The 60,948-nt window shown below is 59.0% G+C and overlaps 2 protein-coding genes across 2 annotated transcripts in view; one reads left to right on the top strand and one right to left on the bottom strand.

The window, feature by feature from the left end:
* Positions 1–10,625, top strand: part of LOC133761205 (PRAME family member 12-like) — a 13,018-nt gene extending 2,393 nt beyond the window's left edge. Inside the window, exons 3-5 of the mRNA XM_062193858.1 lie at positions 1–197; positions 5,919–6,158; positions 10,525–10,625. The exon at positions 1–197 is cut by the window's left edge and continues 318 nt beyond it. Coding sequence (XP_062049842.1) covers positions 1–197; positions 5,919–6,158; positions 10,525–10,625 — 538 coding nt within the window. The remainder of the gene's footprint in view (positions 198–5,918; positions 6,159–10,524) is intronic.
* Positions 10,626–31,324: 20,699 nt separating this feature from the next.
* LRRC38 (leucine rich repeat containing 38) lies at positions 31,325–58,663 on the bottom strand. Its single transcript, XM_062193095.1, has 2 exons — positions 58,006–58,663; positions 31,325–31,619 (listed from the first exon to the last, which is right to left on the bottom strand). Exons 1-2 carry the CDS (start codon positions 58,661–58,663, stop codon positions 31,366–31,368), a joined length of 912 nt encoding a protein of 303 aa, XP_062049079.1. The 3' UTR covers positions 31,325–31,365.
* Between the last annotated feature and the right edge of the window lie 2,285 nt (positions 58,664–60,948).

Below are 60,948 nucleotides of genomic sequence, written 5' to 3' on the forward strand. Positions count from 1 at the left end.
GGGGCTGATGCGGCACACCGGCAACCTGAGCAATCTGAGGCAGGAGCATTACCCCGCTCCCCTGGAGAGCTATAACGCCCAGGGGACGGTTCAGCGGGCAAGGTTTATCCAGCTTTGCCAGGATCTGCTGGGGATCCTGAGAGAAATTCGGGAGCCACAGGGGGTCGTGTTCAGGACCCTCCTCCCCTGCCGGAACTGTAACAAATGTATATTGTACGGCCTGGATACACCCCACCAATGCCAATGCCCTGTGCCTGCCTAATTGGAGACATAAATTAAAAGCTTCAGGGCACTTGCAAGTGGAAACTTCCCTAAAGGGAGCACACTCCAGGTTCAGTGTGAGAGAGGAAAGGGCCGGGCACGAAGCAGGAGGTCCAGCAGCCTGGGGGGTGGGCGGCAGCTGTGTGGACTCGGGACTGCAAGGGGCCATTCGGGCGTGGGTGTCCGGACTGACACTTCTGGAGCGGGGCTCAGGCTGCCGGACACGGGCGTTGGCTGTGCCTGGGCAGTCCTCAGGGAAGCCAGAGAGCGATCATCTGACCAGAGCTGTGGTCAGATGTTTGGTTTTTGTTTTTTTTGTTTTTTTAGTCTTTCAATGTAAAGTAGGTTAACTTTGTTTTCTGTTTGGTTCTCAAAATTACGTTTTTCCTTAATGTCAAATAATAAACAAAAAAGCAAACCTGAATGTGTCATGTCTGGTAACCTCCAGGATTCATTGGCCTGGATTTCCTGATGAAACCCCCTCACAGAAAGCAGGGAGCTGAGGGTGGCTGTGAGCTTTGGCCCTGGAAGTCTGGCATCCAATCGCAACGATGCCATTTCTGTCCCTCCAGGCGTCTGTCACCTGCTCCCGTGGTGGCTTCTCAGGGTTAATGCCCAGGAGCAGGAGGGCTTGTATGGAGGATGTTCAAGCTCTGGGGGACCATAGGTTTCTCCAAGGGAACCAGGGCAAATGCAAGGTTTGTAGGGACAAAAGGAGACATGAAGGAAGTGGGTGTGGCCTCCATGTTTGTGATGCCACATTTGTAGGGGGGAGGATTTCCAACTTTTGATGGGTCACCTGTTTCCAATAGATGGGCAAATAGTTCTCTCCTGAGCTAAAAGAGTGAAGAAAAAGATTGGGATACAGGTATCCATTACAGGCTGGGGTCAGGCCGAAACCAGAAAGCAGGAACAGTATCTGGGTATCTGAGTCTCCCATATGGGTGCAGGGGCCCAATTTGGGATGCCAGCATTGCAGGCGGTGGCTTAACCCTCTGTGCAAACATGAGCCCCCAAATAGCTTTTTTTATCTATTTGAAAGGCAGAACTTACTGTTGACTCTGGCTTCTGGGAGGGAGCTGGGGACCCAAAGTGGGGGTCAGTGCTGCCTGTCCTGCGTTCCTCCAGGGCACGGGGGGGCTGCGACACAGCAGGTGAAGCCACTGCTTGGGACGCCAGCATCCATGTCCCGGCTGCTCTACTTCCGATCCAGCTTCCTGCGAATGCACCTGGGAGGTAGCAGGTGGTGGCTCAAGTAACTGGGCTCCTGCCACCCACGTGGGAGACCCAGGACTCAGTCCAGGGACCCAGCCGCTTGGGCTGTCATTCGCTGCTTCCCAGGTTTGCATTAGCAGGAATCCGGGCGAAGAGCCGAGCGAGCGGGAAGTTGGACTGAAGCGCTCCACTGCATGAATGCATGATGCTCTCTGCATCTCGGGGATCAGCTTAACCGCTGCGCCAAGCGCCCGCCCCACTTGGCTTTCTTTGTGATTCTGGAATTGGGCAACATTTGCTTAAGCAGAGCAAGAGTTCTGATGAGCTGAGCAGAGATTGGTTTTACAAAAAAGCAGAGATGGACCGGTGCTGTGGTATAGCGGGCAAAGCTGCCGCCTGCAGTGCCGTCATCCCTTATGGGTACCAGTTTGAGTCCCAGCTACCTCACTCCTGAACTAGCTCTCTGTTATGGCCTGGGAAAGCATAGAAGAGGGCCCAAGTGCTTGGACCCCTGCACCTGCATGGGAGACCCAGAAGAAGCTCCTGGCTCCTGGCTTCGGATCAGCTCAGCTCCAGCCATTGTGGCCATCTGGGGAGTGAACCAGTGGATGGAAGACCTCTCTCTGGCCCTTCCACTCTCTGTAACTCTGCCTTTCAAATAAAATAAATCTTAAAAAAAAAATAAAAGAAAGAAAGCAGAAACAAAGAATGGGAGTGGACGCATCATTGCCAAGTCTTTCTTTGTAAGGCGGGACCAGGGAGATAGAAATTCTTTGATTGGTTACTCCTTGTAAGGATTAGAGAATGTCAGGATTAAGACCAGGAATAAACTGGTCTGGCTTGCGCTGTTATCTCTCATCTTGGAAGGTCAGACAGCAACTTACTTTCTGTTTTGAGATTTTTAGCCTGAGTGACTTTGCCTGGATTTTGGGTGTGGTCTCTTGGGGCCACTCACAAAACACTGGTCTGAAAAAGCAGCAGCCTACACGTTCTAGAAGCTCAGATGATCCTCTCACGGGCTGTGGGGAGTAGCTGGGTTGACATGTGCCTGGGCAGCAGCCTGCCATGGAAGAGCCCTGACCCTGAAGCACGCCGTCACCCGGTGGCAGCCGCCGTGACGTCGGGGACATGTGACGTCAGCCACGCTAGTCTCTCTTCAGCATCACCCTCCAGCCTCAGGGGCTTTCTGGCTGTCAAAGCTGCTCTCCAGCCCCGCCTCGGGTCACAGCCCCTGAGCTGATCCCGTCTGCAGCCCCTGCTCCCTGGGGTGGGGGTGGGGGGAGGGGTGGCATCAGCGGCCCCCTGTCCCTCCCTTGCCTGGAGGCCGGGGTTGGGAGTCTCTGTTATCTCCTTTGCACTCTCTCCCCTTTTGCTTTCTAAACCTTGTCCAGATAAAGGCAATGCTCCACGCCCACCACCCAGAAAACCCACACAGATTTCACCTGTCCTGGGCCATCCACAGGGGTCCCGCGGAAGATCCCAACCCCAGCTTCCCCGCCTCCACCCTGGGCGATTTCCTCCAGACAAGGCGCAACCTGAGCCTGGCAGATCCATCACACCCTCGGGGGAGCCCCTATACCTCCCTGAGTGGGGCCGCCACCTGCGTGTCCCTCTCATGTCCTGGAAGAAGAGGGACCGGGTGCGAATCGCAAACTCATGCAGGCACCCGAGGGTTAACGCACTTAGAGATTATTTCCTTGGACACCGAACAGATGCCCTACCCAGGAGAGCAGCAACCTGGGATGGCTGGTGTGTCACAAAGGGGCTCAGCGGGGTGTGCTTCGGGGGCCACCCACACCCACAGCAGGGTAGCGGGCAATGTGTTGTCCCCGATGAAGTCACCTGCTGGTTCACTCCCCAGATGGCCGCAACAGCAGGAACCAGGTTAGGCTGAAGCCAGGGCCTGGTGTCTCACACGGGTGGCAGAGGCCCCAGCACCTGGGCCGTCCTCTGCTGCTTCCTAGGTGCTTAGCAGGGAGCTGGCTCAGAGGCAGGGCAGCCGCGCCCAAGGCAGCGCTCCGATACGAGATGCTGGCATTGCAAATGGAGGCTCAGCCCGCGGTGCCACAACACCAGCTCTGGCAAGATGGTTTTTCCAGTGTGGTTCACCTCTTCCATTTCTCCTGCAACCTGGGTCCTCCCGCAAGAGTGCAGGTGATGCTGGCTGGGTGCCGGCAGAGCTGGACTCACTGGGGAGCCCAAGCCACTTCAGAGGCCTCCTCTGCCCACCCAGAGCTGTGCCCAGACACGGGAAGCATCCGAAGCTCCCCATGGTGGGGGGTGGGGGGGGCTGGTGGGGGGTGAGGGGGCTGGTGGGGGGGCTGGTGGTGAGGGTGGTGGTGGGGGTGGTGGGACAAGATCAGCCTGCCAGGCTTCAGGGGGGCAATGGCCCCAACATTGAACTCCCATTGGAGTGGGGGTTTGTCATGGTTCTTTGTCTTTAACACAGGTCACCCCATTCTGGATGACCCCTAAACAGTGTGTTTGCAACTTGGTTCACAGGATAAACTCTTGTACCCACTGCTGTATCTCATCCATAGTGGGTACTATCACTGTGTCATTATTATTATTATTTTTTGACAGGCAGAGTGGACAGTGAGAGAGAAAGACAGAGAGAAAGGTCTTCCTTCCGTTGGTTCACCCCCCAATGGCCGCTGCAGCGGGCGCGCTGCAGCCGGCGCACTGCACTGATCCGAAGCCAGGAGCCAGGTGTTTCTCCTGGTCTCCCATGAGGGTGCAGGGCCCAAGCACTTGGGCCATCCTCCACTGCACTCCCAGGCCACAGCAGAGAGCTGGACAGAAAGAGGAGCAACCAGGACAGAAGCCGGCGCCCCAACTGGGACTAGAACCCGGGGTGCTGGCACTGCAGGCAGAGGATTAGCCAAGCGAGCCGTGGCACCAGCCAGAACATTCAATTTGCATAAAAGGTAGGAGAAGGGTAGGGCATTCTGGCAGTTACAAAAACTGTGGTTTGGGGTAGAAGCCGCCATTCTCATTTTAATGGTTATAAGAATGGCTGATTCTGTATTTCTCCAGAGACGCCCATGTTTGGGATAGACCACAAAGTCTTCTAAGCAAGTTTCCAGTATTCCGTTGGGTAGGAGGTTCTGGCACATGCTAAGAAGTCGATCAATTTGGGCCCACATTATGGCGCAGAAGGTTAAGCTGTCTGTGACGCAGGCACTCCACACCCGGGGGCTGGTGCAGGTTCCAGGGGCTTCTCTTCCAACCCAGATCCTTGCTAATGCACCTGGGAAAGCAGTGGATGGTGGTCCAGGTATTTGGGCCCCTTCCAGCCATGTGGGAGACCCGGATGGACTTCCAGGTTCCTGGCTTCAGCCTGGCCCAATCCCTGGCTGTTGTGGCCATTTGAGGAGTGAACCAGCAGATGGAAGATCTCTCTCTCCCCTCTGTCTCTCCCCCTCTCTCTGTCACTCTGCTTTTCAAATAAATACATGATTTTTTTACAAAACAGAAAAAGTCAATTTTGCTCCTCCCTGTCTATTTCACCCAGGGCCGCTGTGTAGTAATCCCATTGGCCATTTTTTAAAAAAGATTTATTTAGTTAGTTAGTTAGTTGAAAGGCAGAGTTACAGAGAGGCAGAGAGAGAGAGAGAGAGAGAGAGAGAGAGAAAGAAAGCGGTCTTCTATCTGCTGGTTCACTCCCCAAATGGCCGCAATGGCCAGAGTTGAGCTGTTTGGAAGCCGGGAGCCAGGAGCTTCTTCCGGTTCTCCCATGTGGGTGCAGGGGTCCAAGCACTTGGGTCATCTTCTGCTGCTTTCCCCAGGCTCATTAGCAGGGAGCCGGATCAGAAGTGGAGCAGCCGGGACTCTAACCAGCACCCATATGGGATGCCGGCACTGCAGGCAGTGGCTTTACCCACTATGTGATAGTGCCAGCCCCCATTTGGCCATTTTAAATCTATTGCAGCCCCTGGCTGGCGCCGTGGCTCACTAGGCTAATCCTCCACCTGCAGCGCCAGCACTCTGGGTTCTAGTCCCAGTCGGTTCTATCCCAGTTGCTCCTCTTCCAGGCCAGCTCTCTGCTGTGGCCCGGGAGGGCAGTGGAGGATGGCCCAAGTGCTTGGGCCCTGCATCCCATGGGAGACCAGGAGGAAGCACCTGGCTCCTGGCTTCGGATCGGTGCAGCGCGTTGGCCGTAGCGGCCATTTGGGGGTGGGGGGTGTGTGTGAACCAACAGAAGGAAGACCTTTCTCTCTGTCTCTCTCTCTCACTGTCCACTCTGCCTGTCAAAAATTAAAAAAAAAAAAAATCTTGCAGCCCCGCCCCTTCATGATCTTAGTACTCCTCAGTCTACCGGCTGTGAGGCTCGAGCCTTGCGACCACCTCAGTCCCTCTGTCTGTCCCCATCCTGGGGAAGTCCAGTGTCCAGGGCCCTGGCCTTTTCCTGGGAAACGCTGACCCTGCTTCCTCCGTCCCAGGGGACCCCCGGCTGCAGCCCCGCAGGCAGCTCAGCCTCGCTCCCGCCCTCCGCCCTCCGTGTCTCTCCCTGCTGCTTCTCACCTTCGCGGCCCTGGCTGCGAGCTGGGGACAAGTCGTCCCGGGACTCTGCCTAACGTCGCGCTTCCCCTCCTCTGGAGCTCTGGAGCATCTGCCCAGGGAAAGTCACCGTCAGCAGCCCGAGGGGCTCAGGAACCGGCCCCGGGGTACCAACAAGCCTGGTAGGTTCTTTCTAGAAATTCTTCCGTTTCCAATTAAGGTCAGAGATGGGGACTGCAGATTTGCCTTCGAACATGACTAGGGTCCACCAGGTGGCGCTGGAGAGCCTCCCGCCCGGCTTGATCTATAACCAGGCTGTGCTCATCGCAACCAGTGGAGGGGAGATGGGCTGAAAACAGAGAAGCCAAGGGGTCCTCCTCTGGGCCAGGAGGGGGGTTCCTGTCAATCAAATCAGAGGCTGAAAGTGGGCAGTGCAGCCAGAGAAAGCCAGCCTGCCGGCCGCGCGCACCTGAGCCTTCTTGCTCCGGAGGTGGCCCCTGTACCAAACCGAGTGCCCTGTAGGTCCTCTATGGGGAGATCAGACCCGGCTCTGACTCCCCAGGGTCCTGTGCGATGTGGGCGCAGTGTTTCTCCCCGCTGGGGGAGGATTTGGCTCAGATGCGAACCAGGGGCAACCGGCAGAACTGTAAGTGCTGTTATTGATGGCTGGCGACGGGGGACCAGGCGGGGGTGCTGGAGTGGAGCCACTGGCGTAGATGGTTCAAGGATGGTGGCAGGGGCTGGCCGTATGCTGCTACGGGCTAGGCCACCGCTTCTGATGCCAGCCTCCCAGGTCAGAGCATGGGTTCGAGTCCCGGCTGCTCTTCTTCCCATCCAGCTCCCTGCTAAGGTGCCTGGGAAAGCATCAGAAGGTGGCCAGAGTACTTGGGTCCCTGCCACCCATGTGGGAGACCCAGACAGGGCTCCTGGCTTCCCCTGGCCCAGCCGTGGCTGTTGTGGCCATTTGGGGAGTGAACCAGCAGATGGACGATCTCTCTCTCCCTCCCTCTCTGTCACTCTGCCTTTCAAATAGATAAAAAGAAATCTTTTAAGAAAGTGGCTGGTGGCAGACTTGGTGCCTAAAGCCCCATCGCCCTCCCGCGCCCTGCAGTCCCCTCCTTGGTAACCGGCTTTCCCTGCTCCCTCCTCTGATCTGTGCACGCGGGGGCGGTGCCCCTTCTCTATTCGTCATCACCCTGGTGACAGAGCACGGACGCCTGGACCTGGGGAGCCCCACCAGCAGAGCACGGATGCAGGACGTGTGGGCCACCTATGGGCCGTGTTCTCCGGTTCTCAGCCGCAGCGAGGCCGGGCTGTGCCGCAGGGTGTTACTGCTTCGCTTGCCTTTGGGTGGTGGTCTTGTCGCTGTCGTCACTCCATTTACCACCCCCCCCCCCCACCGCTTTACACTTGGGAAAGCAAATGGAAGAGAAAGAAGGAAGTTTCTGGACTACAGATGACCACACACAAGGCAAAAGTAGGCTTTAGTTCCAACTAAAATGGAAGCAAGCATGAACGAACCTGCACACAGTGCGGGTGACGGTCCTGCAAACCGTGCCCCACTCCCAGCGGGGGTCCCTCACCACGCGGGGCACAGCGCCCCCCCCATCTGGGGGCACAATGAGGCCACTCACCCCACTCGGGGGGGGGTCACATGACCGGCACATGCTTGCATTTCAGAGTTAGAGGGGAAGAAGAAGAGAGGTCTTCCACCTGCTGGTTCACACCCCAAATGCCCCCCCAATGGCTGGGGCTGGGCCAGGCTGAGGTCAGGAGCCCAGAACTTCATCGTGGGTGCAGGGGCCCAGGCACCTGGGCCATCTTCCACTGCTTTCCCAGGTGCATTACCAGGGAGCTGGATCGGAAGTGGAGCTGCTGGGACTTGAACCAGTGCCATATGGGATGCTGGCTTGGCAGGCGGCAGCTTTAGCCTCTGTGCCACAGTGCCAGCCTGTAGTTTCCTCCTTCAACAAAACACAGGGCCTGGTTGCTCCGAGCCCGTTGGGGGATGCACTTCTGGGGGCTCCGTAGGGACCGGGCATGCAGCAGGAACTCAGGAACTGTGTCTTCTCTTTTCCATTTATCAGGAAGCCCACACTCCTTAGGCCTTCAGCCTTCCACTCTGTCCCCACTCACAGGAAGGGGGGCAGGACCAGAGCGCACCACGGGGCTCAGCTTCTGCAGGGTGGCGACTGCCATTCAACCAGGATCCGGCCCAGCCCCTGCCCCTGCAGCCAGCAGAGGGGCCGTGGGAAGTGCCAATGAGCAGGAAACAGCCCCGGTGCAGCACTCTGGCGCCATCTGCCGATCAGAGTGGGCAGTGCAGCCAACATTGCACACCCCACTGGAGTGCTGTGGCTCCTGGTTCAAGTCCCGGCTGCTCCACCTCCAGTCCAACTCCTTGCTAATGTGTCTGGGAAAGCAGCAGAGGATGGCCCAAGTTCTTGGGCCCCTGTATCCGTGTGGGAGACCCGGAAGAAGGTCCTAGATCTTGGCTTCAGCCTGGCCCAGCTCCGGCTGTTGTGGCCATCTGGGGAGTGAACCAGCAAATGGAAGACCTCTCTGTCTCTCTCTGTCTCTCTCTCTCTCCCTCCCTCCCTCTGCCTCACTGGAACTCTGCCTTTCAAATAAATAAATCCTTTTAAAAAAACACTACGTCTGCCATCAGTGGCCTGGGTTCCACCCCGGGCTCCGAGTCCTGCTACCACAGGCCCTGGGAGGCAGCGGGGGTGGCTCTCAAGCTGTTGGCTCCTGCCACCCACGTGGGAGACCTGGATGGAGTTCCCAGCTTCTGGCTTCAGCCTGGCCCTGCCCTGTCTGGGGTCTGCATTTGCAGAGTGAACCAGAGAGGATGGGAGATCTTTCCTTCTCCGTCAGTCTGGCTGTCTGTCTCCGTCAATAGGTGGGTATTCCTCCCGCGTCCCCAGCATCGCCGGGCGGTGCGAGGGCTCCCGGGCGAGGACTGTTCTGTGAACTCGGCCCCTGGCCTGGGCCGGCGCCAGCTTCCTCTTTGACATGAAGTCTGTTAGAGGAGAGGCGCGCCCTACTTTGCTAAGGTTCCAGCCAAGGGCTCAGCCTCCTTGGAAATTCCAGTCCTTTGTTCCTCCCTGCAGGCGGGGGTGAAGGCAGCTACTCCGCGGACTTTAATGAGCGGCTCCTGCCTGCTGTGTTTTTCCAAAACTTTTCCGACCTCTGAAGACCCCTGATTTCTCAGCAAAAAGAAACAACATCAGCAAAAAAAAGGACTTTTAAAAAATGTACTACTTTTTCTCCTTTGTCTTTTCCTGAGGCAAGGGAGACATGAATTGTGTTTTGATCAGAAGTTCTCTCTCTCTCTCTCTCTCTCTTTTTTTTTTTTTTTGGAGAGACAGAGACAGAGACAGACAGCTTCCATCTGCCACTGGCTCACTCCCTAAATGTCCACAACAGCCAGGGCTGGGCTGGGCGGAAGCCAGGAGCCAGGAACACAACCCAGATCTCTCCTGTGGGCGGCAGGGACCCTGTCCAATGGGTCGTCACTGCTTCTCCCTGGGTCTGTATTAGCAGGACGCTGGACTCAGGGGGCCAGAGCTGGGTGCTGAACCCAGGCGCTCTGATACGGGGCAGCATCCTCACTGCCTCCTAACCAGAGGACCGGACACCTGCCCCTTTGCTTAGCATGGAGACAGCCTACTCGCGTACTCACTTTGACCTTTTTTTTGCAACTATTCAGGGAGAAGGCACAAACCAAGGCTATTGAGAGAGGCAAAGGAAGAGAAGGGGTCTTGAGCCTTTACCTGCCAGGTTTGTGCCGGGAAATAAAAAGGAATGCAAAGCCATTTCCAAGGTCAGAGAGAAAGACAGCTGAGAGTCGTAGACTCTTCAGGATTTTAGCCAAGTGCTCTCTCTATAACCTGGTTATTATTATTTTTTAAACTTCCTTTGGCTTAACTCAGATCTGACTGCAGGTCCGGTTGTGCTTCGCGGCCGGGCACGCAGCCCGTGGGATGCATGCACTGGAGAAACCTCAGGACAGACTTGTTCATGGTGTTGGGCTTAGTGTCTTGCAGGAGCTCCAAGTTGATTTTCCGTGTTGTTATTTACCGGGTCTGTCTCGGAGAGGGTCTGGTCAGCGCGGCTGGGCTCCTTTTGTTTTCTTTCCCACTGCACTCGGCCGGACACGGACTTGGCCAAGCTCTTTGAGTTTCTCAGAAATTCTTTTCCCCACCGGTGGCTGCTCGTTCTGAATAAAGATGCGTGCAGGCCCTTGGAGCGGCTGCCTGGGAGCTGCCTGGGAGGAGTGCTGGAGGGAGATAAATCAAAGAGCTGTCACCTCGCACGGCAGGACACTGAAGGCTTCGGACACCACAGAGAAGCCTCTCTCCCCTGGGGCTGGAGTGAGAGCTGCCCGGGGGTGGGGGGTGGGGGGCTGCAATGGCCGCCTTGGTCCCGCTGGAGCGGGCGGGGCGGCGGGGGAGAAGATGGGCAGGGGCCTCTCCTCTCTGCAATGCTGTCCTGTGCCCACCCCCTGGTCCCTGATTTCTCTGTTGGCTCCTTCTCCTCTTCCAGGTCTCAGCGTCAGTGACACCTCCTCCAAGCAGCTCTCCCTGACCACCTCCCCTGTTCCCATCTTCCACTCTGCTGGTTTCCTCCACGGGACCCACGCATGACTGTTTGCCACGATGCACACTCTTGTTTCTTCTAGACGGCCAGCTCCAGAGGGCAAGACTCTCCCTGCTTAGTCACCCATGCGGACTCCATGGGGAACCCAGGTCTAGCCCGTGCCTGGTACACAGGGGTGATGTTGTTAACCTGGGTGGTGGTACCAGACCCTTCCCCGGGCCCCTGCTTGCATCTTCAGAACCAAGTGAAAAGGAAACGCAGCGGTCAGGCAACAGTAGACCCCCAGCAGCCTTATTATACCAAGACCAGAACAGGGGGCTGCGGCTCAGTGCATTCTAAGCCCCTCCCCAGTGGGACTTACCCACCCTGGCTGGGCCACGGGCTGGAGGATGACCAGGGGGAGGTGATGGGGGGGGGGGGGAGAAAAGAGGAGAAAGTGTGGACTGGGGGCAGGGGATCCGTTGTCTTCGGGGACACCCGGGCAGTGGGGAGCAGGTAAGCTCCGTCCTCCTTGGGGCCATCTCCTGCTGACCCTGGCCAGTGGCCGCACACCAGGCTCACTGGTTTCCAATGCAGCAAATCTTTGCAAATCTCCCTGTCACAGCACCCAGGGCTCAAGGAGAGGGATAGGACCTCAGCAGGGCAGCTGCAGTGACTTCCAAAGAGAAAGAGCAGAGGTGTGGGGGGGGTGGAGCAGGCGGAGCTGCGAGGGGAGGAGGGGAGGTTCCAGAGGTTCCAGTGTCTTCTCCAGGGTCCCCGTGCATGCAGGAGCTGCTCCCAGGCAGTCCTGCAACAACCCCGTGATGTGGTGCTCGACTCCCCCGGGTACAGTGGAGGAACTGAGGCCAAGGTCACTGGGCGAGGCAGTGGGAGAGCCCGGCCTTGCAGGGGGCTGCTGACCTCAGGCGGGGACACGGGGCCAACCTGCTGGGCCACATCATTCATTCATTCACTCATTCCCCCACATTGCACTGGATGGATGTGGGTGATCCTGCCCCTGGCTGGGAGACTGCCTGCCCTGCCCACGCAGGAGGTCACGAGGGCGTGGCACACCATGCCGCCTGAGAAAGACCCTGGTTGAGGACTCAGCGCACTGAGACCCCACGTGACCTGAGTGCCGGCAGGCGGCAGGGGCCCCAGGCACATTTCCCCCACCCCCACTTCCTGTTGAGGGGCCTCGTGATTGTCAGCTAGGCAAACAGCTCCCAGGAGTGGCCCAGACCCATAAGGACCACCTGGAAGGCTCCGTGGGCTATGTGACTTTCAAGCTGATTGGAGAAGCATGACGGCACCAATATCGGCTTTATCCTATAGAATTGGCAGTGCCCTGAACTAGCTGTGCCCTGAACTAGCAGTGCCCTGAACTAGCTGTGCCCTGAACTAGCTACGCCCTCTGCCTGCCCTTTAGAAGCTTGTGCCTGGTTGATAATAAACGGATGTGGGCCGGCGCCGTGGCTCAACAGGCTACCTGCGGCGCCAGCACACCGGGTTCTAGTCCCGGTTGGGGCGCCGGATTCTATCCCGGTTGCCCCTCTTCCAGGCCAGCTCTCTGCTGTGGCCCGGGAGTGCAGTGGAGGATGGCCCAAGTGCTTGGGCCCTGCACCCGCATGGGAGACCAGGAGAAGCACCTGGCTCCTGCCTTTGGATCAACACAGTGCGCTGGCCGCGGCGGCCATTGGAGGGTGAACCAATGGCAAAGGAAGACCTTTCTCTCTGTCTCTCTCTCTCACTGTCCACTCTGCCTGTCAAAAATTAAAAAAAGAAAAAAGAAAATAAATGGACGTGTTCACCAAAACTTGTCTCGGATGCTTCTTGTTGAAGAACGCATTGCTCCACCATCCCCGCAGTGCGGGCCTCACAGGACGAGCCCACAGCTGGAGGCAGTTCCACCTGTCTCATTTTCTGTCCCTACGGGCCCAGGGGCCACACTCCGGGAGCACGAGGTGCCCTCCCAGGGGGTCCCCAGGGCTGGGAAATGAGCACTGGGGGATCCATGTTAGGGCACCCCCACTTCCATCCAGCAAGCGCAGCTCAGCAAGGGCCACCCAGAGGCGCAGAGCCAAGCACCGTGGGGGCTTCAGAACCTCCCTCCCTCCCTCTCTCATTCACTCACTCATTCATTCATTCATTCATCCTGCATTTGCCCAGCACAAGCCACAAGCACAGACCCTGTCCCTGCACTCCCAGAGGAGGTGGGAGGCAGCAGAAGACAAGGCATTGGCCCCTTGCAGGAAGGAGCTCTGGAGAGAAGGCAGAGGCCATGGAGGCCGGGTGGGTGTGGCCAGGGAGGGCCTGGGCACATAGGTGCAGGCAGACAGAAGTGCAACACTTGGGCCGGTGCCTTGGCTCAACAGGCTAATCCTCCACCTAGCGGTGCTGGCACACCGGGTTCTAGTCCCTGTTGGGGCGCCGGATTCTATCCCGGTTGCCCCTCTTCCAGGCCAGCTCTCTGCTATGGCCCGGGAGTGCAGTGGAGGATGGCCCAAGTCCTTGGGCCCTGCACCTGCATGGGAGACCAGGAGAAGCACCTGGCTCCTGGCTTCAGATCAGCGAGATGCGCCAGCCGCGGCGGCCATTGGAGGGTGAACCAACGGCAAAGGAAGACCTTTCTCTCTGTCTCTCTCTCTCTCTCACTGTCCACTCTGCCTGTCAAAAAAAAAAAAAAAAAAAAAAAAAAGAAGAAGTGCAACACTTGGGGCAGGAAGGGACGTGGTGGGGAGTGTAGCCGGGGGGCGGTGGGGCCTGGCAGCCCCAGTGAGGGTTGTTTCTGAGCTGGAGGTGTCCCAGGCCAAAGCCAAAGGGTGGGGTTGCTGCGGTCCAATGGTACCAGTGTGACGAGAGCCTGAGAGCTCTGGTTGCCGGTGCCTGTGGGAGGCCCAGAGCTGCTGTGGGCTTGGTGATCGTGATGGGTGCGGGGCAGAGATGCACCTTGGGTCAGGTGGGGGCCGTTGTTGTGCACGCCTTGCTGGAGTCAGAGCTCTGGCAGCTCCGGGCGTCCAGGGATGTGGCCTGGGCCTCCCTGCGAGGGCCAGGGGCTCCTGGGTTGCAGCGGCTCCTCGGTGCTCTTGACCTCCTCCTCCCTTCCTCCACAGAGAGGCCTCTCAGCCACCAGGGCCTCTCTCCCTCCATGGAACATGCTGGTCTTGGGGAGCTGATATATATATTGGACAGGCAGAGTAGACAGAGAGAGACAGAGAAAGGTCTTCCTTTTTGCCGTTGGTTCACCCTCCAATGGCCGCTGCGGCTGGCGCACCACGCTGATCTGAAGCCAGGAGCCAGGTGCTTCTCCTGGTCTCCCATGCGGGTGCAGGGCCCAAGCACTTGGGCCATCCTCCACTGCACTCCCAGGCCACAGCAGAGAGCTGGACTGGAAGAGGGGCAACCAGGGCAGAATCCAGTGTCCCGACCGGGACTAGAACCCAGTGTGCCGGCGCCGCTAGGTGGAGGATTAGCCTAGAGAGCCACGGCGCCGGCCAAGGGAGCTGATTTTTTTAATGATTTATTTATTTATTTGAAATGCAGAGTTAGAGAGGGAGAGACAGAGAGATCTTCCATCCACTAGTTCATTCCCTAGATGGCCACAACAGCCAGAGCTGGGGTGGTCTCTGGTCGAAGGCCAGGAGCCAGGAGCTTCCTCCAGGTCTCCCACGTGGGTGCAGGAGCCCAAGCACTTGGGTCACCATCTTCTGTGGCTTTCCCAGGCCATCAGCAAGGAGTTGGATCAGACGTGGAGCAGCTGGGACTCAAACTAGTGCCCCTACGGGATGCCAGCATCCCAGACGACAGCTTTCCCTGCCATGCCACAGCGCCGGCTCCGTGGGAGTTGATCTTCTATGTGGTGCTGGCGCTGAAGGGGCAGCAGGCCCAGCAGCACGTCCCCACATTCTGTTCCTCGGAGCTGTCCCAGGCTGCCCCCCCCACACACGTGCACGTGCGCGCGCGCAGACACACACACACACACACACCACTACATGCGGTGAGGCAGGTGGGAGAGGTCACGGCCAGCCCTCGGGGATCTCCCACCTGCCCTGGAACGTGAAGACCATAGAAGCCACAAGTCCGAGTCCCTCTTAGGGGCAACTCAGGAGGACAGCAGGGTGGACACAGAGGAAGGAGCTGGAGCCACAGACGCCCGGGCATCTGTGGGAGAGAATGCTTCACAAAGTAACACTTGTACCGAGGGCGCAGCTGATCCCACATTTGGTTGCACAGGCTGCGCACTGCACAATCTGGAGCAATGTGCCCTATGGGGGAACATTCAGAGGGGGCAGCATTTAAGGTGTAGGCTGTTGACAGGAGGAAGAGGCCGGTGCTGGCATTCCAGGAGGAAGGAAAAGTGCAAGGGGCTAGAGTGGGGGTGGGGGCGCTTTGGGGGGGCTGCTCAGTTTGGCAGGAGTAGTGGCAGGAAGGGCAGTACCATGGGGTCAGGCCCACAAAGGCCTTGAATGCCAGGCTCAGCCCGCTCTTTGTTGTCTGGGGTGAGTGGACGGCCGGGCTGCTCTGTTTGGGTATGGCCGGTAGACCACAGCCAGAAGTCTGGTTTTGTATCTGAAACAGCCAACCCCACAGAAGCAGGCAGAGGACTGGGTCAGGGGTGCCGGCCGGCAGCGGGTGGTTCAGCCACGCCAGCCCTGTCGGTTCCGGAGCTCTGCCATGCAGCCCGTAGCTCGCAGCAGGGTACCGCTAAGAGGGCGGGTCTTAGGCTCATGTGCAAACCTCACACGTGAAAATGACGCTGATAAGGGAGTGGGAGGGAACCTGGGGGGTGACAGGTGTGTCTGTGGCCCTGGTGAGCGTGGCCCAGGTACGTGGTTCATTGCCTTCTAACTCTGCAACTCTGCCTTTTAAAAAGTTTTTTAAAAGACACTGCAGGCAGAAGCTTTACCCGCTACGCCACACTGCTGGCCCCTTAAATAATTTTTTTTTTTTTAAATCTTGAAAAAAACAACAAGAGAGAAATCCCCATGGAGATGGGGCTGGGCTCACACTGGGGACGCACATCACTGAGCCCCTTGCAACCCTGGGATTCCTTGAGAGCGATGGCCTCAGATGCCCGCCAGGGTGACACACAAAGGTAGCAGTGACAACTACCTGGTGGGTCTCACTCAGCGCAGGTGCTCTGCACACAATTTCAAACCTCCGGCCAGACAGGTCCTACTGTCCCCGTTTTTCCTTGGAGAACACTGGTGTGCTTGTGGGGAGCTGGGGGCTGTCAGGTATAGCCAACCAGCAGCTGTGTCCTCCCCGGGACACCCTGCTGTGTCCCCCACCAGCACCCGGAGCTGTCTGAAGCCGGAAATGCAGGACTGGATGGGCAGGAAGACTTAGAGGGGGTTGTGAAAACATGGATGACCTTTTCCTTGGTAGTTTTTCTTTTTGAAGGCAGGCAGAGTTTTTCATAACACGCATCTCTAGTGAGCTTTGACACAAGTTTTCTGCAGGGAATGGCTCCAGGGCCCCGTGCAGAGACAAAGCTCCCGGCGTGCAATGGTGTACCGCAGGTGTTGGCGTAGAAGCTACACACACCCTCCTGCATACTTTATGTGTAAGGCTGTTTTTAAAGATTTATTTTATGTATTTGAAAGACAGAGTAGCAAAGGGAGGGAGAGAGAGAGAGAGAGAGAGAGAGAGAGAGAGAGAGAGAAGTCTTCCATCCACTGGTTCACTCCCCAAGCCAGAGCTGGACCAGGCTGAAGCCAGGAGCCAAGAGCTCTCTCCGGGTCTCCCACATGGGTGCGGGGGCCCAAGCACTTGGGTCGTCTGTTGCTGCCTTCCCAGGCCCATCAGCAGGGAGCTGGATCAGCAGCGGAGCAGCCTAGATGGGAACCGGCGCTCCGATATGGGCCTCCAGAGTCCCAGGTGGAGGTGTAACCCGCTGTGCCACGCCGCCAGCCCCTCCGTGGTGATTCCTAACATTGAGCCCACGTGCAGTGGGTTGCTTTGCCAAACGTTGCTCGTGGAACAGCCGGACCCTGGCACATTGCCAGTCATTGATGCCAGACCAGCCTGGAAACACCAATGGCCAGGCAGCCCAGTGTCCAAGGGCCGGACACTCGCAATCATTTCGCAGTCGTCTTCCATTGCTGGCTCAGGGCTTCCCACGGCTCTGCTAGTTTCGCTTCCCTCTCACTCTTTCCGCCCCGTCTTCTTTTTCAGGCTGAACCCTAGGAGCTGCCTGCTCTGCTGTCTGCTGCTTCTTTTTCCATCGGTGACGGGCTTTTGTCTTTGCTGTCGGCTCTGCTCGTGCAGGGACATGCTGGCCGGCGCCTGGCCCCCGGGGTGGGGAGCTGGCAGCTGGCAGCTTTGTGGGAAGCTGAAGAATGGCAGGAGGTCCGCGAGGCAGGGCCGGGGGTGGGGGGGTGGCAGCAGCAGCAGTGGCGAATCCTTGGTTCTACACAACTGGCCCTTGCAGCAGGGCCGGCCCTGCGGAGGCTGCCCACCCGCAGAGTGTGCAGCCAGCAAGTGTAGGAGAGAAGGCTCTAGGTCTCTCAGCTCAGCGGAGCTGGGTGCTCGGCCCCTCTGAGCAAAGGTCTTGGAATTCCAGGAACAAAGACATGGGGACAGCAGGGTGGGTCCCCAGGAGTCTGGTGTCTCTTTACCCACTGAAGAATCCGAGGTAGGGCAGGCGATGTGGTGCAGTAGGTTAAGTTTGCCTGTATCACTGGCATCCCATATAGATGCCGGTTCAAGTCCCAGCTGCTCCACTTCTGATCCAGCTCTCTGCTATGGCCTGGGAAAGCAATAGAAGATGGCACAGGTCCTTGGGCCCCTGCACCCCTGGGAGACCAGGAAGAAGTTCCTGGCTTTGGATTGGCACAGCTCTGGCCATTACAGAGGATGACGACCTCTCTCTGTGTAACTCTGACTTTCAAGTAAATAAGTAAATCTTAAAAAAAAAAAAAAAAAGAATCCTGCCTGCCATGCTAGCCATTGTGATCCAACAATGCGTACGTGTGGCATGCCCCCTTATCCTTGGGGACGTGTCCAAAGACCCTCGTGGATAGAACTGAACCCTCTTTTCTTTTTTAAAATTCTCATTTTTTTAAAAGCAGAGAGAGATATCCACTGGTTCACTCCCCAGATGGTTACAATGGCCTGGGCTGGGCCAGGCTGAAGCCAGGAGCCAGGAACTTCTGCTGAGTCTCCCACTTGGGTTCCGGGGCCCAAGCACTTGGGCCATCCTCCACTGCTTTCCCCAGTGTAATAGCAGGTGGGGCTGGCCATGTAGCATAGTGGTTTAAGTCTCTGCCTGCAGTGCCAGCATCCCACATAGGCACAGGTCCAAGTCCCAGCTGCTCCATTTCTGAACCGGCTCCCTGCTAATAACCTGGGAAAGCAGCAGAAGATGGCCCAAGTACTTGGGCCCCTGCACCCATGTCGGGGACCCAGAAGAAACTCCTGGCTCCTGGCTTAGGATCAGTCGGCTCCGGCCAGTGCGGCATCTGGATTGGAAGCAGAGCCTCTGAGGCTTGAACTGGGACGCCGCTGTAGCAGGTGGTGGCTTAACCTACTGCACCACAACGCCGGGCCCACACAAAGGACGTCTGCCCAGCTGCTGTCTGTTCAACCTCAGACTAATGTCACCCTGGTTATTAAGGACGATTGCTTCAAAACATCTGATGTCATCCTCCTTATTTTTGCCTTTAACAACTGTCCCCTGCCCCAGCCTTGCAGGTGACACCTGTCCTCTCCCCACTGCCCTGCTCAGCTCTCGCCCTGGCAATGCTCTGGGAAAGTAACAAATCCAGGTCCCCACTCTCCGGAGAGTCTGGTCTTGTTTAGGCGGACGCCAAGCCCCCAGTGCTTCCTGCCGCCGCTGGTCGTGTCTGCGGCTCTCACGCCTTTGTCTTCTCTGCTCGGAAACCACGCGTGTGCGAGGCGGGGCGTGTCTTGCTTGCTGCCGTGTGACCAGTGCCTGGCACAGGGAAGATGCTGAGTGAGTGAATGAATGAATGAGCCCCAAGAAGCTCCTAGGGTGGGAGGATTTAGGCCGACGAGTGGGGGAAATGCACATCTGAATCATCTCATGTCTGTTCTCTCCCTCTCTCTGTCTATTTTTAAAGATCCAGTCCAAAGCCAGGAGCCAGGAGCTTCTTCCAGGTCTCCCACATGGGTGCAGGGGCCCAAGGACTTGAGCCATCTTCTACTGCTTTCCCAGGCCATAGCAGAGAGCCGGATCGGAAGTGGAGCAGCTGGGACTTGAACCGGCGCCCATATAGGATGTCGTTGCCACAGGCAGAGGCTTAGCCCACTACACCACAGCGCTGCCCCCTCCCCCGCCTTGAACCACAGGTAGAGTGGGGACAGGTACCATGGGTGTCACTGATGGTGTGGGGGGCCCTGGGACCCCACTCGGACCCCTCTCCCCGGGCCGGGCTGCTCTGTGCTGGCCTCTTCTTGCTCCTGGGAGTCGGAGTCGGGACCACCACCAGCTGCCGCGGTTAAGTCCACATGGCACGGGAGGCGGCGAGCTTTCTCCCTCACTCCCTCTCCTCCTGTCATGTTTGTTTCCCCAACAAGCGATCAGTCACTCTGAAGACCCAGGATAAGTCAGAGAAGAGGCTCTTGGCGGGGACCCATCAAAGTGACAGGCTGACCTCAGCCACGGCTCAGAATGTGCAAGAGAACAAGGGGAGGGCGCTCGGACAACCTGAGCCACATGCAGCGTCCTCCCTCGAGAGGCAGGTGGTGGACAAGGGCAGACGAAGGACGCCTCCTCCCCACTGCCCCTGGGTGCTAAGCCCTTCCTGCACGGACAGCCTGTCCAAGTAATTAACAGAAGTAATTAGGGGTCAGATGGTCACGAATGGAAATCACTTACTGTCCAGCCGCTGATGCCAAGGCTGGCGCTGCCAAGGAGGCGTGATGGCTCAGAGAGGAGAGGAGGTGGCTGCCGCCGCGAGACTGAACACGACCCTGACTGGGGACTCTGTGCCCTGGACGCACAGGGCAGAGGCAGGACGTGGATTCTGGGGAGCTTCATCCAGCATCAACAGCCCGAGCTGCTAAGGGAGGAGACGCCACGGTGGTTCTGACATCGCTGTAGCCCTGGGCTCGGGACTGTGTGCTCTACAAGGCAAAGAAGAGCTGTGCCCTTTAACGTGCTCGGTATGAGTCACAGAAACCCTTCCTCAGCCATGCATGTGTGGCTTTCATGTCCTTGGGAAGGATAGGACATTCGTCACCCATCCACCCATTAATGTATTCATCTAGCCACCCACCTACCCACAAATCCATCTACCTATCCATCCATATATCCACCCGCCTACCTACCCATTAGCTCACCCGCCTATCCATCTATCCATCCACCCACCCACCTGTCTACCCATCTATCTATCCATTCATCCACCCACCTATCCAACCATCCATCTATCCATCCATCCATCCATCCCTCCATCCATCCATCCATCCCTCCATCCATCCATCCATATATTCATCCATATATCCACCCACTCACCTAACCATTAACTCACCCACCTATCCATCCACCTATCCATCCATATACCCACCCGCCCACCTACCCATTCACTCACCCACCTATCTATCCATTCATCCATTCAACCACCCATCCATATACCCATCCAATCCCCTATCCATTCATCCACCTGTCTACCCATCCATTCATCTATCCACCATCTATCCAACCATCCATCAACCTATCCATCCACATACCTACCCACCCACCTACCCATTTACCCACCCACCCATATATCTACCCACTCACCTACCCACTTATCCATCCATCCACCATCCCACCCACCTGTCCACTCATTCATATATCTAACCATCCACCCATCCACAACCCACCTATTCACAATCCACCTACCTGTCCATCCACTTCACAAATATTTATTAAGCTTTGGCAAGTCTAGGCTTGATAGGCAAGACAAGCATGGACCTTGCTCCTGTGGTTTAAAATCTAGTGAGGGAGAGGCAGTGCACAAGCAAGCAAACAAGACCCCAGCGCCCACGCAGTCACAAGTGCCGCGAAGAGGATCAAACACGGTGACAAAGTAGTCGCGGGTGCACTGGGGTTCTCCAGAGAAAGACAACAACTTGCATCTGTGGGGGTAGATGTACACACAGATGTGGACATAGATACACAGACATCGAGTGATCAAGGAAGCCAAGAATTGGCTGTGCGTGAGCTGGAGACCCAGGGGAGCTAGCAGCAGGGCTCTCAGTCCCAGCCCGAAGTCCGAGAACCTGGGGGCCACTGGTCCAAGTCCCAGAGTCCAAAGGCTGGGGAACATGGAGTTCTGATGTCCAAAGGCAGGAGGAGAGTCCCAGCTCCAGAGGAGAGCGTGCGCTCACCTCCCATCTGCTGTTGCATTCCCTCCTTGCTTTCACCCACACTGGGCGAGGGCAGATGGCCCACCGATTCAAATGCCAGTCGCTTCCGGGAACACCCTTGCAGACATAACCAGAACTAATGGTTTACCAGTGATCTGGTACCCCTCGGCCCTGCCGAGGAACCATCACAGAGGGAGGCGGGCGAGGCTTTCTTTGGCTGAGACGGGCAAGGAGGACCTCTTGGAGGAGGTGACCTCTGAGCTGAGACCTGGGTGCCAAGAAGAAGCAAAGATCTGGGGCATGAGCATCCCAGGCCGAGGGGACAGCTGGCTGCAGGGGCTCTGGCTGGAACCAGCGAGGCTCATGTGAGGGGCCCAGGGAGAGCGGAGGGGCTGGAGGGTGTGTGTGATGGGGAGAGAGGGGCAGGAACGAGTGGGCAAAGTCTGGCACCCCATGGCAGCAGCACACAGGCCAGGGCCAGCCAGGTGAGCAGCAGGCCCAGCACAGGTGCGCCTGAACGCCCCGCAGACTGTGAACACCCCGCTGTCTTGCTGGACTGTGTTGTTGCTCTACCGTTCTCATACGTGGGTAACACCCTCCCAGGTACCCTGTTGGAGCCGCTTCAGCAATTGTGGGTTTCTGAAAATGTCGGCCGCAGCAGCCTCCAGCCCGGACGCCCACCGGACACCCTGCCTCCTTGCTCCCTGGGACTTCACTGCCTTTGGGGGAGGCCACCTGGGGAGGCATCTCACATTGGGAACTGTTGGCGCACAGGGGAGGGCCCCTGTCTGCCAGCCAGGTCCATGCCGTGTCTTAGTCCATTTGTGGCAGCTGTACTAGAATGCCACAGGCTGGACACATGGTCAAACACGGGAGCTTGCTTGGCTCTCAGTTCTGAGGCCCAGAGCTTCTCAAGGGGCTGCACCTGGTGAGGGGTCTGCGCTGGTCCTGACGCAGCGGGGGGCGGGGGCGGGCAAGCGCACAGGGGACAGAGGGAGAAAACCGGCCGGCTGCCCTCTTCTATAACTAACCCTGCTCCGGAAGTAACGGCCTTCACCCCAAGACTCAGTGCCTTCTTCATACCTTCACACTGGCAGCTACCTCTCGACAGGAGCTGTGCAGGGGACAGTCACCCCAGCAGGTGGGTGCAGGTGCTCAGTGGGGGGTGACACCCACTCGCCCTGGCTCAGGGAGCTCTGAGCACCTCTGGGGACACAGGGTCCCACTGGGAGGAGGCACGTGTCCCAGGGGAAGAGGGGGACATGTGCATTTCTTGGTTTCCCAGAAAGCTGCCTGAAGGTATGGGAGTGCCCAGCTGCCTCCCGGGCAACCAGGAAGGGGTGGAGGTGCTGAGTCCCATCTGTGTCCTGGTTCTGTCCCACCTGGGCCTGAGGTGGCGTCCGGAGGCTGCTGGCCATCATGGTTGTCTCGGGGTCCAACAGCTCTGCCACCAGGAAGCTGCTGGGCCGGAAGAGAGAGAGGTCTTGGTGATCAGGGGAGAGACTGGAAAGATGGGGACCCTGGGACAGTGTTGGGGACCTGGCCTTAAGCCTGGCCAGGGGTCTAGGTCTGACCCCCCGGAGGGGACACTGTTCCCGTTTCTGTGAGGAAGAGAGAGAGCCCGTGTGGGCTGATGAGGACTGGAAGGAAGCCCCCCTGTGAAAGCGCCCCCAGGGGCTGGCAGTTAGGGATTAAACCCCCGGCAGGTTGGGATGGTTTGAGGAGGGGGCCTCCCAGGAGCCACCGCAGGGCTGACGGCAGCCACACTGCCCAGGGTGAGGGTGAGCAGCAGCCATGATGGACACTCAGGGCACACCTGTCAGCCTGACCGTTTACCCCTGAGAGAGAAGCCTTGGTCCCCAGAAACGCCCAGTGTCTGTGCCTGGGGGCAGGGCGGGCGGGGGAGACTCACTGGGGTGAGGTCTTGCGTCGGGCAGGTGGATGAGCAGCCTGGATATGCACCGTTTGCATTCCCAGGGGGGTGGGCTGTGTGGACAGGCAGTTCTGACACCCACACAGATTCCTGAGCGTGCAGGGCTGGAGGGCCATTTGTCCAACAGCAGGGGCTGGGCCGACCACGAGGCGGTGACCACGAGAACTGGGGTCTGCAGAGCGTGGGCACTGACCGCCGTCTGATGCTGGTCCTGGGCGCTGACTCCAGGCTCCCTTGGAACCGTCCTGCTTCTGTGCACCTGTGAGCACCCCGGGAGGCACCATGAGGATTCTAAGGAGGGAGGAGGGCGGTCACCATCTTACTGAGCTCTCTCCACCGTGGGGTCAGCGTCTCCCCGTCCTCTGTCTCACGCAGGACCTGCATCTCCCAGAGGGGCTGTTTTGTGTGTCCTGTGGCTGGCGACCTGGTACCACAGACCAGCTAAGTGACAAGGGGAAGGGGTCACAGCTGGGGAGGGACAGTGAGTGTGCCAGACACCGAGCCCAGCTGGCTTCAATGGCTGGGCCAGGATAACCTCTCAGGATAACCGAGCAACCCGGTGATTGCACAAACGGACACATCCAGCCACGAGGGCAGAGCCCCAACAGCCTCTTAAAGTGCCTCCTTATTTATTTATTTATTAGATTTGCTTATTTATGTGACAGGCAGAGTTACAGAGAGAACCTGTGCTTGCTCCCCTCGGGCCATTTGCAGCAGAGACTCTGGGTGGGGGCCGGTTTTGTGTCCGGGACCCGGGTCGTTGGTGGGGTGGGGGGCGCGGGGAGGGGTCACACTCTGTTCCTTGTAAAACCAGCTTCCAGCTGGTTCCAGCCAGACTCCGGGGAGCAGATGAGTTCATGCCTGGTGGTCCAGAGCCTGGGTGTGGCGCGGACCAGAGACGTACCTTGTGTGTCTTCCTAGGCCACAGCGTCACAGCTCATTCACACCGCCTGGAGGGGTGGAGGGCTTGCTTTGGGAGTTTCTTTGTACAGGGTCCAATAGGCCGCTTTGTCAGCAATAAATTACTTAACCCTCAAGGTCGCCAGGGGCCTCTGGAGAGGAGTTTACAGCCAGGGCCGAGGCAGCTGCTGCGTAAACGAAGCTCAGAGCATCCACGGCCCCTGGTCCAGTTACATTCACCCTCCCCAAGTCCCTGACTGCAAATAGAATCCCCAGGCACCGGAGCCTGAGGGACAGGGCGGGCAGGGGGGGAGAGGGAGGGGAGAGGAAAGGAGCTGAAGGGGGCTGGGAAGTTCAAGGCAAGCCTTCCCTGTCGCTGGGGAAAGCAAGCCATGCCCGCACATTTCTGTTTGTCTGCCAGGGTAGAGGCCGGCGTGCACCAGCACTGACGGCAGAAGCAGTACAGGTCCCGAGCCAGAGCCCGGGGCACATGGCTGCCCTTGGATGCCTGCTGGGTGCCGAGGGCCCCCTGTGACTCCTGTGAAGCCAGGGCACTGCTACAATGCCCCGCGTACACCTACATCTGAACACAAGTCATGCGTGCCAGGAACTCCTAAGGAAAGCTCTGTTCGCTCCCTTGACAGAAGTACCTGTTAGTGACCGGGAAGGCCAGCTTTAAAGGCTCAGTTCTCAGACTCCAGCTGCCTGAGGCCTGCCACCCTCCCCTGCCCGACCCCGGCTCGCTCCTGCCCCGGGCAACACTTCCTGCATGGCCGCTCACAGGCTGCCCTGGAGCATGCTGGGAAGATGCCCACGCCTAAGCCCAGGGGCATTGGTGCAGGGAATTGTGAGACCTGGGTATGCAGAGAAAGTTCTAGAGGGAGGCTGGTTCCAGGTGGGCATGTACTCTTGCTTTCACAGAATGCTCATTCCACGGGCAAGGACAGGGCAGGAGCTGTGTCCTCTGAGGTGCTGGCCTCTTTGGACCCCTGGAGGTGCCTGCGGTCACCACAGGAAGACGGGTTCACTCGTGGTGCTGCCCGGACCCTCTGGTTGTCAGCAGGACTGCGGGGGAGGATATTGTAGTGGTTTGGAAACCCAGTCCCACGCCTAACGCGTCCGATGCAGGCTTTGCCAGGGTCCCGTCTCTCTCCCCTAGCTTGCAGCTCCTCTGTCTGCACTGTGGTGACAACCAGCAAAGATTAACTCTGTCACTTCCGGGAGAGCTCCACAGGCCAGAAGCTCTGCGGGAGTCCAGGCTGCAGGACCAGCATGCACTTGTTCTCTCCATGGCTAACAAACTCTTTCCACTCCGGTTTTTTATTTATCTTTTTGTACCAGAGTGAACTCATACTTTTGTTTTTCTTTTTCTGTTTTTTTTTTTTTAAATTTATTTATTTCATTTGTTTGAAAGGCAAAATTACAGAGACAGGGGGCTGTTGCTATGGCGTAGCAGGTAAAGCTGCCATCTGCAGTGCCGGCATCCCATATGGGGAACAGGTTCAAGACTTGGCTGCTCCACTTCTAATCCAGCTCTCTGCTATGGCCTGGGAAAGCAGTGGAGGATGGCCCAAGCCCTTGGGTCCCTGCACCCACGTGGGAGACCAGGAAGAAACTCCTCGATCCTGGCTTCAGATGGGCACAGCTCTGGCCGATGCAGCCAATTGTGGAGTGAACCAGCAGATAGAAGACCTCTCTCTCTCTCTCTCTCTTTCTCTCTCTGTGTGTGTGTGTGTGTAACTCTAACTTTCAAATAAATAAATAAATTAATTAAAAAAAAGTGATAGAGACAGAGAGGGAGATCTCCTCAAATGGCCACAACAGCCAGGCTGGGCCAGGCTGAAGCCAGGAGCCAGGAGCCAGGAGCTCCTTCCATGTCTCCCATGTGGATGCAGGGGGCCAAGAACTTGGGCCATCCACTGCTGCTTTCCCAGGCCACAGCAGAGAGCTGGATTAGAAGTGGAACAGCTGGGTCTCGAACCAGCATCTGGGTCTCGAACCAGCATCCACATGGGATGCTGGTGTCACAGGCGGCAGCTTTACCCTCTAACGCCACAGTGCCAGCTTCTCAACTCTGTTTTGAGCTGTTTTGCAGGCAGTTCCATCCAATGCTGATCAAACAAACCAATCACTCCCCCACCCCCATAGACCCCAGACAGGCTGGAGCCCACTCTGCCATCCCAGCATCTTCATAAGGACACATTGGCCTCCTGCCACTGACCAATCAAAGGCAGGCCATGCACACTGCAGACCATCCAGAGGCCCGCACACGAGCTGACCACGCACGGCTCCACCCCCCCCTTAATGACTCACTGTCTCTGATCCCTCGGGGAGCCTGGGAATCCACAGCTGCCTGACACCTTGCTCCGTGCATAGCAAGCAAACTTTGACTTGCTTCCCCAGCTGTCAGTGATGGCTTGCTGGGAGTTGAGTGCCTGGACCCAGTTTTGTAGAGCTCTGTAGCAATCATCCCAGCCAGCCCTGGGGTCTTCTGTTACAGTTTCACTCTCTGGGAAGGGTCCAAGGTGTTGCACTTGAGGCTTGTAATGAAGTCAGGGGGCCGGCACTGTGGCATAATGGGTAAAGCCACCACCTGCAGTGCCGGCATCCCATAATGGTGCCGGCTCGAGTCCCAGCTGCTCCACTTCCAATCCAGCTCCTGCTGTGGCCTGGGAAAGCAGTAGAAGATGGCCCAAGTCTTTGGGCCCCTGCACCCACGTGGGAGACCTAGAAGAAGCTCCTGGCTCCTGGCTTCAGATGGGTGCAGCTCCAGCCATTGTGGGCAATTGGGGAGTGACAGTGGATGGAAAACCTCTCTCTGCCTCTCCTCTCTCTGTGTAACTCTTTCAAATAAATAAATAAATCTTAAAAGAAAATAGAAATGAAGTCAGCCCAGGCGCACCTGAGAAGCCAAGGCTACTTTTCCAGGAGTGCAGCTCACGGCCCCAGAGATGTGCTACTCTAGGCTGTCCCTGCCAGGCCTGCTCCTGCCACTTCAGAAGGGAACTTGCCCAGGCAGGGGTGGGGGGGAGAGGCAGTGCGGGGCAGTGGTCAGAGCACCTGTGGCCCAATCCCGCCCCATCACTGGCTGGCTGGGTCCCAGCAGGGGAGTCCCTCCTGAGCCCAGGGGCAGTGCTCCCAGTGCACATCGGAGGTGACAGGGCTGCAAAGGGGAGGGACTAGTGGCACCTGCCACATAGGGTTTGTAGGTGGCTTAGGGGAAGGTATTTAAATAAAGGGTTTGGGCCAGCACGTGGCAGGGGGAGCCCTCGGTACTGTAACCAAGAGCGCCATAACCTGGAGCTCTGGCTCTGTCTCCTGCACTCTACCTTCTCTGAGCCTCAGCTGTGGCAACACCAAACCAGAGCTCCTGCTTGTGCGTGGCTCGGCCAACGCCTGCAAGTGGTTCCCTCCTTCAACCAACACTCATGTTGTGCTGTGCCATGAGCCCAAGGTCCCAACTTCTAGTGCAGGGAGATAGACAACAAACGTGGGCACGCCCAGGCAGGATAATGTCAGATCATGCCAGGTCTGTGCAGAAAACCACAGAGGATGCTACAGGGATTCACTCTGGGGCGGGGAGCGACATTTGAACTGACAGCCAAGCGACAGCCATGGAGATGTGGGAAAGGGCATTCCCTCCCAGGCGGCCCCTCCCCCCTTAGTACGTGAGACTTTGTAGGCAGCATTGTCATCACAGGTAATCATGACAATCACTTGAGCCCGCGGGCGAGCCAGAGAGCTCCAGGTCTGTGCCCGGGGTGTTTGCGATGTCACGCCTCAAAGGCATTTCCCCAGCTGGGCTGTAGCTCCTGGTCAGCAATCTCCCTGAGTTTGACTGCAGATGCCCCGTGTATGCCCAACAGCTCGTTTTTCATGGGGATTTTATATCCAGGCGGTAAATGACTGCCGCAACCGGCGATATTTTAAAGCTCTTGCTCCCCGGAATCACGTCCAGCCCAGAACTCTGGCGTGCAGCCGGCACAAATGACTGTCTTGCCCGGCCCCCTCATTTATCAGTGCGTGGCTGCCGGCCCCTACACGGTGCAGGGCTCGTGGCTTCTGAGGATACAGCCGAGCCCATCGACCAGCCCGACCCAGGGGCCGCAGACGGAAGGAATGAAACAGACTCCATGAATGGGAATTTGTCCTCCAGAATCCACTGGAACCCAGTCTAGCGCTGGTCCTCCAGCTGGGGCTCCATCCCTCAAGGATTCTGGGAGAAACACATTATCACTGTGGCAGGGCCCAGCAGGGGTGTTGATGCTGGGGCTGGGAAGCAGGTGACAGGCAGCTTGTCCAACCCCACGCAGGTCTCAGCTGAACCCAGGGCCATGCTGGGATTAGCAGGTGGCTGGGGAGGTGCTGAGAGGAGAGTGTTTGTGCCCCCAACTCCCGGCTTCTGAGCCCCGGGGCTCCCCTCAGTGATCGCTCCTGGAATCTCCCCTCCTGTGGCTCAATGCCAGTTGAGCCTCTGTCTCTTCGATTGAAAATCTCCCCCAGGATGCTCTGTTCACATGCAGGTGCGAATGATGGCTGGGGCCCTTAGACAGGGACTCGAGCAGTATCTGATGGCTCAGAGAGTCACTGTCCTCTGCCTAGATTGGTTCCTGGACAGAAGCCAAGTTACCTGCCCGGAAGCCCAGGGCCCAGCTCAGAGCCAGCTGCCATGGAGTCCAGGAAGACACTGGACGCCTCCACCTGCCCAAGGCTCTGTGAGATGACAGTGGGGTCTCCTCCACCGGAGCTCACAATGCTGGGGATAGAGGGGTGACCTCAAGGTTGAGAGGGGACAAAAGAGAGTAGAGAAAGGAAGAGAGAGAGGGAGGGTAGGTGAGAAAAGGGGGAGGGGGCAACCCAGCGTGGGTGCCACCCAGTCAGAGGCCTTTGGGAGGTGCTGGTGAGTTTTATGTGTCAACTTGCCCGGGCCACAAGGTACTATTATTGGGTCCAGTGATATTTCTGGGTGTGTGTGCAGGTGTTTTGGGATGGCATTGGCATTGACGTTGGAGTTGCTGGACTGAGTGAAGGAGATGGCCCTCCTCCATGCCTTGGGCATCAGCTAATCCACTGGGTGCCTGAACAGAACAAAAGGGTGGAGCTGGGCCTCCCGATGGCCTTGGACTGGACCTACCCCAGGGTGTCCTGCCTCCGGCTCGCCCACGGCAGATCCTGGGACGTCCCAGCCTCCACAATTACATGTACCGGCTCCTCATCCTCATAGTCAACTCTTTTTTTTTTTTTAAAGACTTATTTATTTATTTGAAAGGCAGAGTTACAGAGAAGCAGAGGCAGAGAGAGAGAGAGAGAGAGAGAGAGAGGTCTCCCATCCAGTGGTTCACTTCCCCAGATGGCTGGAGCTGCACTGATCTGAAACCAGGAGCCAGGAGCTTCTTCCAGGTCTCTCATGCAGGTGCAGGGGCTCAAGGACTTGGGCCATCCTCCACTGCTTTCCCAGGCCACAGCAGAGAGCTGGATCAGAAGTGGAGCAGCCGGGACTCAAACTGGCACCCGTGTGGGATGCCGGCACTGCAGACAGCAGCTCTACCTGCTACGCCACAGCGCCGGCCCCCACAGTCCATCCTTAGAGCTGGTTTGCTTCCCAGCATGACCCTGAAACACACACCCTCGACCCACTGTGGAGCGGCCCCTGGGAGTTACTCTGTCCTAGGACCACCTTTCTTCCCTCACAGAGCTGATCGCTAGCTAAAAGGACAGTTTTGCTTCCTTGGCTGTGTTCTTTCTGTTAGAATAAAAGGCTCAGGGGACCGGTGCTGTGGTATAGCGACCTGCAGTGCCAGCATCCCTTCTGGGTGATGATTCAAGTCCTGGCTGCTCCACTTCTGCTCCAGCTCCCTGCTTATGATCCTGGAAAGCAGTGGAAGATGGCCCAGGTGCTTGGGCCCCTGCAACCACATAGGAGACCCAGAAGAAGCTCCAGGATCCTGGCTTCGGCCTGGCCCAGATCTGGCCATTGCAACCATTGGGAGTTAACCAGTGGATGGAAGATCTCTCCCTCTATCTCTTCTTCTCTCTTTCTCTGCAACTCTTTCACACAAATAAATGTTTTTTAAAAAAGAATAAAAATCTCAGGAAGGCAGGAACCCCATCTTTCTGTTTTGATCCACATCCAAGGTACCATGATCCATTCCTGGCACTTAGCAAACCCTGGAAATCCTTTATAGAAATGGATATTTATGGGGGAGAGCAAGGGAGCAAGGAAACCTTTGGGGGCTGCTCCAAAGCTTTCTTTATTACAAGAAATAAAAGAGTGGTTCCCTAGTATCTCAGGAGCTTCTTAGGAGCCCCCTGTCCTGGTCTCAGCCCAGCCTGGTTCCAGTGCTGCCAACCCAAGTCACCTTGCATGAAACTCACTGGCACGTGACTTGTGTGTTTCACGTCGTCCTGAGCCAGGGTGCTGCCATGCACATCCCGGGAAGCCAGGGCGGGAGGACGTGCAGAGACCAAGTCTCAGTTGTTTGTGGGGCTCTGGGGGAGCACCTGCTTGGTCCAGGACACCCTGCTTGTGGGAACCCCTGGCTCCAGGAAAGTTCACCCCAAGTCCTGGAGCTGATGCGTCTGGAATTGGATTAGGAAGCTCAGAGCATCTCCTCTGTGGGGAGGGACTCAGGAGAGGGTGGGTGCAAGGGACCCCACCCCCACCCCCCATGCTCCAGAGGGAAGAATGACTCTGAGCAAGGCAACCCCACCCCTGGACAGAGCACGACCCTTCCTCTGCGGGGCCACCTCTTAGGACGGGGCCAGGTTGGCTGACCCCAGTGGGAGGTTCCCACCCACTTCCCAAAATGCAGCGGCACACACTCTCCGGCCAGCTCTCGGCTCTGTCTTTGGTGCCCTTTGAGCCAAGCCTGGTTCTTGGTCCGTTCAGCCGCTACACAGAACACGACACGGAGCGACTATTAAACACGTTTATTCGCCTCAGCTCTGGAGGCTGGGAGCCTGCGATCAACGGACCAGCACGGCTGGGCTCTGGTCAGGGCCCGTTTCCTGGTTCATGGAGGGCTGGTTTCCCACTGTCCCCTCCCACGGTAGGAGGGACAAAGAGATTCTCCAGGGCTCCTTCTGGTGAGAGGAGGGTCCCTCGCTCACGACCCCACACCTCCCAGGGGCGTCACCTCTGACCTCTGTCACGCTGGCGCTGAAGTTCCAACAGGGGCATGTGGCGGGATGCAGACACCTGCTTGGGGGCTCACTCATCCCCACGGTGGCCTCCCAAGCCGGCCGGGCCTGCGCTAGAAGAGTTCCTGCTCTCACGGAGAGTGACCTGAACTTGAGTCCCTACCGCCCGAGCCCCTGTCTCTTGGGAGGAGGAAGAAGCTGCAGGGCAGAGAAAGGACAGCACGAAGTCATCTTGGAGCCCCAGGCCGCCAGTCCACACAGCTCCGTGGGAGACTCCCAGCTGACTCGATCTCCCCAGCCCCCACACACCTCACCCTGGGAGCCAGGCTCTGCTCCACGGCGACCCCCACGGCCCCTCCCAGGCTCCTCCACTCTGCTGCTTCTGAACTCTGACATGGACGATGGCCCCGGGCCGACCCAGAGTCCTTGCCAGAGAGACGCTCCACTCTGGTGCCCGGCGGTGGCCGAGGCTTTCTCGTGTTCAGCAGGTGCCGGCAGGTGGGGGCGGTGCGGGGGGCGGCTCAGTCGTCCTCATCCTCATCTTCGTCCTCTGTGTCTTTGTTGGGGGCACACCTCTGGAAGCACTGCACCACGGTGGCCAGGAAGAAGCTGGAGACGATGGCGGCGATGGAGACGGCCACGCCCGAGAAGATGATGATGAAGAGGTCCGTGAGCGACAGGCTGAACCTGCACTCGCTGAAGCTGGCCTCCGACAGCTCGTGCAGTGAGACCCTGCGGTTCTCCACGGGCAGGGAGCACTGGATGGCGTCGAGGCCTGTGGGAAGGCAGGTGGGATGGTAGAGACGTTTAGGCCGTGGCCCCGGGGCAGAGCCAGCGAAGGGGGAGCAGCCCCCAAAGCAAAAGGCAAGGAAAGCTGGATGGAGTGGGAGGCCACGTTTGTTCACAAAGCAGCAGGATTATCAGCGTGGGAACAGTCAGAGCATGCCCCTACCTGAGTTCAGGCCTGGTGCTTGTGACTGTGGTGGGCTCGGGGCGGGGGGGCAGCACATTTGACCCAAACCTGGGTTATAAGCAGCCGTGGCGGTGCCAGCCAGAGGCTGCTCCCTCCAGCTGGCCGTGCCCTTCCCCTCGTCACATGCCGCCCTCCTCTGTGCCAGCTTCAGGACAGAAATGAGTAGGGGGTCTGCCCAGTCCCGTGGCACCCTCAGCACCCTGGAAGCATGCACCAGGAAGGCTGCACTGAAGGAGGCCTCCAACCACACCTGCTCCTAGGAAGCTTGGGGGGTGGGCTCCAGGTGTGTAAGGGTCACCTACAGGCTTTGTCCAAATGCAGGGGCCCAGGCACCACCCCGGAGCCTCAGCTTCTGCAGGTCTGGGGCAGGGGGCCTTGACCCTGAAGTTTTAATTTAATTTTTTTATTTTACTTGAAACACAGTGAACGATACAGAGAGATCTTCTCTCTGTTGGTTCATTCCCCCAAATGCCCACAACAGCCAGGGCTGGTCCAGACCACAGCTGGGAATCCAGAAGTCCATCCAGGTCTCCCACGTGGGTGGCGGGGACCCAGGGACGTGAGCCACCACTGCTGCCTCCTTGGCTGTGGATCAGCAAGAAGCTGGGTCAGAAACTGAGTGGCTGGGACTTGCGATATGGATGCAAACGTCCCAAGTGGCCAGTTAAGCTGCTGTGCCCAGCACCGGCCTCCTCTGCCGTTTTCGTCACCGGGTGATTCTGGTGCCACGCCCATGGAGCAGCAGTGTTTTGTCACTGTCTGAGCCCAGCCTGAGACCCCTGGGACACTCCCCCTCCCGTATCCAGACAAACCCACTGACTATTTTACGCACACGAGTTGCCATCACTTCAAGAGTGTTTGACTTGGCCGGCGCCGCGGCTCACTAGGCTAATCCTCCGCCTTGCGGCACCTGCACACCGGGTTCTAGTCCCGGTCGGGGCACCGATCCTGTCTCGGTTGCCCCTCTTCCAGGCCAGCTCTCTGCTGTGGCCAGGGAGTGCAGTGGAGGATGGCCCAAGTTCTTGGGCCCTGCACCCCATGGGAGACCAGGAGAAGCACCTGGCTCCTGCCATCGGATCAGCGCAGTGCGCCGGCCGCAGCGCGCCTACCGCGGCGGCCATTGGAGGGTGAACCAATGACAAAAAAAAGGAAGACCTTTCTCTGTCTCTCTTTCACTGTCCACTCTGCCTGTCAAAAAAAAAAAAAAGTGTTTGACTTAAGGACGAGTGTCCCACCCTCCCGTCTAGAAAAAGAACCACAGCGGAGCGGGCGCTAAGAGCTGTATGACAGCAGCTGTGGACACAGCATGGGCCAGGCGCTGTGTCAGCACTTGACACAGATGCACACACGGAGGCCTACAGCAACTCCCTGGGGCAGGCCCCTAGAGTGTCCCAGTGCAGCAGGTGGAGGACTGGGCTCAGAGAGGTGAAGCAACCTGCCCAAAGCTGCAGAGTGCACACGTGGCCAAGCCAGCAGGGTGGCTCCAGAGACCTCGCCAGTGGCCGCTGAGTCCCTGAATGGAAGAGAGTGGGGGAAAACTGTTGGGGTGCAGGGGATAGGATGCAGCCCAGCACTGCCTTCACATGGGAGGGACAGAAGCTACCAGTCACCTGGCTCCTAGGGCACTGGTTGCAACAACCTAGAGATGCCTCCTGCAGGCTGTTCCCTAACCTGTGAGCTAATTTTCTGGGGGGGGGGACCCCATCTGGCACCAAGTGAAGTGGGGGGTGGCTCTCAACACTATACCCTCTGATTGCTTATGTGAGCCCCAACGGAGGGTTGCCTGAAACGTGAGCAACTGAGCACTGTGTACACTTGTTTATGCACTCAACAAACACGCACTGAGTACTTCGCCTATGCCAAGGCATTGGTGATCAACAGAGCAAAGAGGGCCCCTGCCCACAGAGAGTGAGTCCCAGTGGGAGGAGACAGACACCTGTTCATCTGTTCAACAAGTTCTCTTTGAGTGTTTACTATGTAGTGGACTCCGGGGACACAGCTCTCACACAGCACAGCAGGTGCTTTTATATCAGGAAATACTCAAAACGTGTCACGAAAGCTACGGGCGGAAAGATGATGAGTGTCCGGGGGTGGTGTCATCACTAAGCTCTAAAGGCCACGGGAGAACTTCCCGGGCAGACAAGAAGGTGGGCATTTGGGGAGCACTGTGTGGCCAAGGAGCAGCAGCGGGGGCAACAAGAAGGACTCAGCATGACAAAGGCAGGGCCCGGCCGCGAGGAAGCCCCTGGTGGTGACGGCCAAGGCCCCGGGGCACACTCTAGGAACACAGCCCCAGCCCCACCACCCGCCTCGCTGGACACGAAGCAAAGAGGCAGGCAGAGGAAGGCAGGCACTCAGCCCTGCGATACAGAGTGCCTGGGGTCCGTGCTCAGCCCTCGCCCCCAGCCCCAGCTCCCAGTTTCATCCCCGGCAACCTTGTGGATACCTGAGGACTGAACAGGTGAATGGGAGTGCATGCTCGCTCTCTCCGCCTCTCCCATCAATAATTTTAAAAAATAAAAAACGCACTTGTGTCGTGTTAAGCCCCTAGATTGTTTATTACTAAGCCCAGTCTCTCCCTCCTGAACCATGCGCAAACACAATGACTCCTGCTGCACCTAAGTGAATGCATGATGTCAGACGTCCGTTTCTGACCCAGGAAAAAAAGAAAAGGAAGCAGCAGTGGCTGCCAGTCCCACCCCACTCAGGATGGGCACACCCTGTTCTGAGCATTGCATGCAAGCTAACTGCTACTTCCCGCGGCCACCTGCCGAGCCAGGTGCTGCTATGATGCCCATCTTCCAGCTGAGAAAACCCAAGCCCAGCAAATCCACACAGCGCACCTTTGACAGCACAGCCTCGTGGTGGCGGAGCTAGGATTTGAACCCGCGCTTCTGGCTCTGGGGTCTGACACTTGCTCTTTGGGTGCAAGGGGCCCCAAGCTCAGCCGTCTCCATGGTGGCTTACTTCTGGCTTCCCTTGCAACTCTGAGCGAGACCTGCACTTGCTCTCTGGGCCGGTGCTTCCCGGTGTCGAGAGCTGACCCTCAGTCCATTTCCAGCTCATCTGGGAGTCAGGGCGCCTTCTTCACACCTCGCTAATTAGCTGCCTTTCATGCGGCAAAGAGCAGCCTTTGCTTACTTTGCATCTTTCCTTCCCCGGCTCTGAAACAGAAGATGGAGGAACAGTGTCCCAGCTTCCTCCTTCCTTCTGGCCTGGCCCCTTTGAGGTGGTCTGCAGCCTACCCACCATGTTTTCCTCGCCATGGGAACTGTTGCTTAGCAATCAGGCCCCAGCTCCTTGCTGTCCCTGAATCTGAGCCTGCTTTAAAGACCCAAGGGGTGGGGGGCCGACACTGGCGTAGCAGGTAAAGCTGCTGCCTGCAGTGCCAGCACCCCATATGGGCGCCAGTTTGAGACCCGGCTGCTCCACTTCCCATCCAGCTCTCTGCTATGGCCTGGGAAAGCAGTGGAGGATGGCCCAAGTCCTTGGGCCCCTGTGCCTATGTGGGAGACCTGGAAGAAGCTCCTGGCTTTGGATTGGGGCAGCTTTGGCCGTTGCGGCCAATTGGGGAGTGAACCAGCAGATGGAAGATCTCTCTCTGCCTCTCCTTCTCTCTGTGTGTAACTGTGACTTTCAAGTAAACTAAATAAATCTTAAAAAAAAAAAAAAAGACCCAAGGGGTGAGCTGGACCCGAGGTCTGCAGGCCTCAACAGCTTACACTTGGCTACAGCTTTTGACTGTTCCGCTCTTTCTAAAAATGATGTTTATTTATTTCAAAGGCAGAGAGAGACGGGGTGGGGGGCAAGCACTTGGGCCATCTTCCACTGCTTTCCCAGGTGCATTCGCAGGGAGCTGGATTGGAAGTGGAGCAGCCAGGACTCGAGCCAGAGGCTTAACCCCTGCACCACAGTGCTGGTCCCAATCTCTTTCTTAAGAGGCCAAGCTTGCGGCTACTTCGGAGCCTGCTAAGTGGATGCGAACAAAGCCGGAGGGCTGTGAGGCAGCACGAAGCTGAGAGTCTTACGGACTCCGATTTCGTCCGTGGATAAGTGGACAAAATCAAGGCAGGTGCCTCCTTGCCCCATCCTACCTCGGGCAAAGATGTCACGAGAACACGTGATACGGGGCTGCGTGAAGCCAGGCAGCGTAGCGAAGCCGGGGATCACACACAACCTTCAAACTCCTCCCACAACGCCGTCTGGCCAGACGCTTCCTGGGAATCTGTCTTCCGTGAGCGGTGCCAACAAGAACAACCCCAGCATGGCCACACAGCCCAGGCCGCTCGCCCGCCCACCTCCCCCGGCTGCCGCAGCAAATCCAGTCAATTCCGATTTCCCTGACGTTCTTTGTGCCTGGAGATTGGACCTGGCGCTTGTGCAAAGTGACAGTTTTGGAAGATGTCAGCTCACATTGCTGACTGAATGGATGTTCGTAGCTCACAAAGGCAGAGAAATGAGATGAGATGGACAGAGAGAGTGGGTCAGGCAGGAGCATGGGGGACCGGCCAAAGGAGGGGGGCGTGGCCACTGCAGGGACCTGAATAAGAGACCGATTGTGGAACTGAAGTTGGGGTCCCTGACTTTGGGGTTCCTTCTCTCCTGCAAGACCTTACTCGGGGTTTCTTAACTTCGGCACAACTGATATTTGGAGCAGGGTGACTGTCCGATTTGGGGGGGGTGGTCCTGTGCTCCCTGAGATGTTTATCAGCCTCCCTGCCTTCTGCACAGGGGATGCCGGCACCACCCCCGCTCACCGACCATCAATCACTTCTCCGGGCATTCCCAAAAGTCCCCTGGGCGGGAACCACGGCTCCCAACAGGAGTGCCTGCTAATCAGGTGGCTGCTACACTCATTTCCCCTCCCCAACATCGCTGTGTGGAAGCCCGCACTCCCGATGCGATGGACCGTGAGAAGTACGGGGGCTGCGTGAAGTTTTAAGGGTGGGGCTTCTTGGACAGTACTGGGGTTCCTATAGGAAGAGGCCAGAGACACCCGCCCCCTCTCTGCCTGCTGTGCAGGGGGACAGCAGGAAGGCAGAGCAAGCCAGGAAGGGAGCCCTCACCGGGACCAGCCACGCAGGCGCCCTGACTGCAGCTGAACTTGAACTTCAGAGCTGCAGAGGGACACACGTGCTGTGCAAGCCGCCTGACCTAAGGCAGGCTGAGCTGACTAAGACGGTAACCCTCAGGGAGGGCACTTGGTGGTATGGTTCAGACGCCACAGGGGACACAGGCACCTCATTGTCAGCCGCCTGGCTCTGGGTACTGGTCCTACTCTCAATTCCGGCTCCTAGCTAGTGTGCACCCTGGGAGGCAGCAGGTGATGGCCCAAGTACTTGGGTCCCTGCCACCCACATGGGGGACCCAGATGGAGTTCCAAGCTCCTGGTTTCAACCTGGTCCAGCCCTGGCTGTTGCCAGCAGCAGGGTGTGAACCACTGGATGAGAGCTTTCTCTGTCTCTTCACCTTGCAAATAAATCAAAACAAATAATATTTTAAAAGACAGCAACCTTCTAAGACAAGTCAACTTTTAGTTACTAAGTAGACATTTAGTTATTAAATCTCTTCTTTTCATCCAGGCATTTACCAACCAGGAGGAAGAAGAGGAGAAGAGAGAGGGGAGGAGGAAGAGGAAGAGGAAGAGGAAGGAAAAAGCGAGCGAGGGTGAGAGGGGAGGGAGGAGAAGGCGGCATCCCTGGCCTCCAGCAGCTGAGGTCTGATGGTGGAGGCAGCAGGGCCTGGTGAAACTTGGAGACAGAGTGACAAGCAGCAGGGAAGGCGCCAGAGAAAGCTTGCGGGAGAGCCAAGAGGGACGAGCAGGAGGCTGTGGGGAACAGGGGCAGTGGAGGCGTCCGGAGCCCCCGGGACAGCCCCCTGCCACTTTCCGGGTCCCCGCTCTTCCCTGAGGCAGCTCTCCAGAGACCAAAATATCACACGGTGCCCGACAACACGCCCCGTGATCACTTGTAAACTTTTAAAACAGTAACGTTTATTTGAGAAATAAGATTAATGCATCTCAATTGTTTTTAATGAAAAACAAAAACAAAAACAAAAACAAAAAACAAAGAATGGAGCTGGATGGCCAGCACTGGCCACAATACCACACATGTGCCAGAGGCTGCTCACGGCTCCAAGAGCATCAGCCCCCGGGGCCCTCGCGTCCACCCACTGGGGGCCGCTATAATTGTCTCCACTTCACGATGAACAAACGGAGGCCCAGACTAGTCCAAGGATACACAGCAAGGAGGCATCCACGCTAGGACTCACCCAGACAATCTGGCTCTCCCAGGCTGTGAGACCCAAGGCTGTGCCAGCTCAGTCGGCCCCTCAGGGCACGCGCCAGTTAGGCAGTGGAAGAAGTTCTAGAACATTCCAGCAATCCCCAGGCTGTATGCTACACAGACTGTGCCACATGGGGAGATGCCAGCCAGCCAGTGTTAGTACACTGCTGTCTGTGGCTGTGGCCAGGCCCAGCCCCACTGAGAGCCGCATGGTGATGATGGCGCGTGCATGGGGAAGGGGCCGACTGAAAAGCTCACTGCCTGAGTTTGGAAAGCCTGCCTTGGACTGTTCAGATTTCCAACTTGTGCCTGCACCTGACTCCCGCCACCTGAGGAAGGAGCCTGTCTCGGTGAGGGTCATGAAGGAAACACAACCAGGAAGATGTGGGTTGAACATTGCTAATCCCCAAATGCGAGACTGGAAACCCAAGAATGCTCCAAAATCCAGAACTTTCTGAATACCCATAGGATGCTAAAACTGGAAACTCCCACACCTGACCTCACGTGGTCACATCAAAACGCAGAAGCACTCAAAATAGTGTGTAGTCACCTCCCAGGGCTGGTGCTGTGGCACAGAGGTTCGCTGCTTGGGAAGCCAGCATCCTACGCCAGAGCGCCAGGTCGAGTCCTGGCTGCTCCTCTTCCCATCCAGCTTCCTGCTAATGGCACCTGGGAAGATGTTCCAAGGACTTGGGCCCCTGCCACCCCCGTGGGAGACCAGGATGGAGTTCAAAGCCTTGGTTATTGCAACCATGTAGGGAGTGAACCGGAAGAGAGATCTCTCTTTCCCCTTTCTGTCTCTCCCTGTCTCTCTGCCACTCTGCTTTTTAAATAAATAAATCTTCAAAGCCAGAATCACCACCAGGCTAGGTAACATCCAAGGTGTACGTGGAACACGAGTGAATTTCGTGCTGAGACCCGGGTCCCACCCCCGAGACACCTCGCTACGTCTGTGCACACATCCTAACTCTGAAAAACTCTGAAACCCAGAGCCTGCTGGGCTCCCCTGGACGACAAAGACCAGAAGTCAGCACCCTCCTGCCCACACACCTTGTCCACCCTCCCTCTGCCTGCCCACATATAGACATACATGGAAGATATGTTGTATTTGTTGGAAAGAGAAGGAGGGAAGGCAAGAGAGATCGTCCACCTGCTGGCTCACTCCCAGATGGCTGCAATGGCCTAGATCGGGCCAGGCTGAAGCCAGGAGGCAGGAACTCTATCTGGGTCTCCCACGTAGGTGCAGGGGCCCAAGAACTCAGACCATCATTTGCTGTTTCCCAGACGCATTAGCAGGGAGCTAGATTGGAAGTGGAGCAGCTGGGACTTGAATGGGCGCTCCTATATGGATGCTGGCATTGCAAATGGTGGCTCGACCCACTGTGCCACAGTGCTGGCCCTTTCCTGTATATTTTTGTAAATTAAATCTTTTTTAAAAGATTTATTTATTTATTTGAAAGGCAGAGCTACAGAGAGGCAGAGGCAGAGAGAGAGAGAGAGGTCTTCTACCCACTGGTTCACTCCCCAAATGGCTGCAATGGCCAGAGCTGGGCTGATCTGAAGCCAGGAGCCAGGAGCTTCTTCTGCACTCCAACACAGGAGCAGGGGCCCAAGTGTTTGGGCCATCCTCTACTTGTTTCCCAGGCCATCAGCACCAGATTGGAAGTGCAGCTGCCGGGACTCGAACTGGTGCCCATATGGGATGCCAACACTGAAGGAGGTGGCTTTAGCAACTATGCCACAGTGCCGGCCCCTTGTAAATAAAATCTTACTCACCCACTGGCTTCCATGTCATCTACGGCTGGTTTAGAGCTGCAACAGCAGAGCTGAGTAACTGTACCAGATATTGTGTAGCCCTCAGGCCTAAAATACTCAAGTTTGTCAACTCTTCCTACTCAACACACACTCAGGAAACCCCCTCTAGGAAGCCTGCCCAGAATGCTTCCCGGGCTCCTCCTCCCCCTGACTCATAGAGTTCTGCTTCCTGGTCCCCCAACACCTCCTCCAGTGAGGCTGACTCCTCCCCGGAGAACTCTGCCTCCCAGCTCAGGGCCTGCACATAGCAAGTGTTCATCACACACCCTGAGAAACACTGGAACGAGTTAGAACTCTCTGGGTGACAAGACCGAGGGGTCTTCCCAGTCGGGGGCTGTGGCCAGTAGTCTGTCGGTGAGGTCTAGTGTGTTAAAAAAGCCAATCAGGGGCTGGTGCTGTGGCATAGCAGGTAAAGCTGCTGCCTATGACACCAGCATCCCGTATGGGCGCCAGTTCAAGTCCCGGCTGCTCCACTTCCCATTCAGCTCCCTGCTAATGTGCCTGGGAAAGCAGCAGAGGATGGTCCAGGTCCTTGGGCCCCAGCACCCATGTGGGAGACCCAGATGAAGCTCCTGGCTCCTGGCTTCGGGCTGGCCCAGCCCCCGTTGTTGCAGCCATCAGGGGAGTGAACCAGCAGGTGGAAGGGTGGAAGATCCCCCCCCCACACACACACACAGTCTCTCTCTCTCTCTCTCTCTCTGTCTCTCTCTCTCTCTCTCTGTGTGTGTGTGTAATTCTGCCCTTCAAATAAATACATACATCTTTAAAATCGTCTTTCAAACCCTGGGTCTAGAGACATCAGCACAGAGGTTCTTCAAGGCAAAGATGCTGGGAGCTATGAATTTTCAAGTTTCTTTGCCTTCATCCCAGAGGCTCCTCCCAGACGGAGAAACCCTACTTACGGATTACGGACGATGTGTGAAGCCATAACAGTAACGGTGGGTTATCCACAGAGAACCCAGTTCCCTCCCTGGGCTTAGAAATGAATGAATGCATGAATGAGAGATGCGAAGAGGATTCAGAAAATCAGTGTCAGCCTCTCTAAGATCAACCGGTTGTCTTCCTGCCCCTACCTGGCAGGCTGTCCTGGGGCTTCCCTCGGCAGCCAGAGTGAGTCTTCTGGACAAACTTCCATCCAATCACTCCTCTGCTCACGCCGCACCCCCACATTCCTGTCTCTCAAACCTCCCTCAGCCTCTCTCCTACAGGGACCCCTGCCCCTGGCCCTAGGGCAAACCCACCCTCAACCCAGGGTGAGCTCACCCCCAGATCCTGCAAAGGCCCTCCCAAGAAGGTCACCTTCATGCACCCAGGGGTTAGGAACCAGACAGGTCTTGTGGGGGGAGGCACTTTGAGCACTGCAGGTGTCACCTGCTGCCCCGTGGCTGCCAGACCCCTCCCAGGACGATCACTTCTCACCCACTGGGCATGTCCGGGTGCAGCGCTGCACAAACCGCTCCTGGCCAAAGGGTCTGCACGTGACCCACACGCAGCCCGTGTCACCCTGTGCCACGGCACTCAAATTTCAGTGCCCCGAGCCCACTCAGTTCCGTAAGTGTGTCTTCAGTTCTGTGCATTGGCTGGCATCCCAGCACAGAGTTGGCTCCTGCTGTTTACACTCGGGAGGCCCCGCCGACAGACTGTAGGAAAACAGAGTCCAAGGAGAAGCCAGACCTGCCAGTCTCTGCCCCACAGTCCCAGGTCAGCTAACCCTGCCAGGGGCCTGCAGACCCCGGGCGTGGTGGCAGGAGGCCCGTGGGAGGCAGTGGGGATGCAACACAGTTCCTCTCCTCTCCTGTGGGCAACCCTGCAGGCAGTCCCAACAGGCAGGGAGTTCACTACCAACCTTGTGCCTGGTAAGCGGCCACCTGCACCTGACCCCCAGCAAACCAAAGTGGCCCAGGCCGTGCGGCCACCTCCGCCTCTGCAGTGGGGCTCACCCTTGCACGGGGCAGCCTGCCCTGCCCTGGCCCGACAGCTTCCTCCCAGCAGCTGACACCTGAGCCGGTCAGGGCTGGAGCTGCCACCCTCCGGAAATAGACAGTGACGCAGCAGATGGTGGAGGGAGATTAATCTCGCCCGCCACTCCCAACCTCTCGCCAACAAACTAGCCTCAGCTGTAGCCTCCTTGGGGGCCCTCTGCTCTGCCCCCCACCCCCAGAACTGACCAATGAGGGCCAAGGCCAGGGTCTGAGAAACACTTTATGCCATGAAAAATGCACATTTGTTGTCCTAATTCTGCTGAGTTGGGCAAAGCCTGCACACACGCGGAGACAGGGAAACAGGCAGAGGGGGAGAGAAGAGCCCATAAATGCAAGGTTACTGGCACGTGGGCTGGGGCCGTCCGGGGTTGTTTCCAAGGCCCCGCGTGCTCTCTGCACGACCACACCGGGAGCATCTTCCACTCAACAAACATAGCCACGCCCCCGCTGTGTACAGCCCCGAATGTTCCACGGTGAGGCGAGCATGGCTCCTCACTCAAGCCCAGGAGGTCTCCAGCTTCTTCCCCACCAGAAACAAGGCTACGGCGAGCCTCCTCCCAGGTGCTCTCCCCCGGACTCCCTGAGATGCTCCCCGGGGGTGGGATTGCACTCCAAGTCCTTGCACTCGGGAACCGTGGGTTCCGCCAGGCTTTCCTCTCTGTCCATCTGACCAGCCACAAAAGGGAGCGCTGCTGACTTAGTCTGCCCGTCTCCCCTTGTGCCCAGAGCTGAGTCCTGTAGCGCGAGCCCATGGGCCCCGTGGATTGTGCCTCTGTCCACTGGCTGCCCAAGCCCCGGGGTGCCAGGTTGCAGGTCTTCCCAAGTACAGGCTTGGGGACAGAGGGATACAGTGCAGCCCAGCCCACGGCTGTACGCCCCAGGGAAGGCCACTCTCCCGCCCACATCCTGGGGCGGGACCAATAAGGGAGGTGTTCCACGCACCCTGGGTGCTGGTCCCTCTGCCTGTGGCCACAGCTCCCTCCCTCTAATCCTTGCCTGCTTCTCCTTGCTGAGCTAAGGGGGCCTGACCTGGGCCAAGGAAAGACCCTTCCCTGCACCTGCCCAGCCGGCCTTGCAGCCCCCACATCCTGACCTCCTGGCGGCACAGAAGGGTGGCTCTGAGGGTGCTCATGACACCTTCAGGCTCTCTCTTATCCAACAACCGGGTCACCTGTCTGAGGTCAGCTGGAGTTTGGACTGGAACGGAGATGTCGCGACTCCCAGCTGGGACCCAGGCAGCAGGTTCTAGCTCAGGGCGCGGGCGCTGGGACCCTGTGTGTGCTACAGCCGCTGTTGCAAGCCCTTGGTGGCGTGCAGGGACAGGGCGCGAGGAGGCGGAGGGAAGGTGCTGGGTGCGTGCTCCCGCCCCTGCAGAGGCCAGGGGTGCAGACAAGCCGGCTCTAATTTCTTAGAGTGCTCATCTTCGTTCTCAACTGCGATTTTCATTAAAAGCTGGCTGCCGCACAGGGGACGATGCCAGTGACCCGCCCTGCCACACAGCACTCAGCTGATTAAGCGAGGAGCTGGTTTCTACGAAGAGGCAGGGTCAAGGGCTCATCCTGGCCTGCCCTGGCCCCCCACGGCGTGTTCTTGTAGAAGGGACAGTGCGTGGGTCCTACCTGGGGAGGGGCGCTCGTCTCCGTCCTGCCCTCCAGCCTGACTCCCAGCCCTAACCTCAGGACAGTGACCACGGCTGCACACCTGAGCGTGGAGAAGCCGCCGGCCCCAGGGTGACTTCTCCGTCCTGTGTCCCTTCTGGATGGAGGAGAGTTGAAAACGCGACTCTCAGGGAAGTTAGCTATGAGTTTCCGCTGTCTTTGTCATGGCCTCTGCCCCGACCACCACTGCCATTGCCGCTTCATCACCTCCCCCAGATCCACCACGCCTGCCATGCTCACCTCTCCCCCACGGGGCCAGGGCTCAGTCCACCACGTCCCCATGTCCATCTCCACCCTCACCTCCGTCCTCCATAGCAGACACTTGCCACAGGACGGACTCTGCACTGAGTGGATGCTAACGTGTGTCTACCGATTAGCACCGACCTGGTTGGAGAGAACCTTCTGGAAGGTGGCCCGTAAGCCTGCTGCCTCCCACAGCTCATCCGGGGGATCCAAAACTCCAACCCCATCCTGGCTGCATCCTTCCAGCACCCAGAGGTCCCTGTTAATGTCTAACCGTGGGAGGCTGGCCAAGCCAGAAGGGCCAGGCTGCGTGTTGGGAGGAGGATGGGGTCCACCGTCTAGGTGACCTACCAGCGGGCGGCGAGAGTTACCAAATCTCCCGCTGCCATCAGGGCCTCCGACAGGGGCTGCGCCTTCATCACCTCTCTCCTCTCTCAGTCTCTTTGTCAAGAACCCTTCAGGACAGCGCTTCTCAGCTGGGGGTGACTCCAGACTGGACGTCTCTGGCAGGTGAACACCTTTCCCTTCCTTTGCCTGCCTACTGGTAGTCACGAGTCTTCCAGAAAGAAGATCCTGGCTACAGACCTTGCATCTCCTGGTTCCGAGGGTGCCAGCACTGACAGTGTCCACGATGGGGCCACGAGGTGGCGCTGTTGAGCGGCGTGTGCAGGGCTGCGCACAGGCAGGGGCGTGGGGAGGAGAAACACCCTGTGCAGGTGGACAGGACCTGACCATCACCAGACCGGCAACTTTCACAGGTGGGCAACAGCAGTGGGGTGACTTCCCGTAGCAGAATAAAGACCCCCCCCCAACCCCAAGCCCCTCAGCATCTGTCAATAGCACAGGGGCTTTGCAGAGGTGGCTGAGCGAGCCGGGCGCCAGCTCTCCCCACGCGCAGCCCTGAGCCTCCAGCCAGCCCACACGGGTACACTGCGGTCGGTGGAAGCTTCCAGAACTGGCCCTGGGTGGCGGCGTTGCTTTGCTGCTGAGACGATGCTAGCAGCATCCACCACACATGGCACGGCTGCTCTGAGCTATGCCCCTGACAGGGTCACGTCCCCGGCCCTCACAGTGGACGCTGGAACGAGTTCTGGCCACACTCCACACTCGAGGAAGCTGACACAGAGAGGGTGAGTGGTCCACCCAGGCCCACACAGCAGGGCTCCAGAGGAGCTGGACTCAAACAGTGGTGGAGTTAAACCCAAAGCCCAGCTCCCAGCCATGGGGCTCGTCCCCCTGACCTGCAACCTTGGGGGCACAGTGCCGGGTCACGGCTGGGGCTGCTGGCTCCTGGCTCTGCCTCTCAGGGTTCAGCGTGTGGCTTTCAGCAGCTCACTTGGTCTCTCAGAGCCTTGGCCAACCCTACAGCCTGCGCTTGTCCGAGTCCTCTGGAATGTTCTGTCCAGGAAGACAAAGCCTTTGTCGCACTCCCCCGCTGCATCCAGAGCCGGGAGCGGGGAGCTGAATGTGTTCTGGGCAGGTGGCGAGCCTGCTCTGGTGGGTTCAAGTTCCCTCTGGCTTAACCCATCCCTGGCCAGGCTCTGCGTGAGATGCTCTGTGCTCGCTCTGAGCCTGGTGCGGCAGCAGTGGGCGCCAGAGGGCAGGCTCGCGGCTCAGGCACCCCCCCCCCCCCATTATGCAGAACGGTCAGTGGCAAAGAGGGGGACACTTCTCCCTCCAGAGCAGGGAGCCGAGGCACGGACAAATATCCGCGAGTGAATGAACGGGGCTGGTGGCATGCACGGTGGGCCGGCCCTGTGAGGCTAGGAGCCCAGGTGACGCTGGTTCATGGGGGGAGCCCCAGAGGGCCACAGCCCTGGCTCAAGGGGAGCTGGGCGGGAACTGGATGTGCATGCTCCGGATTTAGAAACCAGTGCTGGCTGCTGGCAGGCCATCTGGTTTCCGGTGAGCACTGGGCGTGAGATGTGCCGGAGGCGGCTCGGGGCTTGGCGCTTCTTTCTCAGCCCTGTGGCAGGGGGAGGGGTGGGGCAGGGCGGGGCGACCATTGCTGTGGCTTCCTCCCTCACTGGGTTAGGATCACACTGGAATCTCCTTCAAGGTGCACGCCTGCAGCCAGCGCCCCCAGGACGGGATGGAGGAGCCCCAGGAAGCCACAGGCAGGGGGCTGAAGCTGCCCTGGCTGAATCTCTCCGGGTACCTGATGCACCCACCAGCACCACTGGAAAGCAGTCACTGGGCCTCTGCTTGAATGCCTCTAGTGATGGGAGCCTCACTACCTCTCTCGTCAGCTCATTTTCAGCACCCCGAAGATCAAATGTTCCTGCTCCTGGAATATCCAAGTCAGCTTCCCCGTGGCTCCCAGCCCCAGGGCCACCTCCTGAGGCTAGAACAAAGCCTCTGAGTTCGGCGACAGCTCCTCAGACGCCGCAGACAGGGGCCGCGCACTTCCAGGTCTCTGCGTTTACCAGTTTAGCATCAGCCCTCAGAAACACTGGCCTCGCCACTCCCAGTCTGCACATCCCAAGGGCATCTGGGGGAGCCCAGGGGAGTGGTGACTCGAAGGGGCCTGGGAGCCCCGACCTTGCCCCTAGGTCTCTCCAGCCTGAGCACCAGTGAGCGTGAAAGCCCACGCAGGCTCACGGTACTGCCTTCGGCCGCCGCTGCGTCTGTCCCTGGCTAACCCTGTGCTCGCTGATGGCAGGTGAGAATTATTCAACCACGTGTGTTTCTCTAAGCAAGGGGGTGGTCCAGGAGCCCCCTCCTCTCCATCCTTCTTCCTTTTGCTTTGCCTTAGTACCCACTGTGTGCTTAGTCAGTCATTCAGTCACTCAACAAACACAGACCCGGCACCTGCTGTCTGCCAGCACACTTCCAGCACTGGGGTAAAAACAGAGACGTCCCGGCCGTTTCTGGCTCCAATTCCATGAGACAGCTCCTGAATAAATCAGGAAAATGTGTGATCCTGCCATGGGAGCAGGAGCTCCAGGGCAAAGAGAAGCCATGGGAAGGGCAGGGAAAGCTGGGGTGGCAGGTTGTGGGGTTCAAAGGCGGGGGAAGGCTCAGGCAGAGGGTGGCCTTCTGCACAGGGGGCAAGTTACACAGACATCAGGGGAAAGGCATTCTACATAGAGGGTGCAGCAAGTGCAAAGGTCCTGGGGTGAGAATGTGCCTGGTGTGTCAGGTGCACCATGGAGCTCAGGGTGCCTGGACCCAGAGCAGATTAAGGGGAGAATGGCAGGAAATGGGGTCGTGAGGAAAGCAGGAGGGTTCAGGTCACCAGGGCCTTTTAAGCCTCTAGAAGGACTTCGAGGGCTACTCTTCTTAAAAAAAAAAAAAGATTTATTTGAAAAGCAACAAGACGGGGGTGGGAGGGAAGAGGTTGATTTACTATCGGTTCACTCCCCAAATGGCCAAAAGAGCCAGGTCTGGGCCAGGCTGAAGCAGGAGCCCGGAACTCCATCTGGGTCTCCCACGTGGGCGCAGGGGCCCAGGCACTCGGCACTGCTCACTGCCTTCCCAGGTGCATTAGCAGGGAGCTGGACTGGAAGTGGAGCAAGCAGGACTTGAACTGGTGCCCTTATGGGATGCCAGCATTGCAAGAGGTGGCTTACGCCACTGTACCACAGCGCCAGCCCCATAAAGGCTGCGCGTGGCTGGAGGGGAGTCCCTGGCAAACCCTGAGCGGAGGAGGGCTGTGACTGGACACGGGACGAGCAGGGAGGGGTGCGGTTCCATGTGCGGCCTGCAGAGGGGCAGAGGGAGGAGCTGCGTTTGCTGCAGCAGGTGCTGCGCCGTCTGCCTGGAAAGCACGTGTACCTGGGCCCTTCCCCGACACCTAGAGGCCTCCACCGTCTCCCCAGGCTCCTCTGATCCTCCCCGCACACCTGGGATGGCAAACAGGGACCCAAAGCCCACCCAGGGAGTCTGTGGCCGGCCGGGGTCAAGGCCAGAGAGAGAAACAGTGCATCCTGGGCCTCACCCTGAGCTCCCCGGCGCTCCATGCAGTCAGCGTTCACGTCTGATGCACAGAATCACGCGTGACGGTCCCATGTGCAACCACAGGTCCTCTCCTGGGTGTCAGGAAAAGCAATGCTGGTCTTCCTGGTCTCCCTGGGGAGGGGTGCGCTCCCTGCCTAGGACGAGAGCCTAACACTCTCGCACCCCTGATCTGAGAGCCCTCGGGGGGCGGTGGGGCCCTCACGCCAGCCCCCAACCCAGGGGACCTCTGCCAGGAGTTGGTCCAGGGGCTTCCAGACCCTCTCGCCCTGTGCCCTGGAGGAGGCTGCGCAGGTCACGGCATCAGCTACAGTCAGAGCTGCAGGGCGCGCCCGGCCCCGTGGCCAGTGGGACAAGCTTCAGGGACTTCGTCCAACCCGGTGCCCTCAAGGGGCGCGTGGCACACTCTCTCGCGCTCTCACAGCTGCTTCTCCAGCTAGCCTCACCCAGCGGGTCCCAGGGGTGTTTGTGGTCACCGCTCCTGGTCTGGGGTAACCCCCTCTCCCGCTAGCCTCACCCAGCGGGTCCCAGGGGTGTTTGTGGTCACCGCTCCTGGTCTGGGGTAACCCCCTCTCCCGCTAGCCTCACCCAGCGGGTCCCAGGGGTGTTTGTGGTCGCCGCTCCTGGTCTGGGGTAACCCCCTCTCCCGCTAGCCTCACCCAGCGGGTCCCAGGGGTGTTTGTGGTCACCGCTCCTGGTCTGGGGTAACCCCCTCTCCCGCTAGCCTCACCCAGCGGGTCCCAGGGGTGTTTGTGGTCACCGCTCCTGGTCTGGGGTAACCCCCTCTCCCGCTAGCCTCACCCAGCGGGTCCCAGGGGTGCTTGTGGTCACCGCTCCTGGTCTGGGGTAACCCCCTCTCCCACTAGCCTCACCCAGCGGGTCCCAGGGGTGTTTGTGGTCGCCGCTCCTGGTCTGGGGTAACCCCCTCTCCCGCTAGCCTCACCCAGCGGGTCCCAGGGGTGCTTGTGGTCACCGCTCTTGGTCTGGGGTAACCCCCTCTCCCGCTAGCCTCACCCAGCGGGTCCCAGGGGTGCTTGTGGTCACCGCTCTTGGTCTGGGGTAACCCCCTCTCCCGCTAGCCTCACCCAGCGGGTCCCAGGGGTGTTTGTGGTCGCCGCTCCTGGTCTGGGGTAACCCCCTCTCCCAGGGATGTGATGAGTAGGACAAGAGAAGGAGGTGACTCCCAGCACCCCCACCCTCCAGCCCCGCCCCCGCAGATGACCACGGCCGGGGCTGGAACCGACCCGTGCCCCTTTGCTTTGGGCTGACCTCTGAGAAGTGGCCCCTTCATCCTGAATGGCCCATGCCCCCCTTCAAGTCCCAGCTCCCTGCCCTTGGCTTCTGTCACACCGCCAGCGAGGACAGGCGAGACAGGACGTCGGGGACTCCTTGACTGGCAGGCTGCACAGTGCAGCCGCCGCGAGGATGTGCCGGGAAAACGTGATGCGGCTGCACCGTGTGGCACAACCAGGACCCGGATGCCCAGGGCCCAGCTGCATCCGGGGACAGGGTCAAAGCACAGATCCCATCACACCCGCACCTGACCCACGGGACTTGGGACTCGGGGGCCCAGGAGCGCTGGGGGAATTCATCCGCCTCCAGATAGCCACGGTCAAGGTCACCCAGTAGGTGGTCTGCCCAGCCCCCTTCCTACACTGCATCCCTCACCTGGGCAGCCTGAGAAGCTCCTGGTAGCCAACAGGTACCGCGTCACCCACCTCTCCTCCGAGCTGAGCAGACAAGAGGGACGCCGCCTGCCAGAGCCAGACACAGCCTCTCCAGGGACCAGGAGGCTGGGACCCAGAGGGTCTCCGAGTGAGGGGAAGGGGTGGCAGTGGGGGAGGGGGAGATGGGATGGGAGGAGGCGGGTATCGTTTGCCAGGTGGATGGGAAAGCAGAGAAAGCCCGTCTGGAGGTGGAGAGAAGAGAGAGACGGCGAGAGACACAGGGAGAAACAGGGGTACAGTGCCCCCTGTGCCCCAGGTCTCCCCAGGACTCCCTGGGGCTCACTGAGCAGGAAGCAGGGTCCCTGGTGGCAGCCCCGTGCCCGCCCCCCTTCCCCAGAAGCCCCGCTGCTGCTGACGCGGGAGGAGGCACCCGAGTCACCAGGAGACCCGCGGCCTCCATGTCCTCAGTAGCCGCCCCATCCACGCGGACTTTGCTCGGCGGGGAGCCGAGGCGTCGGGGGGGGGGGGGGCTGCCGGCTTGGCTTCCACCTGGATCATCACAGACCTGGGCGGGGACCCCGGGGGAGCCCCGTTCCCAGCCTCGCCGGTGCCCCAAAGCTGCAGACCAGACTCAGGGAGGCGGGACTCGGTAAGGACAGAGGCTAAGGCCAGTGGTCTCGGCCCAGCCCCCGGTGGCCTCCTGAGCGTGCACCCCCAGGCTCGCTCATCCTCATGACCCTCCAGGAACCCGTCTACACCGGCCTGGCTCACGGCGGTGAACCTGCCCATCTCTTGGGGCCTGAAATTCCAGTGGTGCCAGATTTGCCACGATGTGGACCTCAGGGAGGGCCACGCTGTGAACACAATGAGGATAAGCAGCGAAGGGGTGGGACAGTCAGGGAAGGCCTCTTGGAGGAGGTGACGCTTGCTTAGAGACCTGACAACGAGGAAGCCGCAGCCATTGGACGATGCAGAGCGAAGTCTCACAAGGCAGAGGCCCTGGCTGGACCCTGGCACCTGACCAGACCAGACCAAGGCCGGTGTGGCCAGGGGGCGGGGTATGGGGATGGGGAGGGGGGAAGAGAAACAGGTAGGGAGTCTTTGGGGCCGTGGGAGGTGGCTGGATTTCTTCTAAAACACAGCGGAAGCCACTGGAGGGTTTCCAAATAGGCCACGCATTGTGCTGGCTGCTGGGGACTCCAGGAGAAGCAAGGCACAGTCTCTGTCCCTAAAAGGGCCATTGGTGAGACCTAGTGGGTCAAGCAGGGCTCAGGGGGGACAGGGGCCAAGGCGGTGACAGGGGACAGGCGCCCAGCCCAGCCTCGGCAGCCGGGAAGACTGAGGAGGAGGCAGAGCGGCGAAGAAGGCGAGGAAGGGAACAAGGGGGCAGGGAGGAAACCCCCCGGGACAGGGACAGCCTGACCCAGGCCCGGGGCACAGGAGCCCAGGGGGCGTGCCCACACTGACAGTAATGCGCTTGGCTGTGTCCACTCGCTGGGTGAACACGTTCCTCCATGGAGGGTCTAGGGCACCTGGATGGACACCGCCCACCTGCAGATGGACACGGCCTGCCAAGCCCGCAGCACTACAATCCATGCTGGGGACCACAGGACTCTGGGAGAGCAGGAAGTGGGCAGCTGTGGGCTAAAGGGTACAAGTACCGGGGCATCCGAGTGCTCCTGTCGCCTCCAAAGCAACCCCCGGCGGTGGTCCCCTGGGGCTGTGTGCCCCCTGTCCCTCGGTGTCCAGGAGCGACTTCCCCCTGGGACTTTTAACCGACAGAGCCACAGGACGACTGTGGCATTTTCAGGAAGACCCGGCGTCTGGGCGCTGAGTAGCAGGACCTCATGGGAGCGCTCAAGGGGCAAAAAAGGCCGCCTGAGGCCACATCTACTGCTGGCTCCAGTCTCTGGAGCCCATAAAAGCTGACACCCGGTCCCTGGACACCGGTCATGGTGAGAAAGGTGACACCCCAATGACTTGATTCTGAGAGACAATTTAAAAACGCAGTAGCCTGTGGCACACACGCCGTGCACAGCCCCGCCAGGGACAGGAGAGACAGAACAGTCGCGAGAGCAGCTGAGACCTCAGCCAACCCCGCTCGGGAGCACGATTCTCTTAGGAATCCAAACACACACACAGAACACAGAATGTGCACGCACGGCCCGGGAGCCAGCAGCGAGAGATGTCATTATTTCACCCAGGGAATCAGAAAATATGGTTTAAAATCACAATCCACAAAGCCACACCCAGACTCTAATGCTGACGGTGTTCGCCTTCTAGTTGAAATGTGCTGGAGGCAGAGTGGCTGGGGACCACGGCGATGCGGTCGGTGAGGCCGCTGCTCATGACACCTGCATCCCATATCAGAGCGCCGGGGTTCGAGTCCCGGCTCCTCCGCTTCAGACCCAACGTCCCACTCAGGTGCACCCTGGGAGGCAGCAGGTGACGGCTTAAGTGCTTAGGTCCCTGCAGAGAGTTCCGAGCTCCTGGCTTCGGCAGCGCCCAGCCCTGGTTGTTGTGGGCATTTGGCATGTGCACTAGCACGAAGCTGGATGGGAAGTGGAGCTGGAACTCGAACCCAGGCACTCTGACGGGGTGGACGCGTCCCAAGCAGCAGTGTAACCACTGAGCCCAATGCCCACCCCTCTGTGAACTTTCTCAAGTTCTGATAGGAGGACTCCCAGCTCAGCACTAAGTTTACAAACAGAAGAGACGACCCCCATGTCTAATAACTGGAGACAGGCTCAGTTAACACATCTACGAAACGACCCTTCCCATGGCCGTGAAAAGCTAAATTTTCAGAGAACTGTAATGACAGGAAGCTCACAACTAAATAAAAGAACAAAATCAGAGGCCAGCATTGTGGCGTGGCAAGTTAAACCATCACCTGAGATGCCTGCAGCCCATGTGGGCATGGGTTCAAGTCCCGGCTGCTGCACTTCCAATCCAGCTCCCTGCTGATGCGCCTGGGAAAGCAGTAGAGGACGGCCCAAGTCCTTGGGTTCCTGCACCCATGTGGGAGACCCAGAAGAAGCTCCTGGCTCCTGGCTTCGGCTTGGCCCAGCCCTGGCTATTGTGACCATTTGGTGAGTGAACCAGCAGATGAAAGATCTCTCTTCCTCTCTCCCTCGCCAACCCTGGCTTTCAAAATAAACAAATAAATATTTAAAAGATTAATTAAAAAGCAAAGTCATGTAGAAAAGGTACACTATCAATTTCTTTAAAAATATTGGCCGTGGCTCAATAGGCTAATCCTCCGCCTGCGGCACCAGCACCCCAGGTTCTAGTCCCGGTCGGGGAGCCGGATTCTGTCCCGGTTGCCCCTCTTCCAGTCCAGCTCTCTGCTGTGGCCCGGGAGTGCAGTGGAGGATGGCCCAAGTGCTTGGGCCCTGCACCCCATGGGAGACCAGGATGGAAGCACTTGGCTCCTGGCTTCGGATCAGCGCGGTGCACCGGCTGCAGTGGCCACTCGGGGGTGAACCAACAGAAGGAAGACCTTTCTCTCTGTCTCTCTCTCACTGTCCACTCTGCCTGTCAAAAAAAATAAATATGTGCAGTGGAGGAAAACAGGACAGAGGAAGCTTTAGTCGCGGTGGGCGCTGGGCTGCTGCCCGCTTTCTTCCTGGTGGTGTCTGCTCCCCCCCCCCCCGCCCCGGAACAGAAGCCCGCTATGTTTGTCATCGGGAAAATCAAGCTGCCTTTATTCATTTCCTAAAGGAAAGGAAAAGACACAGAGTCACTTTGGAGGCACCTGGGAGAAAGGAGCAAGGTGACCCTCAGACAAGCATCCGCATTTGTCCCCTCGGCTGAAAAACCATCGATTTTCTCAGGGCGATGCGAGGTTTCCACGCCTCTACAGCACCCCAGGCCCCTCCGCGTATCTGACATCAGAGAAGGGCAGGGGGTTCTGGGACGTGGGGGTGGGCTCCCCAGCGAGCCCTGAGCCAGGCCTGGCCAGGCCAGCAGGTGCGGCTTGTTGCGATTCCCCCAGCCCCGAATGCCTGGATGCTCCAAGCACTTAAGAGTGGGTATTTTCTAGAAGGTGGTCCCCACACAAAGGCCTGGGTGAGCAGACCTCAGGCATGACACACGGCCCTGCGCCATTCTGCCCCTGGTCCATCCTTCCTCCCGGCCCCTCCCTGGACCTCCCTGTGTCCAGGCCGCAGGATGAGAGAATCAGCTCCCATCTCTTCCCCAGTGCTGTGGGCTGGGACGTGCAGGCCACACGTGGCAGTGACTACCCAGGGAGGTGCAAGAGGGGCCCTCAGCAAGGTCAGCCCCCCACCTGGAGACCTGCACGGGCCTCTCCTGTGACCGCATGCACCTCACAGGTCAAGCACCCAGGCACCTGCTGGCTTTGGCTTCTCTTCAGTGGTTTTGTCTCCCAGTGGTTCCAGAACCCAGGCTGGGGACAGCGTGTGGAAGGTGTGTTCACCCTGCAACAGTGCCTCAGGCTCGCTAGCCAGGGCCCTGGGCTGTCCAGGTTCTCCAGCCCCACCCTGCAGCAGAGACGGCAGTCCCCTGATGTCCGGCAGAAGCAGAGCCTTGGAGAAGCACCTGGCCTTCTGCGGCCTCAACTTCCCCGTCTGGAAAACCAAGACAAGAATCCCCTTCCGGCCGGTGCTGTGGCACAGCAGGTTAAAGCCCTGGACTGAAGCACCGGCATCCCATATGGGCGCTGGTTTGAGTCCCGGCTGCTCCACTTCTAATCCAGCTCTCTGCTATGGCCTGGGAAAGCAGTAGAAGATGGCCCAAGTGCTTGGGCCCCTGCACCTGCATGGGAGACCCAGAGGAAGCTCCTGACTTCAGATTGGCGCAGCTCCAGCCATTGCAGCCATCTGGGAAGTGAACCAGTGAATGGAGGACCTCTCTCTCTGTCTCTACCTCTCTGTAACTCTGTCTTTCAAATAAATAAAATAAATCTTTAAATAAAAAGGAACCCCCTTCCCTGGCAACTGCAGACTTTCCAATGCCCATGTTCCTTGGCTTCCTAAAGAGACGTGGAGCTCAGAGACAACAAGCAACTTACACAAGGTCACACAGCTGTTGAGTGACAGAGCCACAGATCCAGCAAAAAGCCCTCCCTCTGAGCAGCAGGAGTGCTTAGTGGAGTGTGCACAGGAACCCCTGGGGGGGGCGGAACTGTTAAAATGCAGGTCCCCAGGCCTCGACCCCCCCCACTCATTCAGGAAGTAGGTATGGGGGCCCAGAATTCTGCCCCTCAAACACGTGGTTCTCAGAGGGTGTTTTCAGAGACACCCCTAAGCTGCCCCTTTTTGTGTCTTTACTTCCTGTGTCACCCGGGTGATCTCTGAGGCCACTGGCTTCCAGGTCTGAGTGATGGGCTCTGTCTGCTTGGTGACAGCCCCTGGAGGTCACTCCCGGAAGAGTGAGAGACTCAGGAGGACGGGGCAGTGTGGGGACAGTCTCGCTCTCCCTCTCCACACCAACCAGATGGAAGCAGGTGTCGGGCTGGACGCTCCAGACTTCAAGTTCATCTCCACCACTCACTCCGTGACCTCGTGCAACCCACTTCACTTCTTCCCGCCTCATTTGCCTCCTGCCGGGTAAACTAGGTACCTGCCGGGCACAGGACAACTCCGCAAAGAGACACCCCTGATGGAGGTGCTGGGGAGGCCGATCAAACCCAGGATGCCAATTCGTGGTGGATTTCAGAAAAATAAGAGACTGCCTTGTGTCTATGCATGTCCCAGCTATCGCCGGGGACATACTGACATTAAAATATTGTTCGTCATTTATCCGACACCAGATACTGATGGACATCTGGGGCATGAGGTCCGAGGATCCTCAGCCTCTTGGGTTTTCCTTTTTTTCTGGTTTGGTTTTGTTCCATGGCTTGGGCATCCCAGCATCCACTCGACCTCTCGCCTCCTCAGCAGGATGGCTCCGCCTCCTAGCTGAGCCTCAGACTCAGGCCTTGGGAGTCTGGATGGAGGGGACTAAGGACCTTCTCAGCTGCCAGTCCCTGCCTCCCGCTGTGGCCACTCGGTAAGAGGATACTGAGTGAGCTCTGGCTTTTGTATCTGTATTTCCTGCTCCGGGTGCCGTGGCCACAGGGGAGGCTCACCTGGCACCGGAACACACTTCTGCAACTGTCAGAGTGAGTCAAGGTCACGGGAGGCAGCTCTGGCTCCCTCCAGCTCCTCTGGGGAGGGGGCGGGGGGCAGGGACGACAGCCAGGGTTGCTCTGTTCTTGCCTGTGGTTCCTTCCCCTGGGAGTGGCACAGGGGGCCCTGAAGCTGTGTCCAGACGGAGCCTGACTTTCTCGGGCAGGGAGCTGGAGGTTTGGAACCAGGAGGTCCCAGGGCCCCCCCAGCTCCGTGGGCCGGCAGGCAGGTCACTCAGGCTGCCCAGCAAGCGCAGGACGAGAGCAGAACGCTCACTGTGGGCCAGGCGCTGTTCTCAGTGTCTCACAGCCCTCCCCACGCCCCCAGGAGGCAGGTGCCGTGCCATCCCCTTGCACGGGGGAGGACGCTGGGGTGCACACTAGGAAGAATTAGAGGCAGCATGACAGTGGAAGTCACGCAGCTTGGTGGCAGAGGCTGGGCTCGTGGGCTCCGTGAAAAGTGCAAGCAACAGCACAAATGCACCCCAGGAGGGAGGGGCGTGGACGGCGCCTGCGGGTCACGACTTCCACTCGTGCCAGGCGCTGTTGCTGTGCCCCTCGCGGCACCCACGCTGGAGGGTACGCCTGAACGGACCTCAGAGAGGGCAGAGACTTGCCTGGGACCGTCACTCCGAGGCCAGTTCTGAACCCGGCTCTCTCACTGCAAGGCCTGTGCTAGTCTCCACCAGCTACGCCCCTGCGGGGTCACAGGTGGGGCTGTGGAGAGGAACTGCGCTGGCCACCCAGGGAGACCAGGCTGCCCGCGGCACTGCCCCTGGGGTGCTCTCCTCCAACACTCACCTCACTCTCAGGCCTCCGGACACTTCCTGGCGCTGCACCTGCCCCTCGCCCCCACTCCCAGCCTCGCATCCCGTCCTGGTACCTGTTCTCTTCCTGCACCTCAGGTCGGGCAGGGTGCAATGCTGCTCTTGCACCCACATGACCCTGTTTCCATCCTAACGTCCACCTGTGCGAGGTCTCTGCATTGTTACCTGCACCCCGATTTCACGCACGAGGATGGTGGGGTTCAAGAGACTCAGGTGACCTGCCCAGAGTCACCCAGATCCTAAGCCTGTTCTCATCTCAAGCTCCTCGGACTCCAAAGCAGCGGACAGTTCAGAGGTCAACCTAGAGTTGAAGAAACCGAGGCCCAGACAGGCGAAGTGGCCTGTTCAAGGTCACGGCCACTCATGGCAGAGCAGAGACTAAAACTCGGTGCTCCTGGCTCTGTCACACCTTGTCCTCCTCTGGAAAACAAAGGCAGCCAACTGCACCAACCCAACCAACCACGAACCATGAGCACGCAGCACCAGGGCACAGCCCTACCCCTCTCTCTGGGCCAGCGTGTTCTGGGGGGGAGAGGCCGGGGACGTAGGCAGGTGAATGAAGGCAAAGTGTATAAAGCTGGGGCCCTCTGCGCCTGGCAGGCCGGGTCCTTTTAGGGATGCTCGCAGGACAGAGCCAGCCTGGGCCGTCTGGCCGAGGAACGGCCACGGAGACGCCGGGTATGTGCCTGTGACGTAGGGAACCAGCCCAGGAGCACAAGGATTCAGCTCCCAAGCAAGCAGCAGCCTTGAATTGCCGTGAAAGACAGAGGCTCCCCCTGCGTCTGTGTCCCCACTGATGGTTCTGTGTGCTTCGCAGCTCTGCTTCTAACTGCCAGAACCCAAGGGGCAAAGCGGGCGGCAGGGTCTGGCTGGGAGACGGCCCTGCCGGCCCCAGTGCTCACAGGCTCCTGAGTGGAGGCTGGAATCCCCCAAAGGCAAGGTCATCCTCCTGCCCCTGTCGGGCGCTCATCCCGTGGGTGCCAGGATCCTCCGCTTCCCAGCTTGGCTGCCGCGTTACTCCCACTGCCCATCCCCGAGCCCCCATCCACCTCCCTGGGCCCTCGTGTCCCCATCTGCCAAGTGGGTGCGCCCGTCCTCCCCCCCCCCCCCCCGACAATAATTGAGCTGTGTCTGCACATCTGGGCTGAGAAGCCAGGGAAATGTCAATCAGGACTGCACCTGTTCCGGGAGCAAACGGGATGAGAGGCAGAGGCCAGCTCAGGATCTGGGGCCACTGGAGAGCACCAGGAACCCGCGGTCTCACTCACCATGACCATGACCTGGGCGCTGAGGGCGCCTAGGAGCCCCCTGCACCCACCAGGCCCAGTGAGCGCTCCTGGGCCCCAGGAAGGGAGACCTCACGGGTCTCTAACTTGGGAAAGGGGGTGGTTGGTGACACAGGGGAAGACACAGGCCTCAGAGCCCAGCAACTGCGGAGAACTCCTGAGGGGTCCCTCCCCGCCTCGCCCTGGGGCACAGACCCAGGAAGCCCACTCCCCCGGCACCTGCCAGGGCAGCAGCGGCTGGAGCTGCCTCCTCTTTAGTGTCAACCTGAAGCCCCCCAGCGCACTGCGCACCCTGGTGGCTTCTCCCTGCTCCCTGCCCAGCGCCCCCGGCCCGTTCACCTTTGGGCAGTTTGGAGGCGTTCTCCTGGATCCAGGCGAAGAGGTGCGCGAAGTCACAGTCGCACAGCCAGGGGTTCCCGTCCAGGCGCAGGCTGCGCAGGGCCGGCAGCGCGTCCAGGGCGGCCACGCTGAGGCTGCGCAAGCGGTTGTCGTTGAGCTCCAGCACCTGCAGGGACTCCAGGGTCTCGAAGGCGGCCTCGTGCACCCCCGCCAGCCGGTTGTTGCCCAAGCTCAGCTTCACCAGCCTCCCGGCCGAGCGGAAGGCGCCGGCGCCCAGCTGGGTCAGGTTGTTGTAGCTGAGGTCCAGGAAGGCGAGCTTGGCCGAGCCACTGAACGTGCCGTCCTCCAGCGAGCGCAGCGAGTTGTTCCTGAAGTCCAGGTAGACCAGGTCGCCGTAGAAGATGAAGAAGTCCTCGGGGATCCGCTGGATGCGGTTGCCGGCCACCAGCAGCTTGCGCACGTCCAGGGGGAAGGGGTCGGGCACGCTGGGCAGCCCGCGGTCGCGGCAGTCCACGGTGTGCGGGTCCGTGCAGGCGCAGCCCGCGGGGCACGCGTACCCGGGCCGGAGCGGCGGCAGCAGCAGCAGCAGCAGGAGGCTGCAGAGCCGGAGCGCGGCGCCGGCGCCGGCGGGGACGCGGGAGGTGGCGCGGGGGCGCATGGCCGAGGGGCCCCGGCCGGCCGCGGCGACGCGGACGCGGCTCTCCGGGCGAGCCCTGGCGCTGGGCAGCGCGCCGGGGGTCCCGGCTGCGGGACGCTGGCAGCCGGAGGGCTGCCCGGGCGGGGAGGGCGTGCGCCCGGGCGCGCGGGGGCGACCGAGCGCTACGCGGCCGGACCGAGCGGGGCGGGGCGGGGCGGGGGTGGAGCGGGGAGAGGCGGGGAGGGTGGATTTACCCGCACAGGAAATCAGCCCGCTGCGAAATCCCGGCGGAGAGACGGGCGCGGGAGTCCAACGCGCCCCCTCCCGGGCTGCTTACGTCCGAGGCCCCGAGCCCTGGACTCGCCGCGCGGACCTGGCGGGCGGCACGCGACGACTGAGCTCCCTCGCGCAGCACCGAGCAGCTTCCAGGGGGCGTGCACCCCGCGCCCCGAGCCGCTCCCGCCTGGGCTCAAAGCCGTCTCCCCCGCGTGGCCGGACTGAGCCGTACCTGGGACCCTTTGGGTGTGCGCGGGGAGGAGCCCTCAGGGTTCGCGCCAGGGGTCGGCGGGCGGGGGTGGTCGGTCTTCCCTCTCCCGTTTCCACCTGCGCTTGGGCCGACTCCAGGAGGAGGGGGGGGGATGAGGCGGGCGGCTGCCAGGCCCCCGCCGTGGCCCGAAGGGAAGGCCAGGGCCACTCAGCACTTTCCGTGCTACGCCACGGAACTGGCTGTTATTTGCTGGGGCCGGGATCCGCGCCCGCTCGTCCCCAGGCCCAACCGAGAGGCACTGTGGCCTGAGTTCCAAACTTCGTGGCCAGAGACCCGTGCCCTTGTCTCTCTGAACCAGGTGAGCCCCGAGTGTGAAATGCTTGTCTCCCCAGCTCCTGGGGTGCGGGTGCAGGGGACAGCGAATGGAAGCAGCTCCTAACACCAGCCCCATCCCTTCCCTAGGAAACCCCGGGCTTTGCTGGCCGAGGGGTGTGGCCAAGGAGCAAATCCTGGCAGGGTGGACTCAGCCTCAGACACAGGGGGGAGGACTCCTCTCCCTCTGCCCCAGCCTCTTCTAGAAACTTCTTAATGGGGAGGTTGCCACAGAGCCACCAGGAGGCTGTCCTGCTATGTTGGCTATTCTGGTCCAAATATCCTGGAATGGACATGCTCCCCTGGGACCAAAATAACCCAGGGAACAGCTGCCAGGGCCACAGGCCCCCAAAGACCCTGCCCCGGGCCCCCGGCCCTGCCTGGGATTGGTGGAGCCACGAAGCTAAGCCCCCGGGTTTTTTTCCAAAGTCTTGATGCCTCTGAGCCTCTGGATCAAACAGCTGAGCCTCTGGAGGAGCGCCAAGGGCTCAGCAGAGGAGAGTGCAGGAGCCCCGGGGTGGGGGTGGGGGAACCTCTCCTCCCTCTCCCAGCCCCCCCCACCTTTGTCCTCTGAGCTCAGCCTCCCTCCCCGGCCCCCCACTGATCCATCCTTGGTGCTTTGGAGGTGGGTGCCTGCCTCAGCCTGCATGAATGACACATTGTTAGCAGCCACACAAAGCACAGGCAGGTGGCAGAATGAATGCTATCCCCCGCCTCCTCCCTGAAATGACTCCAGCCTCAGACTGCTCCCCCCAGCCTGGCTTGAGCCCTCGGGAGCCTTGGGTTTGGGCTGTGGCCTGGCACAGGTGCAGTCGTGTGCCTGTGGGTCTGAGTGTGCTCACAGCCCCGCCTCCTGCCTGCCCAGTGGTCAGGACCCCGGCTCTGACCCTGACCTCGACGCTAGCCACAGGAGAGTTCACGGGGCCCCTGGGAAGTGTCTGGGGACTATTCCAACCCAGGTTCCTGGGCCCCTAGAAGATAAACTGTTGTCACAGCTGCACCAAGTCTGGTGAAAAGTGCCCCTTTAGCTGCCAGGAAATAACCGGGAGTAGATGCTGCAGGTCTTGGCCGTGAACGGGGTGGGCAGCTCCAGTCCTTTTTGGGTGAGCGGAAATTTTAACGACTTTGATGAATGAAAAGGGATGAATTTCTGCTTAATGAAGGCAGAGCGCTTAGCTGTCTGTGCCTCGTAAAACAGAGACACAGTAAAGCGATGAACATGCCATTCTCAGCCGTGGCCGACCTCATCCAGAAACAGGGGGCAAGCCCGCCCTCCAGGTGGGGGAGCTGCTGGTGTGGGAGCTGGTGGGGACGTGGCCGGAAGCCTCGCTGTCGCAGGAGTCACTTGCTTCTTGATCCGCGTGTCCCCAAAGCTTGGTGAAGCCAAAGCTCAGCTGCTCTTGTGCGGGTGACCATCGGCAGGGCCAGGCATGGCAGGAGTCCCCGG

Source organism: Lepus europaeus, chromosome 5 (assembly GCF_033115175.1).
Source record: "Lepus europaeus isolate LE1 chromosome 5, mLepTim1.pri, whole genome shotgun sequence".
NCBI classification, from domain to species: Eukaryota; Metazoa; Chordata; class Mammalia; order Lagomorpha; family Leporidae; genus Lepus; species Lepus europaeus.

Bases quoted from the DNA above. Each gene is read 5' to 3' on its own strand.
- LRRC38 (XM_062193095.1), bottom strand. From the start codon at position 58,663: ATGCGCCCCCGCGCCACCTCCCGCGTCCCCGCCGGCGCCGGCGCCGCG. The intron at 31,620-58,005 runs GTGAACGGGCCG...GCCTTCCCACAG, and splicing joins CGCCTCCAAACTGCCCAAAG to GCCTCGACGCCATCCAGTGC.